The sequence below is a fragment of the Mesoplodon bidens genome, assembly GCF_964165515.1.
Source record: "Mesoplodon bidens genome assembly, chromosome: 8".
In the NCBI taxonomy this organism is placed as follows: domain Eukaryota; kingdom Metazoa; phylum Chordata; class Mammalia; order Artiodactyla; family Ziphiidae; genus Mesoplodon; species Mesoplodon bidens.
In genome coordinates this window covers 99,333,951-99,394,898 of record NC_138165.1, presented here as the reverse complement: position 1 = coordinate 99,394,898, position 60,948 = coordinate 99,333,951, and the positions used below count along the sequence as shown (strand labels likewise).

The 60,948-nt window shown below is 40.9% G+C and overlaps 1 protein-coding gene across 1 annotated transcript; it reads left to right on the top strand.

The window, feature by feature from the left end:
* The first annotated feature begins 2,379 nt into the window (after window positions 1–2,379).
* On the top strand, window positions 2,380–58,157 carry AP1S3 (adaptor related protein complex 1 subunit sigma 3). Its single transcript, XM_081242183.1, has 5 exons — window positions 2,380–2,499; window positions 40,189–40,367; window positions 42,266–42,374; window positions 50,623–50,760; window positions 55,925–58,157. The coding sequence occupies exons 1-5, from the start codon at window positions 2,497–2,499 to the stop codon at window positions 55,958–55,960; spliced, it is 465 nt and encodes a 154-aa protein (XP_081098309.1). The 5' UTR covers window positions 2,380–2,496; the 3' UTR covers window positions 55,961–58,157.
* Window positions 58,158–60,948: the final 2,791 nt, after the last annotated feature.

The window sequence follows — 60,948 nt, the reverse complement described above, 5'->3', positions numbered from 1 at the left end:
CATGGCCCACTCTTTGATCCTTATGGTTGGTCTTGGAACTGTCATGGAGCCTGTGGGCGTGTCATTTAGCTTGCTGATGTGTTACAGTGAGCGTATACTTAGGCTCAAGGTCTAGTGGAAGTCAGCTTGTCTCCCATCTTGGACCCATTTGGTTCTAATCAGTTTATGTCATGTCCTCGGGCTGTGTCATTCTTTCAAAGGTTGTGCCCTGCCTCCTTTCCTCCTGTTTCACCTTGGTGCCTTGATTGTAGGCTCAGCTCGGCCTCATTAGCCGTCTATGGTTGCCTTGGTCTCACCGCCTCTGAGACTCAGGCTCTCATCTGTACAGTGGGCACAGCACCCCCTCTTTTACAGGTTGTTTGAAGGCCAGATAAGACCACCTATGTGAAGTGTCCTGCCCTGAGGGTGACTTTGGCTGTGATGTGGGAATTTGGAGGGAAGAACGTTAGAGGGCAGAAGCTCAGGAGAGTGTCCTCTGCCCATCGCAGCAAGGTCGTGAGGGAAGGCAAAGGATGGTCCTATTCTTGAACCAAGCTTTTCCAAACCTGGGCCATACAGTAAGGGAACTTTCTTCTGCTTTTATCTTTTACTTAACTGTCATGACAAGAGCATTGAGATTTCTATAGCTTTAAGCCTCACCTTTAGCATTCCCATCTCTTTCCACTAGCAACAAAATCCTTAAAGCAGAAGCTCCACAGAATGGGCAAGGTGGGTGGGACAGGGCTGGGCCCTGCCCTGAAGTCAGATAGAAAGGAGGAGGCACAAAGTTTAGACCGAAGCCAAAATGCCCAAGAAAGGAAGAAAATGTACCCTGAGGGTAGAATTAGTTTAGAAAGCAGCTCTCCTAAATTTACAGTAAATTGCAGATCATCCCATAGCCTGGGGTTTAATTATTGCTTAAATAATCCTCTTCTAGTTGAGAATTTCCAGGTTGGAGACTGGGGTTGTCTTGGTGGCTTTTAGTGCATTGGTTGCCTTAAGGTAGGGAAGACCCACTCCCTCTTGCCCACCCTCTGACCTCCTCTCACTTAATTCCAGACACAGAGGCTCTCTTTGGGGTCTTTTGAGAAGGACAACTCTTTTTTTTTTTTTTTTTTCCCTTCAGTGCACTGGTATCTCACCTCCACATCTCATGTCACCTTCTCAGGGGGAGGCTCTCCCTGACACCCCAGCTAAATAAATGTAGCTTCCCTTGTGCCTGTCCCAGCAACCTGTACTCATCTTCTTGGAAATCTTCTCATCTACTTAGCACTCATTACTTTCTAATGATCTATTTATTTATTTATTATTTGTTGAGCCACAAGTGATTATAAGCTTCAGAAGAAAGCCCTTGTTTATTCCCAGCTGGATCTCCCACCCTCCTTCTGTAGGACTCTGCACAGAGAAAGCACTGATTAATGTGGCATCAACGCACAGATGGATGGAGCTTCCCTTATTTCCAGGTCACCTGGGCTGGACCACACCGCAGAAGGCAGATCTGAGGACTTTCACCAATTTTGGCTTCCAGAAACCACTCAGGCAAAGGTTCTTAACCTTTTTAGGGTCACAGATCTCTTTAGGTATTTGATAAAACCAAATGACTCTCCCAAATGAACATAAAAATGCACTCATAACTCTGCTTACAACTTGGGGGTTTGGAGACTCCTAACGGCCCAGGTGGAAACTCCAGACTTAAGGAAAACCAAGGGGAGAAGGAGAGAGATTAGAGGCTCCACGCCACAGTCTTAGGAGACACCTCTTAAAACCGGGCCAGTTTAAAATGACCTATGCCCTTGGATTGCAGATATATATATATATAATGCATGAATATGTGTGTATATGTATATATATGTGAAAAGAAAGAAATCAGAGGCAAGAAATCGCTTCTTGCCAGCAGAGTTCCAGATCTGCCAAACGCTCCCCGCCTTACGTGGTTTAGGACAGGACAACCAGTGACACTTCCCGCAAGTGTCTCGGGAGATCTCTTAGCCAGGTCTGATCAATGTTTGTGGGATGAATGAATGACACACTCGCTCGCAGAGTCAGGAAAGCATCCCCCTCAGCGCTCCCCGTGCGGAGCCCGCGGGCTCTGGTTCCCGGCGCCTGGGCCTAAGAGGCTGGAGGCGGAGGCGCGCGCGCAGGTGTATTCGCACCTAGGGCAGCCCACGCGGCGCGGGGCGGGGCCAGCTGCGGCGGGGCGGGGCGGGGCGGGAGGAGGAGGGAGGAGGGAGGGGGAGGGGGAGGAGGGAGGAGGGGAAGGAGGGATGGAGGAGGGGAAGGAGGGATGTAGGAGAGGGAGGGGGCAGGGAGGGAGCTGGTAGAAGCCGGAGGGGAGGGAGGGCAGAGGCGCGGGGAGGAGTCTGCAAACTTTCGCTTCGAGGGCATTGTGGGAAGCAGCCATGGTCTGAGGCGGGCACCTCACCTGTCAGCCGCGCCGGCTCCTGCGCTCGCCTCTCGCCCTCGAGTCCACCGCTCTCGTCTCTCGCCCGCGGGGACGGCGGCGGCGGCCCGGCCACCATGGTTAGTGCTGGAGAGCGGGGCGGCGGCGCGGACCAGGGCGGACATGTGTGTGCGCGCTCCCGGGAGGCACCTGCTGCGCCGAGCCGGGCGCGCGGCCGGGTGGGCGAGCAGCCCCATCCCGCCTCGCCGGTCCCCCAGCCCCCCGGCCCGCCCGCGCCTGTAGTCCCGGCGCCCGGATGGTGCGGATGCGCCCGGGGCGCTAGGGACGCCAGCTTGGGACTCTCGGGCACTGCCGCTTCATTCATTCCACCGTTTGCTGAGCGCTTAGTCTGTGCCAGGCGCGGTGCCAGGCGGTTGGAGATGTCGCGGGGACCAGGTGGAGTCCTTGCTATTGGCGGCTTACCTTCTAGGAGGACGATGTGGAAGGAGGGAGATGAGTAATATACCAGTAAAATGAAGATAACTTCCGAGAGTAAGTGCTCTAAAGTCTCAAGTACAACCGGATGGAGGGATGGAGAGGCGGCAGCTGCAGAGCGGGCAGGCAGTGAAGGCCTCCTTGAGGAGGTGACCTCTGAGCTGTTGGAAGTCCTAGGGGAGCTCTGCAGGTAGTGGGAGCAGAGAGAGCAAAGGCCAGAGAGAAGGAACCCTTGCTTGTAGTGAGAAAGGTAGACAGGGGCCAGACGAGGCAGGTCCTAATAAACCAAGTTAAGGAGTTTGGATTTTATTTCCACTGAGTGGGGGAGCCTTGGAAGCGGTTTAAGCGTGAGAACTGACTTTATCCCTTCTATACTTTTAAAAGATCGCTTTGGCTGTTGGTGGAGAGTAGCCTGGGGTACGTGTGTGAGGAGGTGTGGAAGTGGAGACAGGGAGACCAGTTTGCAGTGCTCCAGGTGAGAGGTCCTGGTTGCCTGCACTTGGATGGAAGCAGTAGCTTCAGGCACCTCTTGTTCTTGCCTTCTGTTTAGGGTAGTGTTCTGAGAGTGCGGTGGCCTGAACTGCACGAGTTCCACTTCCCCAGCTGAGCTCACTTCCCAATCGGAGGAGGAACAGAAGTGACCTGCACTCTGGGCTTGAGTACCCTCCACAGGCAGGAGGAGGAGGGCCATGTGGGTTACAAAAGTTGATGGACAAGGAGAGAAGTGGAGTGCCAAGCCCCTGGACGGGAAGACCACAGATGCTTTCCAAGGAGAGGTTTGGCTGCACAGACTGGAAGCGCCATTGTTGTTTGTTGAGGCTTCCTTGTAAATATAGCATGATGCAAAAAGGAAGCTGTAAATAATGGAGCAGCTCTCCTGGCTTGCTCAGGTTTCTCAAGGAAGAAGGTGACATGTGTGCAGCCCGCCACATTTTTTGCCTAATGGAGGGTGGAGCAAGGCCCTGGAGTTTCTGAGTAGCAAACATCTTCCATCCCGAGAGCTTGTGTAGGGTCCATGCTGTGGACAACACCTGCAGTGGAATTTTATTTTTTCTTGCTGGTGTCAAATGATGAGTTGATCAGAAATGTGCAGTTTCCCTAGCTTTTCTACTACATCTAGCCCAATGAGAAATATTGATGTTATTGAGTGCCTGTGATAGGAGGATGCTCAACTCTTTACCTTCATGATCTCAGTCAGTTCTTGCAACAAAAACCAAATGAGGGTATCATGCTCTTTGTATTTTACCTGCTCTGACCTGTCCCAGCAATGTGTCCTTGGACCATGACTTGACCTCTCTATGCCAGTTTGCTCATTTGTAAAATGGAGATAATAACTTGCCAACTCATAAGGCAGTGGTTCTCAAAGTGTGGTCTGGGTACACTTAGGAGTCCCCAAGACTTTTTAGAGGTCCACAAGGCCAAAACGATTTTCATAATAGCATAGAGATATTATTTGCCCTTTACACGTTCATTCCTACATGACTGTACATGACGTTTTCTCAAGGCTAACGTGACCTGGGAGAGTGCAACAGAGTGAATGCAAAAGCGGTAGCAGAGTCCAGCTGTCTTCTATTGAGCCAGACATTAAGGAAATTTGCCAAAAAGTAAAACAGTGCCACTCTTCTCACTATTTTTTGTTTGTTTGTTTTGGAAACTATTGTTACTGTTCATCAAAGAGTTGTTTCTGATAATGTGTAACAGGTTGATTATAATTTTTAAGTGAATCAATAAGTGTCTAAAATGTTTCTCTATTTAAATTTACAATACCATACAGTAAATTCACCTTCCCAAGCTGAACTGTGAAGTTATTTCTTTATCTGAATTTATGTTAGAAACAGCATGAGTGCTTCCCTTTCCTAAATAGGGTAATTCCAAGTTTCCCATGTTCATCATAATCTCACTGTATTACAGAGAAATAGGAACTGTGAGAAGCTGAGAGGGTGAGGGTGGAGATATCTAACTCTGAACCTGGAGATCCTGCTGTGAACCCCTCTCCAACACCCAGTATATCAATTTTATTGTCTGAGGCTTAAGTAAATTGTGATTAGTATGTATTGTTATTTTGGTGGTTTAAATTCCAGCTTGAGTGAGGAAGCCTATTATGGCAGCGGTAGCGAATGCTGTCCTCCACTGAGACGTGGTCTGGGCTGCTGGCCAGCACTTACTGTGGGGTTGAGGGGTTGGGAAGAGACCCTCTTTGGTGTTCAGTTATCCCAAGAGGGTTCACCCAGAACAGGCCCTTCCCACGGGCCTCCCAACAGCACCAGTGAGACTTGTGTTTACCCCTCCCCAGGGTTGTTACTTCTGAGTTCCCATTACTGGTTTCTGTGACAAATACTGTCAGCAGCTTACAATTTTTGTGTGGTATTTTATTGACAACAGCTGGCAGGAAATGGTCAGCAGATTGTGTATTTGCCCCACTGTTTCCAATGTCTGTCCTTTTGGGTCCCATGAATTATTTTATTATGGATGAAGACATAATGGATAAAGTCACCCCTTCCCATAACACAAATAAAGAAAGTTCCTGTATGAGTCCCCAAAGATTAGCATTCCTTGACATCTCTATGAATCATTCTTTCAGTTTTATTTTCTTGTTACTGTACAGAGATTCTCCGAGTGAGCTGAGATTACACTGGTGTTCCTTCTTTCCTGAGGCCTGTCCTTGCCTCTCTCTCTTTTTAAAAATGTTTTCCACAGCAGCTACACCATTTTATTTAAATTATTTATTTATTTAATATTTATTTATTTATTTGTTTGCACCGGGTCTTAGTTGCGGCACGTGGGCTCCTTAGTTACAGCTCAGGGCTCCTCAGTTGCAGCATGTGGGTTCCTTGGTTGTGGCATGCAAACTCTTAGTTGTGGCATGCATGTGGGATCTAGGTCCCTGGCCAGGGATTGAACCTGGGCCCTCTGCATCGGGGGCGTGGAGTCTTATCCACTGTGCCACCAGGGAAAGTCCCCTTGCCTCTCTTATAGTCTCCCTTTCTCATGTATCTTGTTTTTCTCTGATGGAATTCTTTGTTTTCTAGCCCTTTACCCAGGAGAAGCTCCCTTTCCAGATCCTGTGATGTAAAAGAAGGTATGCAGAGATCAGAGGCAAACGCCCCTAAAATCCTCTCAGGGGTGTACTAAACTGTCTTGCCAGCACTCTGACTAGCAAGAGAAAATGTACTTCTTGCATGGCTGCTAACGTGGGATAAATTAAGAATTTTTACAGTGGAAAGGGGGTACTGCACACTGTTTCAGTTAGAAGTGAAGTGCCACTGACCATTATGAGGAAGCTGGCCTTCAAAAAATCTCCCACAAAGTCCCAAGTCTGAACACTTCCCAACAGGTAGAGCTGGGTTCTGAAATAGCTCTCTAAATAGTTTCTGAAAACTGCCTGGGGAAAAATAATATAACCACTTGTTAGTCCCTCAGTGCGATGGGGCGTAGACCTATATTACATTCAGTCAAGAGCATAGGCATGCAGGATTCCATTTTTAATGTCCTTGTTGTATCTTCTCTAGCAGGGCTTCTGGGCCGGTAAGAAATGATGGGTGTGTGGCAAGGTTCAGTGGCCACTTAAATGCTACAGGAGCCTGCCTTCAACACTGGGTCTATTAAGAGGAGGAACTAAGGCCACAGTACAAACTGTGGTGCTTCTGCCCTTTGTATACTTGCCCTTGTCAAGGGGGGACCTTCAGGGGTAAAAACAACTCATCCAGCTCATTATAGACTAAAAAAAGAAATTTTTTTTTTTACATTAAAACATCAATGTATTTGGGTCCAAGAGGCAAAACTCCCATAAACTTTAAAGATAAAAACCTAAGAAATAGTTCGTTTATGGCTAGTTGCTTAAGGCTGACCCTCCAGGTCTCACAAGGCTACCTGCCTTTTCTGCAGTTCTAATTATTTGGGAAGAGAAATTTGAGACAGTGTTCTAAGGCAGGTGTCAGAGACATTTTTCTGTAAAGGGCCGGATTGTAAATATTTTAGGCTTTCTGGGCCTTACAGCCTCTGTCACTATTACTCAACCATTCTGCTGTAGAGTGAAAGCAGCCATGGACAAGATGCAAATGGCTGTGACTGTGTTTTAATAAAACTTTATTTACCAAAACAGGGCCAGCATTGGCCTGGAGGCTGAGTTTGTTCTGTAGACCCATGTTTTCAGGCAACTTCCATTAATTCACGCATGTGTACATTTGACAAATAAATTGGACACCTGCCCTATGACAAGCAGTGTTCCAGGCAGGACTGGCTATATAATTTGTGGTGCCCAGTGCAAAATGGAAATGTGGAATCCCTCGTTCAGAATTTATTGGGAATTTCAAGACAATGGCAGCAGAGCATTAAATCAAGGGTGCTCCCTTTGTGAACCCAGGGCTCTGGTGTTCACAAAAGCCAGCCCTGGATCTGGGCCCCAGCGGTTGTATTGAACAAGCCAGAAGCTCTCCTGCTCTCCTGGAGCCCACGTTCTTGGCGGGAAGTTCTCTAAACTTTCTTAATATGTATTTTGTATCAAGCATACAGAAGAGGATTATACTATAAAGCACTGGTGAGTCATCATCTCATTTTTACATCATGGAAGTTGTAGATGATTCCCAGGCAGGTGGCATGGGGACCCGAGCAGTGCTGATCCTGGTGGCTACGTCAGGCCCTGCCATCCCTTCCCTTCTTGTCCTGAGGTCGTTCGTCCAGCTGGCTCAGACTGTACTTGGTCATTTCCTGAACCAGTTCTGACTGGATGGGGAGTTCTCAGCCATACCCATCTCCCCGCGTTTGCTGTTGGTTAGATCCTTAGGTTGTTAGTGCTTCTGCTGCCCTCATTGCCCTTGTCCACGTCCCAGTGGAGCCCTGGGCACGGGATGCCGTGGCTTCCCCAGCTCTTCCTGGGTCTGCCCTGATTGTCAGGTGTGGTATAATTTGTCAGCTTGGACAAGTGTGTGTAAAATGATGACACAGATATACCTGCAAATAAACAGAAAACTTGTAGAAGGGTATGCTAGAGACAGTGATTGTTTCTGGGAAGGGCTCTAAGCATCTGGTATTGTAAAAAGAGTCACTTTTTATTGTGTGTTCTATTAGACATCTCAGTTTTTTTTTTTTGTATTTGAATGTAGCACCTTTTAAATTATATGAAAAATGACTTTTAAAATGTTCCCATTTATAGTCTCCAGCAAAACTCTGCTTTGTTTTTCCCTATGTTTTGTAACTTCTTAAGCCTGGATGTGTCTGGAATTGGATGGAAGCAGGAGTTTCCTTAAAATATGTCCACACACACACACAGACACACACATACATGTACACACACATACATGTGCACATACATACATGTACACACAGAGACATTTTCTCTCTTCTCTTCTCTTTAACTTGGTCAGGCTTCCAGGACTCCTGTTTGTACCTTGTTTTTTTTTTAATTAATTAATTTTATTTATTTTTGGCTGCACTGGGTCTTCATTGCTGTGCACGGGCTTTCTCTAGTTGCCGTGAGTGGGGGCTACTTTTCGTTACCGTGTGTGGGCTTCTCATTGCGGTGGCTTCTCGTTGCGGAGCACGGGCTCTAGGCATGTGGGCTTCAGTAGTTGTAGCACATGGGCTCAGTAGTTGTGGCTTGCAGGCTCCAGAGCGCAGGTTCAGTAGTTGTGGTGCACGGGCCCGGCTGCTCTGCGGCATGTGGGATCTTCCCGGACCAGGGCTCGAACCCGTGTCCCCCGCATTGGCAGGTGGGCTCTCAACCACTGCGCCACCAGGGAAGCCCTGTACCTTGCTTTTGAATGAGAATCGAGACTAGCTGAGGGGGAAAAAAATTGTGATCCATCTTTCTCACTTCAGCGACTCTGAAAACTTTTGGTAAAAAGGTAAAATAATATTGCTAGTCACTTCACAGGATGGAACCATGAAAGCACAGAGATGCTTGTCAGATGAACTAGGGTTGGCCTCACTGTATTCAGTAGACAGCGGAACATTTAGCAAGATTGAGAAGTCCTGTCCCTGAAAGAGTCAGGGAGGACCAGTCAAGCCCGGTACCAGTTTTAGATTGTGACTGAATAGTTCAGCCCCCAGTTTCAGTGTCTGCTGCCCACCTACAGCTTCTCTTGGCTTCCCTGAAAAAAAAAAAAATCAGGGCAGCAACTTTTCATTATGTAGGTGAGGCTGCAAAAGGCCTGAAAAAGATGACTTTCTTTTAAGAGAAGTCTCAGAACTTCCTCGGGAGGCAGAAGTGCTGTTGGAGGAGACATCTCTGTTGTGTAAATGTTGAGCTACACGTTGCCTATGGAGGTGACATGCCTACAGCGTTTCAGGAAGCCTGCCTGTGCTCATTTCTAAAGGCAGGTGTGGGATGCAGGTGTGACGTGGTGGTGAGGCAGAGGGCGCTGGGCTCCTGGGTGCAGACTCCGTGATCTGGGAGGCTCTGCTCTTTGCTCTCATAACCAGGCCAGCTTCCTAAATTTCCCTGAAGATTGAATGAGCCAATCCAGTTCAACCCTTAGCTCGGGGGCTGGCACCTGGCATACATTCCATGAATGTTAGCCAGGACATTTTTAAGGGAAATAGGAAAAAACTAATGAAAAACTTAAAAATAGTTCTTAAGTTTTTTCTTCTTTTAATGAGAAATTTATTTGAACGGATGAAACAAAGCAACAAAATATCACAGACTGAAGATATTGGGGAGGTGGGAGAAGATAAAGGTTATCGTAATATCACATTTTAAAAAATGTGCTTCTAAACTCAGAGTGTGTATAGAACGTTTTCCTTTTATTTCTTAAACAACCGCTTGCCTCCAGTTTCTTTGTAAGAAGTCAGGTCCTCAATTCAAAGTGTCCTGTGTATGAGTCCTACCTTTCTAAGTCTGTTTGGCCTTACAATTTGGATACTTTAAGAATTCAGAAAATCTAGTCTACGTTGACAATCTTTGTAAAAAAATAAGGGGAAAAGAGGAGGCTCGACTATATAACAAGGCAGGTCTGTCTGTCAGATTGAACCTGAATTTTCAAAGAGTGTGTTGGATGTGCAATCTCCCACCTCTTAAATTTTGTGCACAACCATTAGCATGGTTGTCAAGGTATAAAGGCCCTGGGGACAGATTTTTAATGAGTGTGGAGTGTAGGCTGCAATAGGAAGAATAAGGAAGGTTCTTAATAAACGTTTAAGTGATTACGATGCAGGGCACTGAGTTTAGCATAGTAATCATAGCAAGTTGTTCCTGGCCACAAAAAAATTCACATTAAGAAAGATCAAATAAGCATCACTATGAAATATGAATGGGGTCCCAAGTTATTAAGGTTTCATTCGACTTCAAAGGCGAATTGAAAATTGCTTGGGATTTCTGCTCCCTTATTTCTAGGACCTTTTCCTCCTTGAATGATCTGAAACAGAACCAAAGGCCAGTCTGCCTCTCAAAAGACTCCAGGAGAAAACCTGATTAGGGACGTATTGACTATAAGACAAAATTAAACCACCAACAGGTATTGTTGATTTACCCTAAGTTGATTACCTTGTCCAGATGAAATGATAAATGGAGAAATAGTACATGAGTCACTTTTCAGGGTATTTTTTTTTCTTCTTCATTTGTTAATCCTTGTGTTCTTAACCAAAGAGGTTATTAGAAAAGAAAACCCCACAAGTATGAGATCTGTTTCTTGATTACAAGAAACTTGTGTTGTTGGGAAGAAATTTCTCACATGCATAGCAAACCTAGATGAGTATGGGAGTAGATAATTAAGCTGTGAAGTATGGCGTTCAGATTACGTAATTGCTGCAGGAATTCTGTGCAGGAGGACATGGGAGGGGCCCATGGGAGAGACAGGCGTGGGGCTGCCCCGGAAGAGCAGGTCACCCTGCCTTCAGCTCTTCAGAAAAGGGTGTGGGTGTCTGGTATGTATGTGAGTGGGAAGGGGTTAATAAGTAGACAACACGGAAGGTGGTATTAAGAAAATGTAAGTCCTGGAGGAGGGCCTGCTGAAGGTCTACCATGACAAACTGGTTTCTTTCTTTTTTTTAAAAAAGATGTACCTTTTTTCCTTAATTAGTTGTATTCCATTTAATTAATTAATTAATTAATTAATATTTTTGGCTGCGTTGGGTCTTCATTGCTGCACACCGGCTTTCTCTAGTTGCGGAGAGTGGGGGGCTACTCTTCGTTGCAGTGCACGGGCTTCTCATTGCCGTGGCTTCTCTTGTTGCGGGCCATGGGCTCTAGGCACACGGGCTTCAGTAGTTGTGGCATGCGGGCTCAGAAGTGTGGCGCACAACCCAGGGATCAAACCCGTGTCCCCTGTATTGGAAAGTGGATTCTTAAGCACTGCGCCATTAGGGAAGTCCAAACTGGTTTCTTATTGATTGTCCCATCTCTAACTCTGCCCTCCAGTCAACCCCACTAAGAAATTCTTCATCCAGTATTATCAGGAATGACATTTCTCACTGACTTTACAGATAACGAAAAAGGACAAACTTTTTATTTTAGAGTTAAAAAAATATTAATATCTTATTTAAGCATTTGGGGAAATGGGTCAAAAGTAGCTTGAGGCTTGTCCAGAGTCCAGAGGAGCCTCACTTCACTCAGCTGCATAGTTTTGGAGATGGGTTGCCTTCTTAGCAGCCAAGAAACAATGTTACTGAAGTTGTAGGTGTGTTTAGGGATGTGTGCGTGTGTTTTGTCTCTGAGTGGGCTAGTTTCCTTGTGTATCTCTAAGAAACAAGTGCTGTTACCTTCCTCCATCACTCTAATGAATGTTTTGAAAAGGAAAGCTTATTTTAATAGCAGCCGAAGACAAACATCACTAGAAAGACAGAAGAGCATGATGCTTGGAAGGATTGCTAGACTGGAAGATAAGGGGATTTGGGTCCTGTACCCAGCTATGCCAGCAACCATGACCTTTATTTACCACGTTACCTAACTTCCCGGGGCCAGTCCTCAGCTGTCTCTTGAGGTGAGAGAGAATCTTAAAAATCCTTTCTGGCTCTCACAGTTTGTAATCAGCTACAAGAAAGTCATATGCCTCTCCAAACCCAATATACATTATTTTCTGCATGTGTCAGGTCCAGAAGCAGGGCAAGCCTGATGCTGAACTGTTGACCCATATGTTCTTGTGTTGCTGTTGATCAGGAGCTGGGCTCCTTCGTAAGTGCAGCTTGAAGGTGGAGTTGTCACGTACCATGAAGGCCATACCAACCGAGCTCATGTAACTTTACATCGAATCATTGCATTGCTCACACATCTATTTGTGTGTGTGTTTAGGCACAGGTTTAAGTCCACTTTTGGCTTCAATCAAGTCAGGTGTAAAAGAAGCACAGCATTATTATTTTGCTATAGGTACACATTTACTGAATACCCCCTGTGTGGTCTGTACCCGGAATTGGAGATTCTTAAGAGATATAAAGGAGACAGAAATGATTTATGCTTCTTATCCCACAGGTAGGGAAAACATAAATAGTACAACTTGCATGTTTCTTTCAAGAATGTCGAAAATAGAGATGTAGCTGGGATGGGATAGGGTACATGGGGACATGTAAGTTTTATGAGAGATTCTGAAAGGATGTTATAGACTTGGTTGGGTGAAGAGTATATTTCGAGCATAGGAGAGGAAGGAGGAATGGGGTGTGAGATGCGTTCTAACAAGGCGTGTTTCAGGGCCTGCAAGCAGATTGGCGTGACTGCATCTGGGAATCAGTTTGGGAAACATACACACACAGAAAACTAGTTCCCGAGAAAAAGTGGAGTCATTTGGTGGAGGATGTTGAATGCCAGAGGAGATTTTCTCCCTGTCATTTGTTGGGAGGACAGTTCAGGAAGGTCTGGCTTTTTTGTTTTCTGTTCAGAAAGATTTTAAAGTGAACTTTATTTTTTTTTTTATTTTATTTTTTTAGATGACTTCCTATTAGTACTTTTATTAGAATTAAAATTTTTTTTTACTTTTTTTATTTTTTTATTTTTTGCTTTATAACAAATTTAATCAGTTATACATATACATATGTTCCCATATCCCCTCCCTTTTGCGTCTCCCTCCCACCCTCCCTATCCCACCCCTCCAGGCGGTCACAAAGCACCGAGCTGATCTCCCTGTGCTACGCGGCTGCTTCCCACTAGCTATCTACCTTACGTTTGGTAGTGTATATATGTCCATGCCGCTCTTTCATAAAGTGAACTTTAAAGTTTTATGTTCATTTTCTTTTATAGTAGGTAAGTTGAACAACCACACCCATATCTCAGAAAAACTTGAATCTATCTTTCATAATTTTTTCTTTGTTATTTCCTCTTTATTGAGATGAACCTCCTGATCATGAGCTTGGGTGTTGGGGGAATGCCAAATTGCTATAAAAAATTTTTTTTGAGATATAACTGACATATAGCATTATATTAGTTTCAGGTGTAACTAATATAACGATTCAGTATATGTATATATTGTGAAATGATCACTGCAATAAGTCCAGTTAACACCCATAGTCATTTTTTAAAGGAAATTCAGGCCAAATATATTTATTTATTGAGCAGCTATATGTCATTGCTTGTTAAAATTCAAACCATTAAACTTATTGAAGAATAAAGTATTTTAAAACATAATGGACCAATGTGAAAACTTCAACTCTTGCTCCTGTGTAAAGCATTTGGAAAAAGACTTATCCTGTGTCAATTGTAAGACAAATAACTTTTTTTTTTTTTTTTTTTTGCTGTACGCGGGCCTCTCACTGCTGTGGCCTCTCCCGTTGCGGAGCACAGGCTCCGGACACACAGGCTCCGCGGCCATGGCTCGCGGGCCCAGCCGCTGCGCGGCATGTGGGATCTTCCGGGATAGGGGCACGAACCCGTGTCCCCTGCATCGGCAGGCGGACTCTCAACCACTGCGCCACCAGGGAAGCCCGACAAATAACTTTTGGTCTGAGAAAAAACCTTTTTAAAGTGACTTGCTTTGTAATAATGGGCTTGTCTAATTAATTGACGTTGATCCATATTTATTAGTAAAATCAATATCAAAAATGCATTTTAAATCATGATAGAAAGTAATTTTTGGAGCAACTGCTTAGCAAACATTATGCCAATAAAGTTTACGTTAGCGCCATCTCTGCTGCACATAAGTCAGTTTTGGGATCAAAACATTGATATTTTAAAGACCCCGCTAAATCTTTCTAAAAAGAATTATGTCAAGACTTTTAAAGTCAGCTTTCAAATCTCATTTTTCTGAGCTCCTTTTTATAACCAGTGAGGACAATTGTGTTTTATCAGTAAGAGCTCAAGAACAGAATATTTAAGATAACTAACTGCAATAATCATTATATTTTTAGCAAATATTTACAACATGAATGCTTCCATAATATACTTCCAATTTAGAATTATATTCTGTACTACAGTCTTAGACATGGAAGCTAAAAATTTTGGACCTTGTAAAAGTGACCAAAAAAAAAAAGGCACAAATTCTTTTTTAATTAACTGTGAAATAATCACAAACAGAATAGAACTTTTCTTCCCAGAGCTTCTTTTTTCTTCCCAGTTTTATTGAGATATAATAGACCAAAGCATCTTGGAGTGGTATTTTTTTGGTAACATCCTTGAAAGATTTATAATTAAACATCAGTTTTACTGCCAACTGCCATATTTATTTATGGGTGCCAATGACTTTACAGTTTATATTGTAGTTATACATTGCTAAAGTTAGGTTAGGTTTCTGAATTTTAAATAAGTATTTAAAATGTTAGGCAAGGGAAAGAATTGAGAAAAATAGAGTGTCCTTTTCTTTCATTGCCTGGTTTCTCTCTGCTGGATGACGTAAAGAATGATTATTTCCCGCAAAAGTGACCCCAAAATATCTGTCGCATCCTCCCCTTAAAAAAGTCATACTATTTGTCAGGTCTAATGAAAAAAGAAACAAGTTTTCAGACTTGAAGATGTCAAGTCCATCTTCAGCCTGCACATGGCTGATTGCCATGAACCCAAGATGGGCCAGGCCAGTGCTGGTGTTGTCTGATGTTCCATGAGCTACTGCTGTGTAGGGAGCCGGGGACCGCCAGGTAGAGAATGGGTGCACTCTAGCCGGTGCACGTTTATTTACTGCCCAGCCTTAGTCTCATCACGTTATAAGAATAGAGAGAGCCCAGAAAGGGGTTATATAATGAGATTTGAGCAGAAGGCCAGACTCACTATCATGTAACTGCCCTGAAATTACTTTGTTGGCAATTAAAATATATTTAAACTATTTCTCCATGACTGAAGCTTAAATCTGTGACTATTAAATAAAGTCCTCTTCAAAGCAGCTGGTGATTCTTAAAGTTTTCTGGGATAAGAATCCTTTTGGAAATCTGCTAAAATTTCTGCACTTTGTCCTTAGAGCAATGCTCATAAATCCAAAATATACTTTTAGGAAGTCTACCAACAAGTCTACCTTTCCTCTTCCAGATTATCCTTACACCTTGGACATTTCTTGTAAAGCTATCGAATGCTACCTGAATTCAATACTTAGCCCTGCCATCTATAGCTTGATGACTCCGGGAAAGTCTTTTAAGTATCAGAAACTTAATTTATTATTATTATTATTATTGTCTTTAATGTTGGTACATTGTCTCGATATGTGTATTAAACAATATAAAGCATATAAACATAGCCAGCATTGTGCCTGCCATGCAGTGGGCCATTTCTACTGATTAATAGAATTGTCATGTGGAACACTGCGTTCATCTTAGTTGGTCAGCAGATTTGCATCTTCCTGGAGGAAAGGCCCCTTGAGAAGTTAGATGATGACCAGAAGATTTTTGGGGGGCTTAGGACCGGAGTAGTGAGAGTTGGTGGGCCGGTGACAATGTCTCTAGTGTCATATAACTCATAGCTGTTGCATCTGTCTCCACTTGAGGTAAAGAAGTCAACCGCAGATAATCACAGAGGCCAGATGGGGACACGTTTGCCCCTGGAGATGTGTTCACAAATTCTTCCAAACTGTCTTCTTTTTCAAGGACTCTAAGCAGACCACTGCTGTTAACACAGCTTTCTTCAGACAGGCTCCTGTAGAGTAGATCCTGGAGCCACTTTCTGGTTGTCATTCCAGCCATGTCATCCTCTGACCACACCGTGGTTATGTTGATTGGAACATGTCTTCTACAGAGGGCTAATCACGCTGCCTGTGGACTATTTTATTTTAATTGCCAAGTTATGGGGATTGCATGTAGTCATTTGTGAACAGTCTGCAGTATTGTTGAGCCTAGTGTTATGCAACACAGACTCAAAAGACTCATGTAGTGTAAAGCAGTCCCATCTACACTGTGGACATATGAAGACTGCCTTTTTTTTTTTTTTTGCGGTACGCCTGCCTCTCACTGTTGTGGCCTCTCCCGTTGGGGAGCACAGGCTCCGGATGCGCAGGCTCAGTGGCCATGGCTCACGGGCCCAGCCGCTCCATGGCATGTGGGATCTTCCCGGACCGGGGCATGAACCCGTGTCCCCTGCATCGGCAGGCGGACTCTCAACCACTGCGCCACCAGGGAAGCCCCGAAGATTGCCTTTGATTGTGGGAAGGACTGATGTGTGGATAATGGGAAGACCTCAGGCTTTACAGTCAGATCTGTGTTGGAATCCCTCTCTGCCATTTACTAGCCTTACAGCTCAGTCATTAATGTAGGTATTATGGTGCATCTATCCATGCCCTCAAATGAACACTCACTATCTGTTCCTTGCTGATGGTTATCCTGATGGTGAGGGCTTGTGACTACTTACATTTCCTGCTTCTTTTAGCAATGCTGCGTGTTCATGCCTGGAACTCTGGCTTTGTGCAAAAAGGGCCATCTGATCTGTTGATTTGCTTTCGACAAGTGACCAGCTGAAGTAGTTTTTTCAAATGAATGGGGATGGAAAAAATAATCATCTACTATCTGTCATGGAGATTCATCATGAATATATTACTTACATTCCTAATTTAACCAATTAACCTAGCTGATGACAAAATTCATTCTAGTAGTATTGTGTTCTATGGAATGCAGAATAATGTATAAATAAGAATGGTTTATGCGCTTGGATTATTTGCTGTGGAATTTTAAAAAATTTAGATTTTAGTCAACTAGGACCCATTGCCTTAGTTTTTCTTACAAGGTTCACATGTTAGGTTGGTTTCACAAATCTATGCAATATTCATTTTAGGCTTGTTTCTACCACAGTCCTTAGAATTTGAAGTTAGTTCATAAACTTAGGAGGGAAAATGATTGTTATCTGAGAGTTGAGTCAGACCCTGAAGAAACATTACTTGGGTCTGTCTAGAATTTAACCCAGTCTCTGCTTTCCTTGAATTACATCCAAAATCAACCCTGGATGGTTTCTTCCAGAATGAGTTCCTTCAGACTCTTCCTCTCAAAGAAGATGTGTCCTACACTGGAGGCCACAACTGAAATTTACCAACCTAGGAGACCCAATGAATGTCCTAGTTTTATAGCAAAAGATTCTCAAAGGTTTTCCAATGTGGTTTATAGAATGTTGATATTTACTTTCAGAATCAATGGTATTGTTTTCCTAACTTTATCTATCCTATTGGTAGAGTGAATTAAAAGTCCAAATGAAAAACGAAATCACATTCATTTAAAATAAAGATTGGGTCTTTGTTATTATTGTCAGCCTGAAATCTCCTATACAGTCTTAGTATTTTTTTGTTTAATGTACAAGCCTTGTTTTGATTGAAGTACGACTATATTTGAAACATGAGGCTACATATTTTGCAAATGGTGGCTTTTTACATGATCAGTGAGAATTTTATTTGTGCTATTTGGTAGGTCATTGGAAAACCTGTCTTGGCCACATACCCCTGATTATTGTGGCCTAGTGGGCGGCCAGGGATGGTTTAAATGTTAGCTTCCAAGCATATTCAGTTTCAGAATTAGGTGATGTCTGAGAAGCAGAAAGGCCAGCCCTTTGTCGTTTTTGTCTCTTTGTTAAGCTCAGTACTGATGGGCATGGTCTCTGCTCCTAGGCTGTGAATTAAACAGAGCAGAACAGAAAATGAAAGGCAGAGAACAGCTGCTTACCGTTGTTAACGGACGAAACAAAGAACAGAGGGTGGGATACTCAATGATGCCAGCTGTGTCCACCGCGGTCTCTTCCTTGTGATTTTTCTCTGACTTGCTCAGCGCAGTCTTCCTGGCAATGAGAGCCACAGGGGGTTAGAGGCTGGGAGGCAGAGAGGGCACAAAGCCCAGGCCACTTCCATAGTCTAAACATGTGACAAAACAAAGAAGTGCCCAAACAAGGCTATAAGTATTGTGGCACCTTTTCAAACCTTATGCCTAACAAGATAATACATGCAGTGTTCATAAAATTCTGTGCACTTCCATTTTGCCTTTTGCGAAATATTTTAAGGATTTATAAAACTTTATTGATTCGTTGTGTATGCCAGGATCTTGAACTGGTAGTGGGATACAAGCTTATAGCCACATAAAGAATGCCTCTTTCAGACTCGTTGGGTTTTTTCTGTGACGGTCTGAGTAATGCATGATTCTAAATTTCATTCAGTGGGGTTACCTCCGATTCCGAGGCTGATTTGTCTGTCTTTGCAGTCCCACACATTAGCACTCATAGTGTCCATATTTTGGAAAATGGCTTACAAGGGGCATGCAGGGGCCGTGTCAGAGTGGGCTTAGCCAGGCTGTGTCCTCCAAACAGGGCTATAGTTGGTAAAAGTTATTCAGAGTTGGGGATCTGCTGCCAACCTTCCTGGCTTCCAAGCCCAATTCTATCAACTATAGCTGTGTGACCTTGGACAAGTTACTTAACGTCTCTGTTCCTCAGTTGCCCCAACTTAAGAAATGGAAACTGACTGGTAGCAAATGATATTCCAAATAATGTACAATGGTAAGAAATTACTGTTATTTGTTGGACTATTTATTCTTCTCCCCAAGATTTTAATCTATTTGTTCTCTTGCTCTTGGGCTCAGGTAGGAGATGAAGGCCCATGAATATACCACATGGAGATGCTGTACTTCATCTCTAGGTATCAATTCTAAATGACAGGCTTTGAAAGTCATAGAAAAATCGCTCACACAGATTTTGCTCTCTGCTCTTGATCCATATAGCTCTTTTCTAATTTCTAAACCAAAAAAACTCCAACATTGATTTTGAATGAACTATAGGAAGCCTAGTGGACTCAGTCAATAGCGCTGACTTGAGAACGGCCATGGTCAAAGATGTAAAGGCCTCTTGATTTTAGAAGATGTTCTATTACATCGTTCTCCGTATTACTGATAGAAGCATTATTGGGAAAACTGTTATGAAGCCCTTGGTGCTAGTGCTGATGGAATCAGTTATTCACTCATTCTAGTGTTCTGCAGCTGGTGGACATTGCTGCTGTTCTGTGACTTGAAGGACACCTAGAAAAATCATAAGGAGAAGAGAAGGGGATGGATGGTGACAAAGGCTTGGATCCCCATTCTGAACTTAGTGGCTTGGAAATTAAAACTTAAGTTTTTCCAGAAAAACAAAAAAGTAAAATGGCTACCTCTAATAATGTCTTTAAGAAAACTCTTAAATTTCAGTTCATACTTACCTACAGTTTCAAGTGTCCTTAGGTAGAGGCTTGTTTTCTGCTTTTGTACAGTGGGAATTCTCATAATCTAGGTGCATCCCAGATGCACAGCCTAGTCTACTTTTGTGTTGTCAAGACTTTTCTTTTGGCCATTATTTGTTTTCTGATTGTTTATTGTCTCTGTCTCATTTTCTAGGAGGGGATAATGTTGAATGTATTGGAAAAACAGATATGTGGTAGCCAGTTGGAAAAGTTAAATGCTCATTTCTTCATTTTGAGTTCAAGTAAATGTTCAGTCCCCATGGCAGTTACTTTATGATTGTTAGTCTTACCAATAAATGGGCTAAGGGAGGTTTTTTTGACTTTGCTATGATGGATCATTGCATCTTTTTTTTTTTTCACAATGACATTTACAGGAAGGAAAATTCATAGTGTTTTCATGTTGCTTTTAGTATGTTGTCCTAGAATTATCCATCAGAGATTGACACCAAATATGCTTGTATGCTGATAGTACATCAACAATTTCCAGGAAAACTTAATTTATCTCCTCTCCCACAGGCAAAATCTGCCATTAAAATGTGAGGCAGCAATGGATTTAGACATAATTCGAAACCCATCAATATACTAAACATTACTCTTCTGAATTCTCACAGTTCTACTGTAAGCTAATTAAGTAATTACATTTTACACACTATATTTTCTTTTTTGTATTATGGAACTATTAAGCAAATTGTTGCTTTATCAGCTTCACACAAGAGTTGATCTGCCATAGAACTTCATCTATTCATTCAGAAGGTATTTCTTGAGGACCTACTATGTGCTGGTCGCTGTTCTGGAAGAGTGGGAAACAACAATGAACAAAAGGCAAAATCATTGGCTCTGGAGCTTACATTGTAGGGTGTGGAGTAGCAACAACATAATAAGTAAAATAGTGGGTCAAAATTACTGTGGGGCTTCCCTGGTGGCACAGTGGTTGGGAGTCTGCCTGCCCATGCAGGGGGCGCAGGTTTGTGCCCCGGTCCGGGAAGATCCCACATGCCGCGGAGCAGCTGGGCCTGTGAGCCATGGCCGCTGAGCCTGCACGTCCAGAGCCTGTGCTCTGCAACGGGAGAGGCCACGGCAGTGAGAGGTCCGTGTACCGCAAAAAAAAAAAAAAAAAAAATACTGTGAAAAGTAATGGAGCGGGGTTCAGTAGTAGGGGTATTGAGGTAGGGTAGTGAGAGTGGCGCAGTATATACGGAGTGTTCAGGGTAGGCCTTACTGAGAAGCAGATTTTTTAATAGACTTGATGGAGGTGAGGGAGTGAGGCAAGCAGATACTTGGGGGAAGGGAGCATTGAGCAGAGGGCAGGAGTAGATGATGATCTCAGAGGTAGAGAGGGGCATGTGGAGTAAGGCCTCGTGTAGGTCATGGCAAGGACTTGGCTCTTGCTTGGAGAGAAGGGTTTGAGGAGGGGAATGACCTGCTCTGACCTACAGTCGATCTGGCTGCTGAATTCAGAACAGATGGTAAGGGAGCAATGGTGGAAGTTATTGTTATGATCTTCCTAATGAGCTCTCCTAAAACTTCACCAGCCTGTCAAAATTTATTGAAAAGAAAATGTTGAATATTTCCAAGGAAAATTAGCTGCATTGTCTTCTAGTTCATGATTCTAGTGCATTCTAGTTGATTTGCGATCAAAGAATCAAAATGTAGGGGCTTATTTAGGTCTGCATTAATGAAAAGATGTCATTTAAAATTAGAACTTATACATCATACAACTTTCAAATGAAAAGTGATTGGAAAGAGTCCCTTCTGTAATGCTTCCAGCGGCCTATGGAATGACCAAAAAAAAGAAGAAATTCCCCTTCCATGTAGCATTAAATCCCCCTTAATTAGCCTAGAATTTAAAACTCATCCAAAGGGATGGGGCTACACAGGGAGGAGAAGAAGCAGTACTCCTCAGCCTGGCTTCCCAGGGCCCTCAGGGATGATGTTGGTTAGCAGCTCCTGGTGATGACAGGGTGACAAGATGGGCTTCTCCAAATCCTTGAAGCCCTTTCTACCTATGTCACCTTCTTGTGTTCTCAGGCCGTATCTTGCCATTGGGAAGAATTTATGTTACCAATTTTTTCACTTCTGATTAAGGAAATTCTTACAAGTATTAGTCTCTTTCTAGACGTAAGCCAAACATCAGCAAAGCCATATTTTCTTGGCTGGAGTGTGTTGGGGCATGGGCTGGGGTGTGTGGCAGAGTCCTTGCTCCGGTGTCCCTGAGTAATAGATCTGCCTCTAGCTATCCAGCATTCCAGAAAGCCCAGTTCTTCCCTTCCTGTGTTGGATTAGCTACTATATTCTATATTTCCCTAGGAATTGTAACTTAATTTTTTTTTAAATTGTGACTACTACATAATTATTATAGAAAACTTGGAAAAAAACCCAGAAATGTGAAGAAGAAAATAAAAACCACATCAAATGATGCCTTGGGAGAACCACTGCAATGTTGTTTATACTATTACTTTTTTCTTCAAATACTATAAAAAGTAAACATGAACAATATCTCAGCATATATATATATATATATATATAATATCTATATATAAGTATTTACATATATTCTGAATAGTGAGAGTATAAAGTTTACTTCCAAAAATAAGAAAAGAAAAAAGGGAAATCTAAAATGATATAAAATGATATACAGCTAAAATGATATAAAATACAGCTAAAGGACATAAAATTATATAAAAACAATCAGCTAAATGATATGAAAATATATACAGCTAAAATGATATAAAAATAATTCTTCCCTTATACCAAAAACTGAAATATGACCTTGAATTTCACAAGACGTGCATTTTGCATTTACTGGCGTGATTACCAGGAGGGGTTATTTGGGTTTGGCACTTTCAAAAGTGAAAGCATCCACTCAGTTGGAACCTGTCTGGTTTCTTTTTAACTTGGCAAGCATACCTGCTAGAGAGCTATGCAGTTTTTCTAGTGTTTGTATTCAAGTTTGTCTTTATTTTTGTTTTTCTAGAAGTTAAAAGTTTGACATTCTTTCTCTGTCTCTCATTTGTTAAAACCTTTACTTAGTACCACCCACTCTCCTGTAACATTTGATTCTGTACTTGATCAGTGTTAGAAATGGAGGTTTCTGGTATACTCAAACTAGTGAAGGCACAAAGTATTTAGATTTAACCTCAGATTCACCATCGTTTGCAAAAGTTCTGAAAAAAAATTGTAACTCAATTATGTATACTACTTGGGTGAAACAAGTAAAGCAAAAGGGGAAAAGAAAACCCTCTCTGAGACTTCAAAGCAAAATAGGTCAAGGAACAGCCTGTGAGAAAACAAAATACTTTTTTTTAGAAGTATAAGAAGTTAGATGTGGCTCTGAATGACAATGAGGTATTAAGCATATATTTGTTAAAGTAATTTGGAATGGTATTAAATACACATCTAAAGTATCCGATGGATCACTTACCAAGCGGAATAAACTCTGAGACTAAATAATTTTGTCTTGACACCAGAAGTGTAGCACCATATATTGTAAATATAAAGGCACAACCTTCAGAAGTATTTTGGAAAATTGTACATCAATATATGTTAAAGCTGTAATGGTCACTATTTTCTACTTCCCACTGACGGATTTAAAGGCTTCTGTTCAACGTTGGCCTTTTCTTTGCTGGCCATTCAGAGGCAGATTCTTACTTCACTTGTTTCTCCAGGAATGTTTTCTCACAGGTTCGTTTTACTTGACTTGTACACATATGAGCTTAACGCCTGTATAATTTTAGCTGTTAGTTTAAGGTGGTTTTCAACTAACTAGAAACAAAGTGCCCATTCCCTACAACACTGCTGCAAAATTAAGACTTTATCTAAGATTCAGTATTCAAGATGGACATACATACAAATGCAATTTGTAAATTTTACCATTAATATCCTTACTTTAGAAACTCCCCCTCCTTTCATTTGATCCAGAAGAGTCTTGTCTTTTCCAACCTCCCCTAGTTTGGAATCAGGGACCTGGAAAACTGGAATAAAGGTGATTATGGCATTGGTAAAGCACGCATGCTCACTTGAGAGTGCATTGTGGAGATAATTAGTGGTTCCACCTCCGTGTTGGCAGCGTAGATTTGCAGCGACTAATTTGGCTTTGGGATGTGTGCTTAGCCACTGGCTGCTGTGTCATGCTAGAGTCATGGGTGGGACCTAAATTTAGGGGCATGAACCTAGGCGTCAATTGGGAGGTTTTCCACGTCTAGCTTTACCTGACTCTCATCACACATTGTTTTTTGTTAAAGGGCCATTATTCAGCCTATGGAAAATGGGAGATGCAGGGTTGGTTGGGTCAAAATCAACATTCTACTTAAGTTTGAATGGACATCCTTACACTCCACATTTGGGCTGTCCATTCCACCTTTCAAAGGTCAGGAAAATTGTACTCATTATTATTTTTTGGATACCTAATTTTCAAACCAGATAATCAGTGACCTGCCATCCTGGGACTTCTTAAGAACAATTTTCTTTGAGTCTGACCTGTCACTTGTACCCTCATGCTAGGTGCCATGCTATTAGGGTAAAACCAATTAATTACTGCATGAAATGGAAGCACTTACATATGGAATGCTGAGCAGTAACATTTAGTGACACTAAACTTGCACCATGATATTGGGGCATTATAAACCTTATTAACAGTCTCTAATTTTTGCATGCCATTTTGGTGCCTCTTGATCACTTTGGATATAAATTTCAAAAATTAACTGGTTGCATTCAACTTTGAATAAAGCTTTAGCTTTCTAAAAGAGGAAGACTGATAAATGAATTGTTTGAGGATAGATCTTGGAGTCGGGGTGGATTGTCTTCAGTGTGTACCAATGATTTACATGAAGAAAACACTTGACTGCTGATGTGTGTTTATTTGCATTTGATAACATCATTGCAGTTTAAAGTTACCCTAAACAGGGTTCAAGTAGTCATAGAAAAAGGTTGGTCTGAACTATCAACCAATACAGAAATTTTGATTGATGGAAATGTTCAGACTTTAACACAATTAAGTAGATTGCCATAACTGGAAAACGATCTTACGTTGGTTCTAGCCTATACTAGTTTATATAACCAAGGATGTAGATGCTTATTTATTGCAGTTTCATCTATAAAAAATGCTTAATTGTTCTAAAATATTTCTGGATTATCTATATTGCAGAAAGATATTTCTTTTGAGAACTGTGGATGGTGGAGAGGACTAAACACTTCAAAAAATGCTCCTTTTTGAAACCATTGATGAAACTCTTAATTTACTTGACACTGAGGTTCAATAGAGGAAAACAGTTTGTCTTTGCTGCATTTGGGATTTGTGCGGTTTTTTGGTTAAAACTGTGTAAGTGCTACTATTCTTTAACATAGTTCACATTATTGCTTAAGAATGTAATTTATGATTTTGGAAATTATTTTTTAAAAATGGGATTCATTACTGGGAATCAAAAAGGCAAAAGACCATTAGTAATTTTTACATTGTGTTTTATAAGAAAATACTTTTATTTGTCCTTATTTTGAAAACCTTTGAAATGGCTATAACAGTCTAGCACAAATCACTATGAATTTTTTTTACATGTTAAAATAACATTAATTGGGACCCTGCATAGAAGCATTGCTGATTACATGGTTTATTATTGGAAAGGGGTTCATTATTGTGAAATACTGAGACACTCCCAATCGACATAGTATTATTTCTTTTTTCCTGAGACATTTTGAAATGTTCTTTAGTTTTTTATTTCTTTTATTTTTATTTTCTTATTTTTATTTATTTTTTTTATTAATTTCTGCTTCATAACAGAAATGTTCTTCTTTAGTGAATCCAAAATTTAAAAAGAAATAGATAAGCAACACAGGATATAACTAATGCTGTCTTTCTCTCCAGGTTGTACAGATTGGCTCTAGGGAGGTGATGGGAAGGGGTAAAAAGTTTGACTCTTACTTCATGAGAAGCACTGTAGGGTGGTGAACATGGGCTGGATACTACATCTGATTTTACTCACTTCCTTTGTGGTCTTGGTGAGTCATTTCCCATCTCTGTGCCTCAGTTTCTTTATTTAAAAGCATGGGATTAGAGCCAGTGATTTAAAAAGGTTCTCCTCACTTAACTCTGTTCTAAGCCTCTGCTGGAGAACAGTCTCTACATTCCAGAGGATCTTGAAGCATGACCTGGTTGAGTCTCCAAGCCTGTTGCCACCGCCATGACTGCCCTGTCCTCTTTGGTGGTTTATCTCCTACTCTTCCTGGGTTCCCTGGCTCAGAAAATTTGCTACCACTCTTGGGAATTCTCCTTGACCCTTCTCTCCCTCTCACACCCACAGCTAACCAAGTCCCACTGGTTCTACTACTTAAATAGCTTTGACTCCTTTAACTTCTCTCCATCCTCACTGCTACAGCGATGGAGGCCACTGTTGTCATCTATTGCATGTGTTACTCCATTCTTGGGCTTCTTTATTCCCCTTTCCCTTAGACTAAAGTCCAAGCTCCTTACCCTGGCTTACAAGACCCTCCTTCTGTTTGCCTCTGCCATCTTTCCTGTGCCATTTCTCTCCGCTCTTCCTCTCTCAGTCAACCAGCCATATGTGCTGTGCTCAGTTTGCAGAAGATGCCATAGCCTTTCCTTCCTGTGGCTTTCCTGTCCATTGTTCCCTCTGCCTGGTCATTCTTACTTAGCTCTACCCTTTCTGTTCCCTGTTTCCATTTGGCTGATCCTCTTCATCTTTCAGATCCTATCTTGAATGTCACTTCCCCAAGGGTTCCCTGACCGTTAGACAAGGTTATTTTATTTTCCCATAGCTCTTTGTGCTACTTGTGCTTTAACGCATCGGGCTCAGATAGAATTCATACTGTTTAGTTGTCCATCTCCCTCTGTTAGAAGGTGTGCCCCACGAGGGTAGGAGCTTTTCTGTTCTGCTCTTGGTGGTATCCTCATCTCTTGACACAGTACCTGGCACATAGTAGATATTCAGTAAATACTTGCTGAATGAATACGTGAAAGAAGGAAAGAAAGGAAGAAAGGTAAAATTCTATGCATTTGCAATAAGAAAGCAAGCCCAGCAGGCAGCAGCTGTACCTTCTTCCTCTCTTTTCTCGCCGTCCTCCTTCCTCCCTCCTACCCCATTTCTGTTAGGTACAGGGACTTCCCTACCAATACAGGCCCTGTTTTAGTTATCACCTCAAAGGAAGTAATGGCCTTCCCTCTCAGTAATGTTACAGACCCTGAGTAGAGCTATCCATGCAGATTTTTCCCAGGTTCAAGTTCCTCATTGGTCCCATTTATATGAGAAGTGATACAGGCCCATGTTGGATCTACCTAAACTGCATAGATGGCTTTAGATGATCTTTCTCTGCTAACAAAAAGTTTCCAGTCCAATAAACTTCGCTTAATACTTTCTCTACCCATCTTGATGTCATTGCTGTGATATGTTTAATAGTAGTGACTCAGAGTGATTCAGTGCTAATGTCATTATTATCTTCAGTTGAATATTTATTTGTCTTATTTTGATTTCTATAAGTACAGACCTTTTGGCCCTTCCTGCTCATTTTTAAAATTGTTACAGAAGCTCTTGGTATTGGATAAGGCAGGGACAGCTTCAAGGACTACCTTCTAGTTACAAAAATGGTCAATATCATGTTGACTTTAGAAGTGGGTGAATCCAGCCTCATTGGTGCCTGTCTGTATCTGTGCTGTCTCCCCATGAGGTGATGTTGCAGAGCAATTTAAAACGTGGGCTCCAGGGGCTTCCCTGGTGGCGCAGTGGCTGAGAGTCCACCTGCCGATGCAGGGGACACGGGTTCGTGTCCCGGTCCGGGAAGATCCCACATGCCGCAGAGCGGCTGGGCCCGTGAGCCATGGCCGCTGAGCCTGTGCTCCGCAACGGGAGAGGCCACAACAGTGAGAGGCCCGCGTACCGCAAAAAAAAAAAAAACAGTGGGCTCCAGAATCAAAGCCCACCTCTGGAACCTTCATGCTGATTAACTCAGAGCAAGGTCTTAACTTTGCTGGGACCCAGTTTCCTTACCAATCAAATGAGGGTAATAATAGTATCTACATCTTACAGTTTTAATGAGGGTTAAATGAGGTACTGCATGTAATGTGCTTAGCGTGGTGTTGGCAGGTGTTCAACACATGCCAGTCATTGTAAATAGGTCTCTGGGATTAGCATAAGACTCACCTATTGTAATTATTTGCATAAATGGGAAAAAAAGTAGTAGTTAATTAGCTTTGCCGGAAAAAGGTGGTTTAAGGTGCCAAGTGCAAAGAGCCTTGGGCTGGGAGCCGGGAGATCATCTTAACTCTGCCACTTGCTAAGTACCCAACTGAGGGTCAAGTTACCAGCTCTCTGTCGTAAGATGAGGTTTGCACCAAATCAGCTCTGCTGTCCTTTCTAATGTTATTAGCATTTTGTGAGTCCAGGAATGAGCGGTTATTTCATTTTAAATACCTCACTAGGGTAGACACTGAATAAATATTTTCTAAGTTGAATGGGATCTGCTGACTTTATCTCTGGAATGCAGATGATTCTTTTAAAAAGCTTTTTTCTCCATCTATTGAAATGATCGTATTGTTTTTAAATAAATTTATTTATTTCTGGCTGTGTTGCTGCATGCAGGCTTTCTCTAGTTGCGGCAAGCAGGGGCTACTCTTCGTTGTGGTGTGCGGACTTCTCATTGCAGTCGCTTCTCTTGTTGCGGAGCACAGGCGCTAGGCACGCGGGCTTCAGTAGTTGTGGCTCGCGGGCTCTAGAGCGCAGGCTCAGTAGTTGTGGCACATGGGCTTAGTTACTCCGCAGCATGTGGGATCTTCCCAGGCCAGGGCTCGAACCTGTGTCCCCAGCATTGGCAGGTGGATTCTTAACCACTGCGCCACCAGGGAAGTCCCAATGATTTAGTTTTATGATATTGAATTGTAATGACAGAAAACAACGGTGGTGATTTTGAGATTTAAAAAAAAAGAAAGACAAAATGAAAAGCCAGAGACAAGCTGTATATCAGGGCTGTTGTAACAAAGTACCACACACTGAGAGGCTTAAACAATAGAAATGTATAGATTCACAGTTGTGGAGGCTGGAAGTCCAAAATCAAGGTTTCAGCAGGGCTGATTCCTTCTGAGGATTCTGAGAGACAGTCTGTTCCATGCTTCTCTTCTAGCTTCTGGTGCTTTGCTGCCAATCTTTGGTGTTCCTTGAGTTCTGCTGCATCACTTCAATCTGCCTTTATCTTCACATGGTGTTCTTTCTGTGTGCATGTCTTGTCCAAATTTCCCTTTTTTTATAATGACACCCGTCATATTGAATTAAGGGCCCACCCTACTGTAGTATGAGCTCATCTTAACTTATTACATCTGCAGTGACCAAGGTCACATTCTGAGGTGCTGGAGTTAGGACGCACGTCAACATATGAATCTTTGGGTGATGCAGTTGAACCCCTAACAGGATGCTTATTCTGTCCTTTTTGTATAGCTCTCCATCTCTCCATCCTTCTTTCTTACCTTCCTTCCTTTCTTCCAATAAACATTACTGTGCAGTACAAGCAGATTGATAACAGACAATTTTAGAAGCATCTTTAAAGCTTTACATAAATGGCCTCGAGCTAATTCTCAGCAGTTGACTTTTTAATTTGTGGCTTACTCATGACTTTTGTTTCTATCTCATTTCCTTTTTTTTTTTTCTCTTGCTGCCCCTCTTACTTTACTCTTCCTAACTCTTTCTTCTTCACCCGATTCACCTAATTTTCCTTCTTCACTGAGCATTTCACTTGTTATAAATAGATAGTTCTGCCACCAGATGGTGTGCAAGGACTGGGAAAGGATTTGAAACACACTGGCCGCTGTGGCAGCTTTTCAACATTTTATCTCAGGAAGAAAGTTGACGTAATAAGCCAAAAATGAGACCCTGAGATTGTGTAGATTTTACTTCTCTATATACAGTTTCTCTTCCTGTACTGTGCAGGCAGAACCCTGAGCTGGAAATCTTGAGGAAAAAAAAAAAAAGTGAAAAATTTTGATGAATAAGAGTTAACAGGAGACACTGATCTGAGAATAGTTTCAACAATAATATTAGGCTGAGAGGTGGAAGCAAGGTTCTGGGGTCTGGGGGCCCCTTCCTCAAACAGGTAGATTTAGAAACCACAAAAAAAGGGGAAATCTGTAGAGCGCAATAAAGCTGTAGAAAGGCATTCATGAAATAAGGCGCTTCAGCTGTCATTTAATTCAGCAGTTTCAAATGAGGCCTGCAGCCCAAATGCAGCTCACAGACCACAGCCACTCACAATGTGCTTTGCTTGGCTTGCACAGGGTTTTGTTATCATTATTCCTATTAATTGCCAATATTAAAACAATCCCGGTATTTCACATAATCATCCAGGTTTCAGGCTTCTTCTGGGAAAAAAAAAAAAAGCTGAAGACCTGGCAATACTGGCTGAATGTTTTTCTTGGCAATACCTTCCTATGGCTGAGTTGAGGCTGGCCCTTGGAACTTGTGATTTACAGTTTGACCTTGTGTCTTACACCCCTTCTGATTACGGAACCCTCACCCTCATTGAAAATGTTGCCTGCCTCTGCCCAGCCTGTGAAAGGTATTTGACTACGTGACCCTGCTCTCCTGTTTCTTAGAGGAGGAGATGAGGCCCAGACAGGGGAGCTGACAGCTGATTCAGTGCCACACCTGCCCTGGAATTCCCACTGAGCCCTGTTGCCCCTTGAAAGAGAAACTGGTGGGGAAAGTGTGAGCGTGACCCACCACAGAAGTGTGATGCAGTTTAAACAAAGAGTCAGCAGGGAAGGTGAAAATCCTGAACACCTCTTGTTGCTCAATATAGAAAAAGAAACTAGAGCCATACACAGACACACAAGTGAAAAAATTGAGGAACCCCCAAGTAAACACCTTACAGGGAACTTGGAGAGAATTAACAAATACACGATCAGAACGCCACTGGTCAGCCGTTCAGAGAAAGAAAGGAACCCTAAAGGACTACCTGCACGTTTGGGCTATCTCTGGACTAAACTCCTTATTTAAGCATTGAGAAAGTGGTTGACGAGACAGGGTGACTGAGAAGGCAAAGCAGCACATCAGCTAGAAACTGGATGGTTTATTATCCAAAGAAACAGCAGAATGCCTTTCTGGGCACCTATGAAATGGCTGTCACAGACACTTTCCACCAGAATGTGGGGACCAATTAGTGAAAAAGTGATGGGGTAGACATGGAGTGATTCCAAAGGTGGAAGCAGGGAATTTTTTGCTTGCCTCAATGAAGATAAATGGGATTGTAAATGGACTGGGCTGACTCCTGGATGATTCATTAGCCATAGCACGTATTTATGGAGAGCTTACTCTGTGCTAGGCTCCGCACTAAAAGGTAGACGTGTGATATCATCGTATCCCTCTACATTACTGATGTCATTACTGTTGTCATCCCTATTTTATAGATGAGGAGACTGAGGACCAGAGAGGTCAGGGAACTTTTCCAAGTCCACTTAGCTCACAAATGACAGAACCTGGATTCCAATGCAAACTCCCAAGCTGCCTATCACCAGAGTCTTCCCGTGTAACAACCAACCTGCTCTACTGCCCCCCAGCCCTGACCAAGGCCTGGCCTAGTGATAAATGCCTTTCATGTCCTGAATCCAATTTGGGTTGGCCTAGTGGTAAATGCACAGCGTGTCCTGGATCAAATCTGAAACAGTGGTGGAGGTACACCATTTGGACTGGGTGGCATATAACGAGTTTGAAAACACTAAAATTTAAATTTCCAGGGAACTCCTTGGTGATCCAGTGGTTAGGATTCAGTGCTTTCACTGCCAGGGGCCTGGTTTCAATCCCTGGTTGGGGAACTAAGATCCTGTAAGCCGTGTGGTATGGCAAAAAAAAAAAAAAAAAAAAAATTCCAGCATGCAACTAGTTTGTTTCAAAGGGTCACTAAGTTAGAGGTCTAGCCAGTTGTCAATGAACCTTTGTCCTAAGAACACGAGTAAATGACTTCTGGGAAACTTTGTGGTCTGACATCTTATTTCCACCTGGGGCATGCTGGTAACATCTATAATAAAGGTAGATCACTAGAAGCTTAAGCAAATGACCTTTTTAGAGAGAAGGAAACTTGGCTTGTGGAAGAGGGAACTGGAACCCAATGAGAAGGTGAATCCATGAGGCTGGTGAAGAAGCAGTGGATATCCCTTCTTTCTACATTCTGGAAACCCCTCTGATAGGGGTTCCGACCAAAGGGAGATGCATGAGAGGCAGCAGCCTTGGAGGGTTGGTCTTGTCGCTTTCAGAGCAGGCTTAGAGGAAGGAAATCAGGCTAATTGTTAAAGGGATCATTCCTACGTGCAAGTATAAACTGTGGGACCCCGAAGGAATGAGTGCCCAGACCAGTTGTGGGTAACATTTTTTACAACTGATCTAGCAGAGAGAATAGGGCAGCTGGAGCTCTTGGTTTTTAAATGCTATTAAGCTCTTTTGGCCAGAGAACTGTTAAGCCGGACAGGATAAGCTGCCAGAAGATCTGGCAAATACAACAAGTGAGAGTTGAGTTTATTGCATCTGGAGAAAAGGAATCCCAGTTACAAGCATATGATCCCAATAAAACCCCAAACCACAGTGTTCTCCGCCCCTTATAGAAAACCCAGTTCTGTACTCAGAATATTAATGCAGGGCTAGTTGCCGTTTCTCAAAATTCAACACTTCCACCAATATTTACTAAGTCCCTGTTATGAGCAAAAAGTGGAGTTAGACATGATCCAGGAAGAAACATGCAAAATGATAAGGGAATTGAGAAACCCATGGTATGAAAAGAAGTTTCAGAGGTGAACGTCTTTGCTGCACAGGTGAAAGCTAAGGGGGATGTATAGTGAATTGTTAGTACATGAAGGATAGGTACAGAATCTGAAGAACCTTTTTAGTCCGTCCTCTCTTTTTAAAAATTATATTAGGAACAGTAAAATTCTGGTCAAATGTTATGTGATTGAAGTAAAATCAGGACATAAAATGTATTATTCCACCTGGAAGCTAGTAAACTAATGGCACTCTTATTCATGAACTGGTACAGGTTGAAAAATAAAACTGCCTCAGATAAAATCAAATGAGAGCTCATAACTGATAGTTTAGAATAGTTAATGTATTTAAGGATTTTTCCCTCTAAATTTCAGAGATTTTTTCTTTTTTTCTTTTTTTTTTTTTTGCGGCACACGGGCCTCTCACTGCTGTGGCCTCTCCCGTTGTGGAGCACAGGCTCTGGACGCACAAGCTCAGTGGCCATGGCTCACGGGCCCAGCTGCTCCGCGGCATGTGGGATCTTCCTGGACTGGGGCACGAACCCGTGTCCCCCGCATCGGCAGGCGGACTCTCAACCACTGTGCCTCCAGGGAAGCCCCTAAATTTCAGAGTTTAATATTAGGAGGGAGAAGGGAAAATATCTCAGAACATGTTTTTTTTAAATAAGTTTATTTTTTATTTCTATTTATTTATTTTTGGCTGCATTGGGTCTTCCTTGCTGCCTGCGGGCTTCCTCTAGTTGAAGTGAGCAGGGACTACTCTTCGTTGCGGTGCACAGGCTTCTCATTGCGGTGGCTTCTCTTGTTGCGGAGCATGGGCTCTAGGCACATGGGCTTCAGTAGTGGCACACCAGCCTAATTGCTCCGTGGCATGTGGGATCTTCCCTGACCAGGGATTGAACCCGTGTCCCCTTCACTGGCAGGCGGATTCTTAACCACTGCACCACCAGGGGAATCCCCTCAGAATATGCTTGAAATGTCACTGTCAAATATAGGCATTCCACCATCCCTTATTTATTTATTTTTAACTCCTTAAAAAATTTTAAAATCCAAGTAATATAGGTAATAGTTAAAAAAAATCAAACAGACATATACTTTATAATGAAACACAGCAACTCTTTTCCTTTACCACGTTCTTCACTTTCAATAATTGTAGTCTTTCTTTGGGTAGTTATGTCTATATTTCTAAATAATATGCTTATGCTGGCAGTTTTCTACTCCTAATTCTTTACATTGTCTCCTGCCTTCCTGTCATAGTAATTGGGCATTTACTTCCTTCTGCTCACATGCAGATTTCCTCACTTTTCTTTCTCCCAAAGTAGTTTTAAAGATGATGATTTCTTGCTTGTATCATTTCTTTTTCTGGAGTTTATAAATATTTTTTTCCACTGGCCTGGTTTTCTATGTATCTATCCCTGTTTTGTCCCACCAGTGCACTAGCTGATCTTTCAGATGGCTATCAATATTCTTTCCAACTGTAAAAAGAAATGAAATGATCAATAAATTCTATTTCTCCCTTCCCCTCCCCCTCCTCCAGCCTCCACCACTTCTGTCTGGAATGGTTGCTTTCTTGGTCTGATATGTGGCTGTCACTCTGGCCTTTCCTTTCAGCATCATTTTGCTTTGGGTTCCCTGTGCCCTAGGTAACCATATCTAACTCTTTTCTACTCTTTGCTCAGAGACGTCTTACAGTGGCTTCCTAAGAAAGATATACTGAGTGCAAATTTCTTTATCTTTCTCTCTTTATTTTTAATCTTTGCAAGTGTGAAAATTCAAAGGTCACTTCCCCTCTTTCACTCGATTGATAATTTGGTTGGGTGTAGGTGTAGTCGTGTAGTCTTCCAACAAATGCAGGTGAGGAGTCCAATGCTCTTTTGTTTTGTTTTGTTTTGTTTTTTTAAATTTTTATTTCTTTATTTATTTGGTTGTGCTGGGTCTTAGTTGCATCAGGTGGACTCGGTTGTGGCACATGGGCTCCTTTGTTGCGGCATGTGGGCTCCTTAGTTGTGGCACGTGGGCTCCTTCGTTGCGGCATGTGGGCTCCTTAGTTGTGGCATGCAAACCCTTAGTTCTTCCTCTCCATTATCTCTGTTGTAACTCTCTGGATTTTGCACCTTCTAGGTTGACCCCTTAATAGTTTTATTTTTTCCTCTAATTTTCCATCTGTTTTTCTGTTTGTTCCGATCTCTTGGAGAAACCCTCTGACTTTATTTTGGTTACCATACTTTTTAATTTGCAAGAGTTTTCTCTCTTTTCCCCCCAATAGCATGCTGTTTTTGTTTTATTGATATAGGAACTCCATCTTCTTTGAACTCTCTGAGCATATTCATGTTCGTGTGTGTGTGTATATATGTGTGTGTGTGTGTAACAGTTTGTCCTTACTGTATCCAGTGCTTCCTTTTTTTCCTGTTTGCTTTTTTCAGTCTCTTTCTTTGACATTAGAGACTATTCTCAAATGTCTGGTAATCCTTGGCCTCTGCTCATATTTAAAAGTGGGTGCTAAGATGCTAATAGGCAGTTCTGAGGGCATAGTCAGGTGGCCTGGAAGGCTCCATTGTTAGTACCTAGAGGTCTTTTCTCTGCCATTTAGTGTCTCCAGGGAGGAATCATTCCATTTCCTGATTAGGAGATGGGTTTTTTATACAACAAAGTTGGTGGTAGAGGTGCAGGAACATGTTTCTCTCTTAGTGAAGATACATATATAGCTTTGCAGGCTCTGAATTACGTTTAAAGTCCAGGAGGGTTGCAGGTGTCTCTAAATATTTCTTCTTACAGGCGTAGATTGCTTGTGTAAGGTCTCTGAGAGCCTTAAGTAGAGAAGAAATATGGCATTGCGCAAATTTGAGCCTCTCAGGTTGAGTAAACCGTGCCTTGTTTGGATCACCATTGGCAGCTGCTTGCTATCCATTACTGACTGGGGGCCAGAGGAAGCTGAGCTAAGAGGTGCTTCAACTGCATGACCTCCACTAAATTTCTGTGCCCTTGAATAAAGCAACTGGGAACTTACTGAGGAGTGTGTGTGTGTGCATGTGTGCTATGTGTGTACACATGCGTGAGTGTTCTCACTTAGCTGTAATCCACTGGAAATGCCACAGGTGGTCCATGCCAACCACTCTGTAGGTAGACCTTTCGCCAGTGTCCTTGCTTTTAGAACTTTGTGGAGCCATGGTACCCACAAGTGCTGCCCTCAGGCTTTCTCTGGGAGAGTTGGCTGGTTTGTCTTTGTAATCTGCCTTGTAAGCTATGATCTCCCTTAGTTTGCTCAGTTACTTAACAGCCTTCTGTCTCCTTCCATCTTCCAAAGACTTGTTGATATCTCTTGGCTGCTATCATTTCCCCTGTCATTCTCCTAGGCTTTGAGGGTTAATGTATTTAAGAAAATTCTACTATTGTCATTTTAGTGGCATTTTGGGAGGTAGAGGAGATAAAGCCCTGTGGTTTATTTCAATATGTTTACCTTTATTTTTTTGTATTCTTTATCACAATTAAAAGTGCTTCAAGGTAAAGAACCAAGTTTTACGTTGTAGGTTCATAGTGCACAGAGTAGGCACTCAGTAAATATGTGTTGCGTGAATAAATGATCTGTGCTCTAAGGTCTCTAAAATACAATTAATTCAGCTGCCAATTTGATTATTTCCTCTGCTATTGTCTCAGGTTAACCTTGAATGAGGGAGGGGAGAGCTCAGTGAAATCATATGCCTACCTAAGGCCAGAACACTTGGGCCAAATGTAAGAAGGCAGCCTTGCTCATCATACTTCGTTGGATGTTATGGTTGTTTCTGGAGTTGGCATTTCCCAGAAGAGGATTACCAATCAGCCTCTCCATCATTCCTTTCTTGCCAGCACTATTATTGAAACAAAATGCCTGGGTGTTCTGAAGTCAGTTGAAGTCTGTTTATGACATCAACTTGAGTTGAAGTTGGCTCTTTGTAAATATTGGGAAAAAAACCCAAACCCTCCCAATTGCCTTTTTCTCATACTCTCAAGCTAATGCTAATCAAAAATGGTATTTGATTAACCTCTTGAAACATATTATCCAAATATGCCTTGAATGACTAAACTGATAAATTGGATACAATTAATTGCTCGAGGTGATGAACTCCTGTGAATCACTACAATTCATTCCACCAGTTTTCTCATGCTACACTGTTAACTCTGGAGAGGTAACAGACCCCAGACACACAGGAGCGAGCTACACTGCTTCTGCCTCAGAGCAGAACTTGAGAGGATAAAATCTGTCAACACTGTCTTGTGTAATGCAATTATCGGATAAACTTGAACCTATTTGTTACTTCTTTTGAATTTGAAACACATTTTTATATTTTAAATCGCTTTATGGATGTGTGTATTATGTTCCTGGTCATCCTTTCTCTTTGAATCCATTGTTAGAATGAAAAAGAGTTATTTGTTTATTTTCTACCTTGTTGAGCCATTTAAGAAGGCAGGCACTTGATCTTGAGAGAAAGTTGCAATAGAAGAAATAGAAAGTAATCCATAATTAAACTCAGCAATAGTTCCAGCCACTCACTGGAGCTCCTTGATCTGAGCCCCATAAATTAAAAGCGACATTTATCTATGAAGTAATCCTGGAGGAATTGTAACAATGATGGTTTTGAAATCTGATAATAGAACCAATAAGAAGAAGACATGAAACCAGGGTAATTTCTTCCGGAAGGAAAGGACTCCAGGTACACTTTAAAGTCTGTCTTCAAGTATTTGAAGAGTTTGTTATTATTTCGAGGGTAGTGATATATTGTCTTTTAATATGCTCTGTGGATAAAATCAGGGAAAATCGGTTTAAATTGTAACAGAAAAGATTTAGGTTAGATGTGAAGAAGAAAAATTTCTGACAGGAAAGGCAAAGTAAACACCAAGAAAATGTGTGGATTTCATTTCTCTAGCAAAGGTCTGACCAGTCACTAGAAATTGGATTGAATAGTTTTAGCCACTGGTGATAATCCAAAGCTGAAACTTGTTCTCAAGATCCTGAGGTTTTATTATTCTATTCCCATTCACTTGTGTACTTTTAGAATGTCACTTTTATGATGATCTCTAATTGGAAGCAAAAAATACCTTTCTCAATATGATTCTTAGAAAGCGGTAGCTATGTTTCATTATTGAATTATCTATACCTGTGCTGATAGTGAAATGTGTATTTAAGAAAATGCTCTGTTCTAAGCAGATGCTTAACATTCCGGACTGAGGGTGATTTTTCTTAAAGCTGCGAGTTGAGCAGGGCTTTTTAACTTGCTTTCTTTTCACCTGCCATGTCTTGGTTTTCAAGTCCTTATTAACAGATGTTTCCTTTCTAAGAAAGAATATAGTTTATTAAGAAGACCTCAGATTGTATAGGTTGGGGTAGGGGATACTCTGAGGAAAGAGCCTGGTTTCTGTTGGTCTTTGGATATATCCACCTACTGAGTTTGTATGATTTGTGCTGTGACATTCAGAGCTAAATCTCTTTAATAAAAAGGGTTGAATATTTTATTTGTAGAAAGTTTTAAAATTTTAATTATTTTGGCTCCTAGTATATATTGTTCCCTCCATGACACAATTAACCTCAATAATGAGTTTTTAAAAACAAAACAAACATGCAACATAATAAATTATGATTCTAAACTTGATCTTCTCATACTGTGGATTGAGAAAACTTAATCTCTTAAAATAAAGATCGGACCATCTGACAATTTCTGAAAAACAAATCTTCCATTCCTCCCAGGCTCCACAGTAAATTTTTACAGTGTCTTCTATTCATTTAAAGCTTTCAAAATTCATTGAAATAGGAATGTGCATTTCAAATACACACTTTGAAACTTAATTGAAAATAAAATCAGGTTTTTTCCTAATGTGGTCAACACACTATTTAAATTGTAAACATTTATTGTGATGCCAAACTGTATCTTGAGATGGTTCACTCTAAAACTCTCAGCCAAGTAACCCACAAAGTGGAGTAAAGAGCTTACATTTGAGACTTAGTTTGAACTTTGAGAAAGGTGCCAAGAATGCCCAGTGGGACAAGGACAGTCTCTTTTATAAATGGTGTTGGGAAAACTAACATCCACACACAGAAGAATGAAATTGGACCATTATCTCACTTCACATACAAAAATCAACTTAGAATGATTAAAGACTTAAATGTAAGGCCTGAAACTGTAAAACTATTAGAAGAAAACCTACGGAAAATACTTCTTGACATTGATATTGACATTGACGTTGATCTGGGCAATGATATTTCGGATACTACTCTAGAAGCACAAGGAACAAAAGCAAAAATAGACAAATGGGATTGCGTCAAACTAAAAAACCTCTGAACAGCAAAGGAGACAACAAAGGAAAGAGACAACTTATGGAATAGAAGAAAATTTTTGCAAACCGTACATCTGTTAAGGGGTTAATACCCAAAATGTATAAGGAATTCAAACAAGTCAATAGCAAGAAAACAAATTATCCAATTTTTAAAAAATGGGCAAAAGACCTGAATAGACATATCTTCAAAGAAAACATACCAATGACCAACAGGTATATGAAAATATGCCCAATATCACTAATCATCAGGGAAATGCCAATCAAAACCACAATAAGACATCATCTTAGACCTGTTGGAATGACTATTATCAAAAAGATAGGAGATAAGAAGTGTTGGTGAAGGTGTGAAGAAAAGGGAACCCTTGCACACTGTTTATGGGAATGTAAATTGGGGCAGCCATTATGGAAAACAGTATGGAGGTCCCTCAAATGATTAAAAAAAAGCAATACCATATGATAGTACTTTTGGGTATATTTCCAAGGGAAATCTTACTTCTGGGTATATTTCCAAAGGAAATGAAATCAGTTTCTCAAAGAGATATCTGCACTCCCATGTTCATTGCTATTGTTATTCACAATAGCTAAGACATGTAATCAACCTAAGTGTCCATTGACAGATGACTGGATAAAGAAAGTATGCTGTGTGTATGTGTATCCAGAAAGACAGATACTACATGATCTTACTTATATGTGGAATCTAAAAACATCAAACTCACAGAAGCAGAGAGTAGAACAGTGGTTACAAGGGATGGGGAGGTGGGAGAAATGGGGAGATGTTGGTCAATGGGAACAAAGTTGTAGTTATGTAAGATGAATAAATCTAGAGATCTGGTGTACAGCATGCTGACTATAGTTTATGGTACTATACTGAATACAGGAAATTTGCTAAGAGAGTATATTTCAGGTGCTGTCATCATACACAAAAACTGAGAACTGTGTGAGGAGATAATATGTTAATTAGCTTGACTATAGTAATCACTTCACCATGTATATGTATACCAAATCATCATGTTGTACACCTTAAATATATATAATTTTTATTAAAAAATTAGAATATGGTCCCCTTCTAGTTTGCTCACTTTTCCCCCTTGCTTCATCCTTATTTCCTTCCCTTACTTCTCTTCTTTATGTCTATATTATCATTTGGTTTCTATACTTGTGATATTATATATATATATATTTTTTTTTGTGTGTGTGTATGTGTGTGTGTGTGGTACGCGGGCCTCTCACTGCTGTGGCCTCTCCCATTGCGGAGCACAGGCTCCGGACGCGCAGGCTCAGCGGCCATGGCTTACGGGCCCAGCCGCTCCGCGGCATGTGGGATCTTCCTGGACCGGGGCATGAACCCGTGTCCCCTGCATCGGCAGGTGGACTCGCAACCACTGCACCACCAGGGGAACCCAAGAGTATAATTTTTAAAGCAAACCCTTCTACTGTTTTTAACTTTTTTTTTGGCTTGTGAAGGAAGAATTTAATATTTTCTCAAAAGAGTTCTATTCTACCTTGATATATTTTTTTCTCACTATGAGTTTGTGACTCATAAAAGAAAACTTATCTCTCTCCTATAGTATAAGTAAGCTATGTTTGTGGTGTATACCTTTCTTTGTTCTTTTTGGGTTATATGTAATTGTCAGATGGGATAGTTTTCATGCTGGTAATTATTTTTTCCCTCTGTTCAGAATAATCCTTTGTAAACCCTGCTGCTGTATTTTAATACCTATGGTAGAATGATTTGGCTGACCAAATTCTGTTTTTTTTCTCTCCTTTATTTGTTCTAGATTCATTTCATATTGCTCTTCAGTCGACAAGGGAAATTACGGCTGCAGAAATGGTACACTACTCTCCCTGACAAGGAAAGGAAAAAGATCACCCGGGAAATTGTTCAGATTGTTCTCTCTCGTGGTCAGAGGACAAGCAGTTTTGTTGACTGGAAGGATCTAAAACTTGTTTATAAAAGGTGTGAGTAACTTCATGAGAACTGAATTTCTAATTACTATTTGGTTTGTTTAGTCTTGAGCATTTTAGATTGCAACACCAATTCTATCATTTACTGAAACCTTTGAAGGCTGGAGCCCAAATGCGTGTACCAGTAGACTAAATAGAAGAGAACTCTCATTTATTGAAAGGCTTTCCATATGCCAGGACGGCTTCTAGATACTTATTCTAGATACTTAATTTATGTGTTGATAATGCACACATGCATTCAAGAAATTATGAGCATCTATTATATTTCCAGCACTGTTCTAATGACTGTGCATACAGTAGCAAACAAGACACAGAACATTCCTGCTCTCTTGGAACTTATTCTGTCTGTTAAGCAAACAAAACAGTTTCAGTTAGTAACAAATGCTATAGAAAAAAGGTTAACATGATAGAGAGATGGGCAGCTCTTTATTAGTCACGTTTGCAGATGAGGAAACTGAAGCCGTAGAGAGTTTAAGTAATTAGTCCCCAGTCACAGTAATTGAGTGGTAATCAGCAGAGCCAGGATTCAAATCCAGATTTTTCTGACTTTAAAGACTGTATATCCTCTCTTTACTGTACCTACTTGCCATGGCAAGACCATACTAGAAAGGGACCTCGATTTCTAGATGAAGAAACTGAGGCCCTGAGAGGTAAAGTCATTTTGCTCATAAAGACCCAGATAACTGATGCCTAAACCAGGACCAGAACACAGCCGATCTGACCCTGCATCCAACATCATACTGCAACTTTCAGAGGGAAAACAAACATTAGAAAGGCTCTCACAAGGCGTGTTTATAAAACTGGAAGGGGAAAGACAGAGGTAACATCAAAGGCTGTATTCAGTGGAGTAAATTACCAGGAAGTGCCTGGACCAAGCTTCTCTCGCTGGGCCCAAGGTCAAAACTTTTCGTACTAGCATCGTGGGAGATATCAGCAAAGGCCTCTTATAGTAATAAGCATCCCAGGGATAGAAAGACAGAGTCCCAGGAAATCCTTGACGACAAAAGGCTTGTCCCTACTCTCTGCTGGTTTCTACAACTTGGGGTTCAATTGTGATTTAAACCATTACCTGAAGAATAGGCTTCAGCAGTTCTCTCAACAGATATCTATAACTACTGGGTAGACAACGGTGAGCAACGCAGACTCAGTACCTGCCTTTGGGAAGCCATTGATTTAGTGGGGGAGAGACAGGCCATGAAATACGGAATGAAGAGCTCTGGATGCTCTGTGGGGAGGCACAGGAATGCATAGCAGGGGCAACCAGTGCAGTCAGAGAGGACAGAGATTTTCTGGAGGAAAGGACATCCAAGCTCAGAGCTACAGGAGAAGTAGGAGTGAGCCACATGTATGGGGTGAGGAGGGTATTTTAGGCAGAAGAAACACACATGGGGGGGAGGACTTGATAAGCTGAGGATGGGAGACACACTACAGTACAGTCTGAAGTAAGAGACACACTACAGTACAGTACAGTATGAAGAGACACATTACAGTATGAAGTATGAAGTAAGAGGGCCCAAGTGGGCCCCTGGGCCCCTTGGTCAGGGCTCTGGAGTTTAGAAAGGACAATTCACAATCCAGGGAGGGGCATGAACAGGCACCCTGATTACCATGGGTCAAAGGACTCTGTCCCCTGATCACAGCTCCTCAAGGTAAAGTTCTGAGGACCTTTCACATAATTAACAGAAATAACCCAATCCCTACCATATTTTTTATATATTCTATTTTACATTTTGGGAGGCTATTGGATATGATGAATAATGATTTCCCTCTTGGATGTGGACAGGAAGAATCCCTCAAGAGGAAGCGGTTAACTGCATATTCATGGAAAAAACCATCTTCAGGTTGTGTAATGTGTCATTATATTTTATGTTATCTTCTTTTCTTTTCAAGGTATGCTAGTTTATATTTTTGCTGTGCAGTAGAAAATCAGGACAATGAGCTCTTGACACTAGAGATTGTGCATCGTTATGTGGAGTTGCTGGACAAATACTTTGGAAATGTAAGTGGTGTCCTGGTCTCTAGAATGAGTCAGCCTCCACCCCAGCTCTGACTTGAGTTCTGTCTGTTTTCACATTCCTTCTCTCTCTCAGGTCTAAAATATGAACTGCATTTGCACCGAGGATCAGAATGCAAGGCTTTTCCCCTTTCCTGTAATTCTTAGTAAATGGGAGATCCAGAGCTTTCCAGAGGCAGGTGGTGTGTGTATGTCCAGACCACAGCCACACTAGACAACCTTGTTTCAATAAACTAGAATTTAATTGTGAAGGATTCCTTGATATTTTGTCCTTTACTCCCCACTGACTGTCTTCTCTTTTCTATTGTGACTTTTTATCCTCTCTCTGGTTTCTTTTACTAAGCTGCAAGTGTTCTTTAATTTTATTTATACATAAGAAAAAAAAAAACACCACCAGACAAACAAAACCAAAATCCTTTTCCTTCACATTGCTATTCAATCTCCATGCATTTACTGCCAAGTAATACACTCTACGAGGTGCCCTGATCCCCAGAACACATTCACTCTGCGGCAGCTTATGGCTTGGCTTCACCTTTACTCCTCCAAGGAAATCATAATGGTCAACATCAGTGATGCTGCTTTAATCTTCACCTGCCTTAACCTCTCTGCAGCACTGGACCCTTGCTCAGTGAAGTGCTTTCTTTAAATCCGCTCCTCTTTATTTTGCCCTGACACTGAGTTCTGCTAATTCTCATCCTGTGTTTTTGAAGGCCCCAACTTGGTTTCTTCCCCAGCTCCCTCCCTCCCCCTGCCCTCTAAATGCCCTCCTGCTCTTTCTTTCTTCTCTCCTGTGTGTCTACTAGACTCTGTCTCCTGGAAATCCATCACCAGATGACTCTTCTTCACTTTGCTGATGACGCTCTTCACTGGGCTTCTCACACTCACCTCAGTCTTAACGTGACAAGAACTGAAAATCAGCTACTGAAAACCTGTTCAGTCTTGTGCTTGAAATTATGATGTCCTAGGGTCTTTCAGTGCAGAAGGACAGTGTTCCTTACATATTTCTCCACCCTTTACTTAAGTCTGCCTCTGTCTATTCAAGTTGGACGAAAATTCATCTCCTTTCACTCTCACTAGTATAGTTTTACTTGGGATTACAGTTTTGCTTTTCCTTTAAACCTCATCTCCCCCTTTCTGCCTCTGGGCTCATCTCTGCTTGCCTTTCCTAGCCTGTTTGTTAGCATCGTCCTTCCAATGCACAGATCTCTGGTGACATTCGGTCACTCTCCTCCATCTTTAATGAATACAATTCAAATTTCTTAGCTTGGCATTTACTCATTGTAAACATTGGTCCCAGACCACTGCTCCAACCTTCTCACTTCTCTGTCTTTTTATCCCTGACATATCCAGTGCTCCAGCGACATGGAGCAGCCTTGTATTATCCTCAACTTGTACAGGATTTGCCTGACCACCAAATTGCTAGTATCTCGAGATCATGACCTGAGACTTATTTGTTCATTTTTTCAACACTTGGAACCAGCTCTGGGCCAGATTTTAGAGAATGTTCCAGAAACATTTTATCTAGTTCACAGTCTCAAGAAGTGAATCAGTGGATTAGGAAAATGTTTTCTTCTCAGTAATACTCTCTTCCCTATTTCCTGGCTCACTGAAGACTTTTTTTTTTTTTTTTGCGGTACATGGGTCTCTCACTGTTGTGGCCTCTCCCGTTGTGGAGCACAGGCTCCGGACATGCAGGCTCAGCAGCCATGGCTCACGGGCCTAGCCGCTCCGTGACATGTGGGACCTTCCTGGACCAGGGCACAAACCCGTGTCCCCTGCATCGGCAGGCGGACTCTCAACCACTGGGCCACCAGGGAAGCCCTCTGAAGTTTTTTATTAAATGCTGTTAAGAGAATTTGCTTTCAGAAGAGTTTTCTGTGCACTGTATTCTATATAATGGAATGAACAGCAGTTGAAGTATTGGTTAAGGTTTTATCAGATTTGTTGTAACAGTTTTCACAAGGATGAGTACCTGAAAGTTTTCTGAAATAATTTTCCCTCCCTTTCTCCCTCTCTTTGATTCTTCTTCTTCTTTTTTTTTTTTTGTCTTTGTAAGTTATGTTATAAGACCTAAATATTGCTTCAGAGATTTCAGTTTGTTGGTCAGCGTATAGAAATAATAAGACAGACCATTTTTCTTTTGCTCTCTCCTGGTTCACCAAGTTTATTTTCATGTTTTTAAAGGGAGATTTGCAAATATATAGTGGCAAGTTTTCAAACCTGAGATTATTTAATTTTATGCTTTCAATTATTCAGAGGAATTCTGATATTGCAGTACTTTCTTTTGAAATAAACTGCAGATTTGGCCTTTAACAAAGCCCTGAAAGAGTTCTCCTGAGGCCCAGAGATTCCCATAGCCTGCCTTTTCCCCCTCATTTCTGCACTCTGGTTTGACTTGTTGTGTTTTCTTAGATTTATCCAACTGTGATAATGTGAATTGGGATTGAATTTTATCTCAGTCTTATCTGACCAAATATCAGATATTTCAGAACACGTTGCTTTCTCAAGAGAATTTGAATCAACTTCACTAATTCTAAGCCCAGTTAAAGTGTCAGCAGAATCAGGATGCATTCCTATTTCTCTAATATTATTAATTTTTCATCCTGTTTTGGCATACCTTTAGAAGCTATGTCTTTGTCATGGACCAAAATTTAATTCACTAAAAAAATTCAATGAATCTTTCATTAAGCTAACAGCAGCTAAGAGCAGTTCAAGCCTCTGTGCCCAGTACATGTTAAATTCTTATTAATTAACTGTGATGAGTAAGCCCAGCAATACTGATTCTTATGACATTGTCTCAGGAATGATATATTTCTCTTTGGTTTTCTTTTCCTCTTGTGTTAATCCTGAAGATTTCCTTGAATTTTGCCCTTATATTATCCCAGAAAAAAACTCTGTACTGAGTTTCTCGTAAGACTAGAAAATATTACCTTCCTATGACAGATAAATCAAAATATCTGCCTACTAATTTATGGGTTTTTTTTTTTTTTAGCACTTTTCAATTTCCAGGAGATTTACAAGGATTAACTAGTTAATCTTTTGGTCTTCAGTGAGTAGCATGAAGCCCAGTTTATAGAGGCTAAGAGGCAATGCCTCAGAGTCTCACAGTAGACAAGGGTCAGTTTGAGGACTTAGACACCTGCCATATTTTCCCATTATAGGCTGTTATGTGAGGTTTTACTGATGCACCCAGATGGTGCAGAGGTTGCTGTGCTGGCGAGGTTCTGTCTTGATTCAGGGAGTTTTCTTGTTGTCAGGGGAGGGGTGCTCTATGTCCTGCTGGATCCTGGTGTCAGCTGGCTTTCTCACCAAACCCATGATTTGACTCATCATAGATCTCTATTTCACAGATAAGAAAAATGACATTCAGAAAGTTGAATAGAAATATTTACTCTGCTAATCTCACGGGGGCTATTATGAGGCTCAAAGACATAGTGTAATTAACAATATTTATAAACTGTCAATTGCTATGTAACTGTACTTTGCATTATTATTTTATACATCCTTTTATGCATTTGCTGTACATAACTTGAACTTTTTGTACTTACTTTAGAACAGAATTCAGTAAGGGAAGCTCCTTCTTAGATTCTATCCAAAAAGATGTAGTTATTTAAATGCCAGAAATAATCTCACTACATCATGTATTATGCTATAACAGAAGTCCCTCAAGCCAAATTATAGTAAAATTGTAGTAAAGCACAAGGCTAGGAGATCAAAGGTAACATTAAATTACCACTGTTTTTTTTTCTTTTGTAAGCTTTCTTCCAGAATAGAGAGACATGAGAAAATGAGAAAAAATAAGGAAAGAAGCTCGTGTGTTTATTAACACAGAAGCCATGTGCTTTTGCGTAATTAGATGGAGTGCAGTCATCTGAGCATCAAGGGTACATTTCTGATATACTGGGGCAGCACCCTGAAGGTAGAATTAGAAGTAATATTTGAGTAATTAGGCAGTAGATGAAGAAATCTACATTATGTCTCAGGTTCTGAGGTGTTTTCTCTTCTTACTCTCAGATACAATAACCCCTTGGGGTTAGACTCAATAGCAAATAGAGTAGTATTTTGAAGTTGCTGTATATGAATGACTTGCTTGTTTGTAACATTCTCTATAAGGCCAGTAGAACTTGTGTAGCCATTTCCCTTATGATCTGGAGATAGTAACTGTATAATCAAGGGGTATGTGTGTGTGTGTGTGTATGTGTGTGTGTGTGTATCTGTATCTGGCTTTGCATATTACCTAACCTTATCCCTACCCCTTGAAACTAGGTGCAGTAAATTAATTGCCCCATGGCCATTGGCGAACCCTACAGCCTTGGGGATGGGTTGCTGCTAGGAGAATGGAGAGTGGGGTATGAGAAGTTCCCAGAGAACTTGCATTAGTATCTGTCAAGTTCACTTTGCAGGATTCTGGTTGCTCGTTTCTCCTCATGAGGTTCCTGTCTGTCCTGGATTCCTGGTCTACACCTGCCTTGAACTCTGGGGTTCCCCAGCTCTTGCTACTATAAATCCTGATTTCCCACCTCTTCTGATCTCTGGTAACTGCTTACTTCTTGTACCTTCTTTAATGTGCATGAATGTCTAATCTACCGTGCTTTCTTTCTGTTTATCTATATATTGTTTAAAATTGCAAAATAATACATATTTTTACATATCCTTCTAGACTTATACAGTTTTTTAAATAAAAAATGGTATTGTATTATACATATTATTCTGCAACTTTCTTTTGTTTCCCTTACCAGTCTATGTTAGAGCTATTTCCATGTCTATCCATGGAAATCTACTTCATTCTTTCCAACTTTATGCATAGAATTCCCATGGTATATAATACGATACACAAGTAGGAGTAGACCATACTTTATTTAAGCAATTCCATTATGGCTGGATTTTTGAGTTGTTTCCAATTTTTATTATAAATGATGCTGCCATCATCCTTGTTATTAATATATATTATTATGCACTGGTTTGGGTATAGCATAGGAAAAAATTCCTTGCGGAATTATTGGGTCACAGTTTTAAATTGTACATTTAAAATTGATGGACACTACAATTTGAGCCTTCAATATGCCTATAAAATTTACAAATTCCACCAACAGTGAGCGCGAGTACCTATTTATCCATGCACTTAACCAGCAATGGATATTATCTCTTCTTAATAGTCAGATGGTCATTAATTCAATTTGCATTTTTCTGATTACTAGTGAGGCTGTATATATTATTAGATGTGCATTGGCCTTTTCCATTTCTTGCCTTGTCTATTAATTGCTTCTTGACAGCCTTTATTTGATTTTTTATGTTGTGGTGTTTATCTTAGGGATTCCTGAGAATTCTTTCTATATCATGGATACTGTGCTTTCCTTTCTGTTATATATGTTGCAAATATTATTCCCAATCCATTGTTGTACTTTTAACCTGTACTCTGATCTCTACATTTTTGCCTGGGCAGCTTAACTCTCGTCTCATTCAAATTCCTGGAGTGAGTGTTCTAGAAATAAAAGCGTTTATAAGCTGAGAATATTTCCTTTTATGATGCCATCCTTTTTCTGATGGTTGTTCTCAAGAGGGAATCTTAAAGTTCTGGGGAAGTCCTGGATTATAGTATCATGTCCCAGTGAATAGACTCTTATTTTCAACTGGTTTTACACATGTATGTGTGTGTATGTGTATGTGTGGAGAGAAAGAGAGAGAAAGAGACAGACCCTGTAGGGAGGGGGAAATTAGTGTGTGTGTGTATACACACACACACACACACACACACTTGTTGATTTGATGCTGTTTTCTAATGAATGAAGAGACCATAACCTTTGCAGATTCATTAGATTAGTTTTTCTGAGTTGGCCATTTATTATAGTGGTTTTGTACTTATTTGTTCTTATGCTTCTAGATTCAGTTGGATCTGTCAATATAAACCATTTTCCTTGGAGAGTCTGCAAGTTTATTGACCTAAATCCTAAATATATGGAGCAATTTGTTAAAATATTGACATCCATTGTATGTAAAGTCATAGGATTGTCGATCTGGGAAGCCATTAGCCCCCAGCATCATAAAAATAAGGCCTGTATGGTAGCCGACTCATTCATTTATCCTGAGAACATTTATTGCATCCTACTATGTGCCAGGTTCCAGAGGTATATGGATGACTAAGACAATTTCTGTACCTGAGCTCACAGTACAAGGGGAAGTGATTGATAAGTAAGCGTATACTTGGGCACACAAGATGTAAAAGAACACAAAGGAAGTAATGTAGAATCTCTATGTGAGAAAAGAGGACTTGGGGGAATCATTGTGCTCATACCTTTTGAATTTGGCCTTGAAAAATGAGTTTGATTTTGCCAGCAGAATAAAGGAAAAGACATTTGGGGAACATTCCAGGGATTTCTTGAATGTGCAAAGGGCAAAAGCATGAAAGAATGGTGTGAGTTTGTGGAATGTGTAGCTTTAGCATGGTGTGGGTACCACACAGGAAGCCAGAGAGCTGGGCTGTAAAGATTCCTACATGCCATGCTGAGGAATCAAAACTGTCCTGAACAGAAGACCTCACCCAGGAGAGGACCCAGATCAGCATTTTAGCAAAGTGCTAGTGGTCATTAGCCTCACGTGGGTAGACACCACCTAGAAAGTCACTGCAGCACCCCAAGCGAGAGATGTTGCAGGCCTTAGCAGTAGCAGCGGTGAAAATGGACAAGAGGTTAGGGGTTTATTTACAAGATGGAATCAGTAGAAATTGGTGATCAAATCGAGAAGGATGAGATCAAGGGGGAGAGAGGAATGAGAGGGAGGGGAACTTAAGCTGAACTGTAGAATGAATTAGATTGAGCCACAAGATAGAGCTTGCAGCTACTAAGCAAAATAGGGACTAAAGGGAAAAGAATATGCTTGACTCAGTTTGGAATATGGGGATGAAGATGGAGGAATATCCATGCAGAAATATCTGGTTAGTGGGTGAAAATATTGGATTAGCGCTGCAGAGAGAGATCAGGCCCACTCACTTTGTTAAGCCACCTGCATGGAAGACCCAGCTGTAGAGAGTCAATGAGATTATCTAGGAGAATGTGTGTGTTGCAAAGAGAGAAGAGGCTCTCTTGGGAAGCACCAGTCTTTAGGAAGAAGGTGGGTCCCTAGAATGTAAGCAACCTGCTGCAGAGATGTTTGTTTTGCTGATTGATGTGTCCCAAGCATTTTGTAAATACTTCTTAAATGAATGCAAGTTTCGGGGGGGAGATAAATCATCCAAGGAGCCTGAGAAGGATCATCAGAGATGGAGTAGGAAAACGGGCACTGAGTGGTATTGCCAACATCAGGGCGTAAGCAAGAGCAGATTTTCAAACAAAGGTTGGGTGAAGTGTATCAGATGCTTTTGAGCCATAAAGCTGGGAGAGGACTGAAAACTTTCAGTGAGCAGACCTTCCGTAAGGTATGGAAAGCGAGAGTTGAGGAATATGTGAGAAGGGAAACAGCAGGGATGGTGCCTGAGTGGCTGTCTGGTTGAAGCATTGGAATTGGGCCTTATTTGGATTATGGGGAGTGGTCTTGCTACTTGCTGCATTTAACCAAATCTATCAGACTCTGCTTTGGTCTGTGACAGTGGTAGCGGTTCTCGACGTGTGGTCCCCACACCAGCATCATTAGCATCACCTGGGAACCCATGAGAAGTTCAAACTGTCGGGCTTTACCCAGACCTACTGAATCAGAAACTCCAGGGTAGGGCCCAGTAGTGTGCGTTTCAATGAGCTTTCTGGGTGATTGGGATATACTCTGTAGTTTGAGAAGCACCGGCCTGGGACATAATTTTGAGAAAAATTAACACAATTGAGCTAATTTGCCTCTGAAGAATGAGCTTCTGAGAGTTCTAAAGCTAGGAGCCAAATTTACAGACCAGAGAGCAGGAGCAACGAAGCACTGCCCTCGTGCCTGAAACGCAGTGGCGGCTCAGCTTTTATCTGTGAGGATGGAGAGATGAGCTGCGCAGCTTCACTCCTGGACTGAGTCTCAAATTTCCTGTTGTGACATTAAACAATATTATCTAAGGACATGCTCTGCTTTAATAGAATGTGGTTTTACTTTTATTCAGGGCCCGGATTTCCGTAGTTCTACTTTTCTGGCTTTAAAATACCATCTGGTATTTTTATCTTTGGTGTGCCACATGGGTGTCACTGTTGAAAAGCTTGAATCACTGGCCCATGTTTCCCCTGATACTACTGCAAGTTTATCAAAATATTCATTTTTGTCTTACCAGGTCTGCGAGCTAGATATTATCTTTAATTTTGAAAAGGCTTATTTTATCCTGGACGAGTTTATAATTGGTGGAGAAATTCAGGAAACATCCAAGAAATGTGCTGTTAAAGCCATTGAAGATTCTGATATGTTACAGGAGGTCAGTACACATTTTCTCATGCCCTGGGAAAAGATGATGGTGGTGCTGTGATGGTGATGGTGGTAGTGATGATAGATTGACTGACACTTACTGGGTGTTTACTCTGTGCTGGGTACAGTTTTTATTTTTAAGGTAAAATCTTTATTTTTAAATTTTGACTTTATTTTTTAAATTTTCGGCTGCATTGGGTCTTAGTTGCAGCACGCAGGATCTTTTGTTGTGGCACGTGGGCTCCAGAGCGCATGGGCTCTGTAGTTTGCAGCACGCGGGCTCTAGTTGAGACGCACAGGCTCAGTAGTTGTGGCGCACAGGCTTAGTTGCCCCGTGGCATGTGGGATCTTAGTTCCTCGACCAGGGATCGAACCCGAGTCCCCTGCATTGGAAGGATTCTTTACCACTGGACCACCGGGGAAGTCCCAGGGTGCAGTTTCTAAGTACGTTACGTGTATTAACTTATTTAATTATCACAGCAACTCTAAGAGGTAGGTATATTGTTACCCTCATTTTAAAGATGAGTAAACTAAGACACAGAGAGGTTTAATGACTACTCAACCTCACACAGCTAGTAAGCATGGGATAGAGATTTGAACCCAGGTAATTGGGCTCCACAGTCTTTGCTCTTCATGTCTGAGCTTTTCAGTGAGGATACCCCACTATCAAAAAGGGATTACATATTTGGTGCTATTCTTTTCAAGAATAATTTTATGGGAGGTATAAAAAGCCTTTCATTAAAATATCTGTGCTGCCCTGGGAAAGGAGAATAGCAATACATTATTATTTTACTTGCCAGGGATACTAGAGCTTTATTATTGAAGATGGCAATCATCATATTAATTAAAATTTCCTACCTTCCTGGGAGGCTGTATGTGTGCTCCTATTTGCATAAATAAATTGGGAATTCTGTGGCTTGCTTGTCAAGGGATAAATGGGCCCTGCAGCAGCCATTTGGTCATGTTCCCGACTCTGTGATACTTATATAAAATACACTGGGACTTTTCTTGTAGATACAGTCTAGATTTGCATTGTCCCTAATAACGGAACATACCTACATTAACTCCTTCAGTCCTCCCATGGGCACTGTGAGAAAGAGCGCTTCACCCCACTGAACTTTGCCCCCCCAAATGAGATGATCTGACCAGCCCCTGCTCAAGCATACCTTTGGGGACCTGGGTTCCATCCCAGCTCTGCCACCTCTGGGTTCTTCTTCTCACAGCATCATTGAATCTATCTTTCTGTTTTCATGATAGCTGGTCAGAAGATTCCAGAGCATTATCAAGTGTCTTTTAAAAATTGGCATTAAAGCCATTCTTGCTGCTGTTTGGAAGTAACAGCCTGCTTCAGTTAATAAAACATTAGACATGACTTCCAAGCAACTGTTTTGGCACATCTTTGAGCTGATTACTTGCTCCTGCCCATCTAGGGAACCAGTCCTCAGGTGAACGGATACCAAGAAAGATACAGGGTACCCCTGAGCCTCTGTGCTTGCCTATTAGGAAGCTGATGCATTTATTTCTAGGCGTGTTATCACCTCAAAAAAAATGCATTTAAACTTTCTGATGTTCACTTGGCTGTCTCCAAATGACACAGGAAGGGAATTTTACAAGGTACCTGAGAAATCAGTGGTTTGGAAATTCTACATAACCTTTCTTAAAATATGCCAGCGGGTTATTTATAATTCTATCCTCAGGGTCCTTACTGTGGAATCACATTAAAGGAGAAACAGACATTGAACAGGGTCTTTGGCACTTCAGTAATTAAAGCTCCTTGAATTAGGGCCAAGATACACCTGGGTTATTTTGAATTTCCCCTCTGTAGGAAGTAGAATTTTAAAGGGCTTGCGGGTTATCTGGTGCTTCTAGTTCCATTTAAATCTGGGAAGCAGGTATTGCCTGCTATTTCAAGAGAGAGGGCTTTCACAATTAAACATTAATTGGTCGTTCCCTGGTGATTGAGTGGAAGGTCTTGATAGGTGGGTCTCAGGGGACCCTCCATTTAGCTGCCGTGTCCCCATAGTGAGCAGGCAGTATCATGACTGCCCTCTAAATCTTTCACTGAATTCACAACACCTGCCAAATAGAAGCAGTGTTACCAGTGTTCTCTTGGGGTTTGGTACTTCAGCTAAGTCAATGAACATCTGGGGAGCTGGTTGAAAAATTGACTTTGTATATATGGTTTGCTTTGTGTATCTGGTCAGAGAAGTTGAGCATATGGATAGGCACAAGTAATATAATTGCATAAAGAGAAAAAATATTGCTTTCTTTTTTCCCTGTCCTTTGGACTTGAACACATATTTGTATTGAATACAAACTTAGTTGCTTACGTTTAAGGGAGGCCTTTGTAATATTGCTTTTACTTTTAGCACAACTGAAAATCTCAGAGTAGGCCCTGGACTTTTCCCTGACCCTTACCCAATAAAAGTTTTTTAGAATAAAAAGACTGTCTCTACATTTTTAGTAAGAAGATATGTAGTCTTAAAGCCCTAAATGCTCAGAGCTTATTCTGAGTGTACTGGGGCTAGATGTTGATAATATGGAAAGAAAGGAACAGTTTAATTGCTTGGGGATGACTTTAAGAGGTATCTTATTTTGAAGGTACCTGTGGACAATGGTGCAAAGATGATTAGAAGGAAAGAGAAACTCTGAAAGGAGATGGTAGTGACCCTTAAATACAGAGGTTGCAATTCTTGGGATCACCAGTGGGGGCGACAAACAGAAGATGTTCCGACCACAGAATAAGAAAGCAAGTTAAGAAGGGAGGGTCAAACGGTACCTCATTAGGTCAAGCAATGGGATACCTCATATGTGTATGTGCGGATTCATGAGAACTGGCTAGGTGCACCCCAACACTGTCACCCTTAAAAGCACAAACCATGTTAAACAGCTACTGCATTATGGTTTAAGTTAAACCATAATGCAATAAAAACTCGTAGCATGCATAGTGCTGAATGCACAAGAAACACTGCTGTGCTGGCTGGATAACTGGGGTCCCAAGATACCCTAGTCCTCTTGTGAAAGGCTAGGGCAGAGCTCTTTAAGTTTGTGCCAGCCTTAAAAGTCTGTTCCAACCTTTAAAGGGGCAAGCCCAAGAAAGTACCAACCTCATATGTCATTGGCTCATGTAACTCTAAGTAACAGCACAGCTCAGAAAGGGCAGCCAGCGCAGTCTCAGGCAGATTGACTTATCCGGTGGTGTGAAGCAGTGCCAATAGTTAGAGACCAATAAACTGTGAAGCCAGTGAAGTGACAACTCCAGGGCCTTTCCTGGCCCAGACAGACCCCTTCTAAGGCTGCAGGCTCATGTGGTCAAATTTGCAAAAGTAAGATAGCTCAGCTGCAAAGAATTTGTGGCCATATAATGAATATATAAGATTTTATAGAAGTGTGTCAGGCACTTAATGAATGAAACCCATTCTGCTATTGTTCTGGATTTTGTGATATTTATAATTCTTGTTTTTTTGTTTTTTTGTTTTTTTGCGGCACGCGGGCCTCTCACTGTTGTGGCCTCTCCCGTTGCGGAGCACAGGCTCTGGACGCACAGGCTCAGTGGCCATGGGTCACGGGCCCAGCCACTCCGCGGCATGTGGGATCTTCCCGGACCGGGTTACAAACCCATGTCCCCTGCATCGGCAGGCGGACTCTCAACCACTGCGCCACCAGGGAAGCCCTGATATTTGTAATTAAAAAAAAAAATTTGTAATCTACTCTCATTTTTTTCTCATTCTAAGTAAATGTATACCCAATTTTATATTTGTAATTTTGTATACTCTTTTAGATGGGCTAAACTCAGGTACCAAGAAACAGTCATGGGCCCCTGGGCAATGTGATACCCCTGCCAAGTTGACAGACATGGGTAGCATCTGTAAGAGGAGAGATAGGGCAGAGGTCTTAAGGTGTGGGCTTCTCTTGGCCAGTGCTCATCCAGAAGGTGTAAGAGCTTTATAAGAAAGTGTGGATAATGGACCACAAGTATTTTCAGCAGAGGAGGACTGGAGTTCTAAGTAGAGCTGGTGAACACAGTTAGAAAACCTGATTTCTAACCCTAGTATCTTCTGAGCAGTCTTGCTTAGCCATGGTCTTGGTCTCTTTGGGCAAGGCTGGTCGATGTCTTCCCTGGCAGGTGCATGTGAATCACATCTCCTGGGGTTCAAGCTTAAGAACAGGTTAAGCATTGCTGGTTGCGCTGTGACTTCCATGGAAGAGGTAGGGGTGTTACCAAAGGCTGGCCCCTTGAGCTCCCTGATTGATTCAACCCAGGGGCCTTGTTACACAAATATATTTGTTACACAAACATATGTTTATAACAGGAGAGGGTGGAAGAGGAAGTCCATCCATCATGCATAATAAAGGGCTTGCAACATGACTGTAACTTTGAACTCTGCCTGTGGTTGTGAATCCATTTAAACATTTTTTTTAAGTATGGGGAAAAAATTAGGGCCTTGTGGCATGTTAGCAAACTTGGTAAGTGATGAGGAGGATGAAGAAACATAATTTATGTACTTTGGAGGAAAGCCTTTTCAAAGTACATGAAAGACATTCTTAAGAATTATGGTCTGTTTATCCCTTATGTCTTGGCAATAAGATGTTCTGTATCTGTAATGATACATATGTTATGTATGTATGTAATGATACATACGTTATACAAATACAATTCAGATTTCTCTAATACCTGTGTCTGGAGGTAGTCCTCATGGTTATTTTAGCAGGCACATTTTTCTGAAGTCAACAGTGATAGCTTTGCAGCTGTTGCTTTAGCATTTCTCTTATCAGACATTCCTTTTATGGTCAAGCTTAGCCATTTCTCTGTTGAAAGTTATTTAATTCCAGCCATATGGATGTGTATACAAATTATACTCAAACTTTGAACCACCTTTCTTGATTAGAATGCAAAGATTTATGACCATATACACTTCAAAAACTTCTTTTTGGGAATTCCCTGGTGGTCCAGTGGTTAGGACTCTGGACTTTTACTGCTGTGGGCCTGGGTTCAATCCCTGGTCAGAGAACTAAGATTCCACAAGCTGTGTGGTGCAGCCCAAACAAAAACAAAAACAAAAACTTCTTTCTTCTAATGGCAAAATAAATGAGTAAGAGAATGAAGAATTTTCACAGTCTGCTAAAGGATGTGGTTTAAGGGAAAATTGCTCTAATCTATGGTTCTCTTTCAGACAATGGAAGAATACATGAACAAGCCTACATTTTAACCATGCATCTACTTGAAGACTCCAAGTGTTACATGTTGTGAACCCGTAAATAAGCAGTGCCTTGCATCCAGTTATCTGACAGAGCCTCTGGCACCATGCCAAAAATAACTTAAAAGGGATTTTTTGTTAACTAGCAAAAATTAAAGTTGTTTAACATAATATATTTATCATTATTCATGTCTGTATTATACTGTATATGACTACTTGGATGTTAAAACAACTGCTTCATTGCTCAATAGGCTGAATGTTTGTTTGTTTGTTTGTTTTGCGGTTTGCGGGCCTCTCACTGTTGTGGCCTCTCCCGTTGCGGAGCACAGGCTCCAGACGAGCAGGCTCAGCGGCCATGGCTCACGGGCCCAGCCGCTCTGCCGCATGTGGGATCTTCCCGGACCGGGGCACGAACCCGTGTCCCCTGCATCGGCAGGCGGACTCTCCACCACTGCGCTACCAGGGAAGCCCTAGGCTGAATGTTTGTTTGCAGTGTTTTACCTCCATGTCATATTTTTGAGCTAATTTAAATAAATTTATTACAATGTGTTTTGTTGCATTTGGTCCTCTACTGACAGGGTGTAAACTATATTGTCATAATCCGTGATTTTGAATGTAAAGTATATCTTATATCAATACTTTTTCTGAATGTTAGCTTTTTAAATTGTATAATGATTCAAAATTATGTTCATAGTTCAGAGTTCATACATGATGTTAGACATTTTTAATACACTTAATACTGTAATTTCAGTCCAGATGCAGTGTATCTGATTTTAATGTCCTGAATTCATTAAGTTTTCAGGGCTGGAATTAAGGACAAGAACCAAAGATAGTATAGGCCTTAAGTGTTTTTGATGCCTTGGAAGCTGCTATCTAGGCTGAGGTTTTAATTTTACCTTTTAATTGAATATAAGGGGCATTCCAATAAGGTTGTGTTTTGTACAAACTCTATGTATTTATTAAGGTTTTGAGACATCTGAAAAAGTGTCTATAACTTCCCTTACTATAAAAATAGTATAATAAAGATTAATAACAGTAGCAATAATACTTATTAATACTACTATTTTAATAATCTTTTATGTTACAAGCACCCTTAGTTGCTTGAGAGATTTTTGTTTCCAGTATGTTTTCTTGTATATCTAATATATTTGAAGACATTGTTTATTAGGCTTACTTGGAGCATTTAATATTATTGCAGCCTATATTGTAGGTGCCTTTCCTCCTTTTTTTTTCCTCATCTCCCAAAGAAACTATTTGCTGCTGACTGTTATTATTGTGACTATGTCGCATTCATGCTTCCTGGAAAATTCTATATAACCAGGTGGTGGAAGTGATCAGACATTCTAGGGAAATAGCTTGTACTGTTCCGTCTGGTGCCCCGCTTTTGATGTCTTACCTGTGCATTTTCAATGTTAGTTTTGAGGTCAAATGTCATCATGTGGCAGTGGTTAGGGACCTTCTAGTATTCTTCCTAAGAGAAGAGTGTGCTTGCTCTTGGAGAATCCAACATGAGGGGAAAATGTCCTCTTTGATTCATCGTATCGGACATATTTAGGGAAAGGATGGCAAGAGAAGAGTGGAAGAACATGAGGAAAAATTGACCAACTCCAAAATATAACCATTATTGAAAGGAAATACTTCAGGTTAGTATATGAAGTAATTATGGAGCTTTTAACATCGAATATTTCCTCAAATTAATCACGTATTTACAATTAGGGCATCAGATTGAAGTTTGTCATTTTTATCACTTTGTTTACTTTAGATCTTTGATTTTGTGCTTTAGTTTTTTTTTTTAATATGGCAGAACTCTTTATTTTAAAAAACACTGTGTAAAGATAAACTTTATTTAAATTGATGTAAGTTTTTCTGGTTCTTTTGAAGCTCTCCACCATTTTTAGATAAAGGTATTGATTGAATCGCATTCAAATGTACTCCACATATTCTGGGGAATTCCATATTAGACACTGTCTAGTTATAGTGGGAGGTCCTCAGACTTCATATCAGCAGCCACATAGGGCGTGAACATAATGAGATGGCACTCTGGGGTAAATTTGAGGGATTGGGGGACATCTTACATGGACTTTGGTGAAAATAATCATTATGTTTTCTTTATATCATATAATTGTCATTATGTTTTCTTTATATCATATAACTGTAATAAAACCACCAAGGGAAAGGAAAAATAATAAATATTAAACTTGTATAAAAACTTCCAAAAATTTTTTCAAGTTTTTTATTGAGGAACTTAAGCGTGTTTTTATGAATATAATTTTTTTAATCAGATTTTATGCTTGAAATTGCTACCCATAATTCTTGTTGAAGTCCTTCTAATATAACCTGTTCATTTTCTAGGCAATTATCTATCAAGGTGTAACTTCATAAGCAGGTGACAGCAAATGAGAGAAGAGAATTTATTGTTTTGCTCCTATTGGCTTTTTTCTCACCATTCACCCACATTTTGATAATCTGATCTCTTTACATATAGTTAACGACTCAGTCACCCTTTAAATCTACTAACTCCTTTTCTTTCATTAACAAATGTAAAGTTGACATTTCTTATGATAAATCAAGTGAATTTAAAAAAAAATACTTTATTTATTTTTGGCTGCATTGGATCTTCGTTGCTGCGCTCAGGTTTTCTCTAGTTGTGGAGAGTGGGGAGCGGGGGCTACTCTTCCTTGCAGTGCATGGGCTTCTCATTGCGGTGGCTTCTCTTGTTGCTGAGCACAGGCTCTAGGCATGCGGGCTTAAGTAGCTGTGGCATGCAGGCTCAGTAGTTGTGGTTTGCGGGCTCTAGAGTGCAGGCTCATTAACTGTGGCACACGGGCTTAGTTGCTCCGCGGCATGTGGGATCTTCCCGGACCAGGGCTCGAACCTGTGTCCCCTGCATTAGCAGGAGGATTCTTAACCACTGCACTACCAGCGAAGCCCAAGTGAATTGTTAATTCAAACTTTTTCCCATATCAAGTCTTCTGAAATAATATAAAGCTTTTTCATCAAACATACAACAGATGTTGTTCTTCTACAGCTAGTAACTCTTCTTTAGGATTTGTATTTTAATACCCATGAAATATCACTCAGAACTGTCTTTAACTTTACTTTTCTGAGTTTTTATCAGTAAACTTTATTGGTAAGTGTTAATATATTTTTTTCGCATGGTCCCTGCAATGTTAAATTAAGTTCAGTAGATGCTCTGGAATGTGAGTAAGCAAGCCAATGACTCTTTCAATAATTTGTGAAGGAGGGTCATTAAAAAAATTTTTTTTAATCCTTATTGAATGTTCTAAGCATTTCCCTTCAGGGCTTAACAGCATAGTTCCTAACAAGGGTAGATTTAACCATCTTCTAGATTAGTTAGAATTGTTTTCATGTCCTTGACATGTCCTTTGTTTAACTAATAGTGTTATTCCAAAGTGGAAATTTTTACTCATTCCTTTGGAAAATAGTGAGTGTTTCCATGGAGAGTGGTAAAGAGAGCATTTGTGCAATTGTGTGAGTTAATGTGGGCTTTTGCTGTTGTTAGCATGATCTTATAACTACCTTTATGAGCTACACCTGATATTGCTATAATTTATAAGAGAACTTTGCTTCTTAATTTATACTTGTGCATGTTTAAAATGTTAATCTTGTGTAAAGTGGATGTTTAGTAGAAAGATGCCAGCATAGTTTACTTGATAATATTTTGAAGTAAATAAGACATTTAGACTGAAGAAGAGGAAAAATTATGAGAACACTTGGTTCCAAATGTGAGGTAATCCTCATACTGCTTTAATAGTGATTTTAAACTCTCTTTTATACTGTTTTTTGGAGGGAGAGAAATCTGTTGAATTTGTGAAGGCTCTCCAGTTTTAATAAACTTTTTCCTCTACAGTGGAAAAATATCTAAAATTTGAGACTATATAAATGTGAAGAAAAAACCTAACGGAATTGTAAGGGGTTTATGGTCAAAAATTGTTTAAAAAATAATTTAAGTTTTTTTTTTTTTTTTTTTTTTTTGCGGTACGTGGGCCTCTCACTGTTGTGGCCTCTCCCATTGCGGAGCACAGGCTCCGGACGTGCAGGCTCAGCGGCCATGGCTCACGGGCCCAGCCGCTCCGCGGCATGTGGGATCTTCCCAGACCGGGGCACGAACCCGTGTCCCCTGCATCGGCAGGCGGACTCTCAACCACTGCGCCACCAGGGAAGCCCAATTTAAGTTTTTATGTTTTTAAGAATGGTACAAAAATATAATTTTGGAAATGAATGCAGTCAGTGTTGGAAGTATTAAAATATTAATTTCCCTTTAATAAAATAAACTTCTAAAAATGTCTTAAATTATAAACATTACTTTTGCTTATGTAGGATTAAATAATTTTGGAGAATCTGTATTTAAAGGATTGATTATATTTTCCTGTTTTTAGAAATAAGCATTTTTATTTCTTGAAGCCAAATTTTAATGCTCTTTTATTGGGTCAGAGTTTGGCTAATTATAATATTAAAAGCTAAAACTGAAATGATGGATGGATGAGTGAATAAACCAAGGCACATAATAAGAAAAATGGATAAAATCAATTATGTTCTACTTAAAATGTCTAATCTTATATGATGAGAGTAATAGCTGTAAAGAAAATGATGTGTACATACTTCCGCTATTAGTTGAACACTTCATTAAAAATGTAAGAGCAGAGAGCAAATTAAGTTGGAAGAAAATTTAAATTTTTTACCTACACAAAGAAGCTCAAGAATGATAAATCATAAAGTAAAAATCAGACTAACTCATCTGGAAGTGTTACATGTGTGTATATTTTATTTATGCCCTATCAGTTCTCTGTGCTTTCTGTATTCAAAATTGTATGAGCATAATTGCTGAATTTAGGAATTTTTCTGAGACAGCCATCCAAATGCTATTCAAATATAAGTTCAACTCTTGTGAACTTTTGAATCGATGGGAAATAATTGCTTATCATTTTAAAATCTTCTGTATATGATTTTCATCCATCAGTCTCAGAGCAAGCAAGTGG

Bases quoted from the DNA above. Each gene is read 5' to 3' on its own strand.
- AP1S3 (XM_081242183.1), top strand. The intron at 40,368-42,265 runs GTGTGAGTAACT...TTTCTTTTCAAG, and splicing joins CTAAAACTTGTTTATAAAAG to GTATGCTAGTTTATATTTTT. The intron at 42,375-50,622 runs GTAAGTGGTGTC...TTGTCTTACCAG, and splicing joins TGGACAAATACTTTGGAAAT to GTCTGCGAGCTAGATATTAT.